At 38.2% G+C, this 72,089-nt stretch overlaps 2 protein-coding genes and 1 long non-coding RNA gene across 4 annotated transcripts in view; 2 read left to right on the forward strand and 1 right to left on the reverse strand.

Moving 5' to 3' along the window:
* Nucleotides 1-10,607: 10,607 nt before the first annotated feature.
* LOC103695502 lies at nt 10,608-11,968 on the reverse strand. Its single transcript, XR_005513226.1, has 2 exons — nt 11,592-11,968; nt 10,608-11,519 (listed from the first exon to the last, which is right to left on the reverse strand). It is a non-coding gene; the product is annotated as an uncharacterized LOC103695502 (long non-coding RNA).
* A 9,478-nt stretch (nt 11,969-21,446) lies between these two features.
* LOC103695503 lies at nt 21,447-29,832 on the forward strand. Of its 2 annotated transcripts, none has more exons than XM_008776854.4 (4): nt 21,447-21,718; nt 28,064-28,228; nt 28,324-28,375; nt 29,411-29,832. In XM_008776854.4, the coding sequence occupies exons 1-3, from the start codon at nt 21,478-21,480 to the stop codon at nt 28,368-28,370; spliced, it is 453 nt and encodes a 150-aa protein (XP_008775076.1). In that variant the 5' UTR covers nt 21,447-21,477; the 3' UTR covers nt 28,371-28,375; nt 29,411-29,832. The 2 variants fall into 2 exon arrangements, with proteins under 2 accessions (XP_008775076.1, XP_038985698.1); XM_039129770.1 differs by lacking the exon at nt 29,411-29,832 and adding an exon at nt 27,351-27,509 and having other exon boundaries at nt 21,469-21,718; nt 28,324-28,539.
* Nucleotides 29,833-68,609: 38,777 nt separating this feature from the next.
* The window catches only part of LOC120111842, a 10,546-nt gene continuing 7,066 nt past the window's right edge, over nt 68,610-72,089 (forward strand). Inside the window, exon 1 of the mRNA XM_039129771.1 lies at nt 68,610-69,143. Coding sequence (XP_038985699.1) covers nt 68,625-69,110 — 486 coding nt within the window. The 5' untranslated portion in view covers nt 68,610-68,624 and the 3' untranslated portion in view covers nt 69,111-69,143. The remainder of the gene's footprint in view (nt 69,144-72,089) is intronic.

Consider the following 72,089-nt stretch of genomic DNA (forward strand, 5'->3'; position numbering starts at 1 on the left):
AGTCTTTAATATAAAAGAAATCTTTAAGACCTCTTTGGTTTTAACTAATGGAACCCTAAACCATATAAAAGCATCTTAATTTCTTGCTTTTTTTAATTCTAAAAATAACTCTTAGCACCTTTAGTTAGATTTCTCTCTTAGAAGCCTCAGTAGAATATCCAAGACTTCTATAAAGAAGGGATTATAATATTGCTAGACTTCAAGTATAAAAAAATGAACAAAGACATTTCAAATTAACAAGCAATAGAAAAATCAAGTTAGCAAGAAAGAAGTTTAATTGAAATATTTAAAATCTAAAAGCTTTTATTGAAGAAGGAAGAAAGAAACATCTGAACCAAGAGATAAAGATGAGATTTAATGCATTAAACATTTAACTATAAACTAATTTTTTTCATAAATTTTAAAATTAAGGTTTTAATTAAATTGTTTCAGATCTAATATTTTTACAATTTGCATTTATTTGAGATCTCCTATATACATACTTTAGTTTCTTAATATTGCTTAAAGGAATTCATTACATTTGATGCACGGTAAACATTTATTGCACCATAACTGTTTTCTTGAATATATCTATTATATGAAAATTTTTCAAGCACTACTTTCTTACCCTTCAATGTAAACATCATTGCCCTCCCCCTCCCTCCCCATCCCTTGTTATTATCACTAGATTTTTCTACGTGAACAGCATTGCGATGAGGAAGTGAAGGTGGTATTGTGGTAAGCAGCATCTCCAGAAGACCAAGGGTGACAGTGAAGAAGATGTCTACCTCGGAGATCCTAGTAGGAACCTGATCGACATCTTTAGAAATTTTTTTGAAGTAACCGTAGATGGTAGCCATCATTCCTCTGAAAGCAGCAACAATAATTGATGCGGAGAGGTGAAAGAATCGCTTCAGCTCTGATTGATGAACTTCATAATCAGTAACCTCGCGGGTTTGGCTTGTGTTACTTCCTTTGTAACAACAGAGAATAACAAGCTGCATGCCAAGCATAATGGTGACGAGCTTGCCATATTTTGGATTCAGGAGAAACAGAAGGCTGGCTGAAGTTAGCATTGTAAGAACGCCAGTGATATAAATTAGGATCTTGGCGGCGACGTAAAAACGTTCGTTGATGCGTCCACGCGATGGCCTGTAAGAAGTGAGCAGCATCAATGCGAGATCAGCTAAGAATGTGAAGAATATAAGGCTACGACAGGCAATGGCGTAGAAGCTAATGGCATATACGGCTCTCTTTACGGAGATAATAGTATGTCGTCGATATTCCACTAATCATTACCATATCCATTTTGACCAGTTTGAAAATCGTTTCAACCAAACTACGATGCCAGAAGGTGAAAGACCATGTGGCATCATAGTTTGGTTGAAATGATTCTCGGACTATTCAAAATAGATCATGGTAATGATTAGTAGAACAGCGGCGACATACTATTATCTTCATAAAGAGATAACCGAACATGTCATTAGCCTCTACGCCATGGCCTGTCGTAGCCTTATATCCTTCACATTCTTAGCTGATCTCGAACTGATGCTGCTCACTTCTTACTGAGTATCGCATGGACGTAACAACGAACGTCTTTACGTCGCCGCCAAGATCCTAATTTATATCGCTGGCGTTCTTACAATGCTAACTTCAGCCAGCCTTCTGCTTCTCCTGAATCCAAAATATGGCAAGCTCGTCACCATTATGCTTGGCATGCAGCTTGTTATTCTCTGTTGTTACAAAAGAAGTAACACAGGCCAAACCCGCGAGGTTACTGATTATGAAGTTCATCAATCAGAGCTGAAGCGCTCTCCGCATCAGTTATTGTTGCTGCTTTCAGAGGAATGATGGCTACCATCTACGGTTACTTCAAAAAAATTTCTAAAGATGTCGATCAGGTTCCTACTAGGATCTCCGAGGTAGACATCTTCTTCACTGTCACCCTTGGTCTTCTGGAGATGCTGCTTACCACAGTACCACCTTCACTTCCCCATCGCAATGCTGTTCACATAGAAAAATCTAGTGATAATAACAAGGGATGGGGAGGGAGGGGGAGGGCAATGATGTTTACATTGAAGGGTAAGAAAGTAGTGCTTGAAAAATTTTCATATAATAGATATATTCAAGAAAACAGTTATGGTGCAATAAATGTTTACCGTGCATCAAATGTAATGAATTCGTTTAAGCAATATTAAGAAACTAAAGTATATATATAGGAGATCTCAAATAAATGCAACTTGTAAAAATATTAGATCTGAAACAATTTAATTAAAACCTAAATTTTAAAATTTATGAAAAAAATTAGTTTATAGTTAAATGTTTAATGCATTAAATCTCATCTTTATCTCTTGGTTCAGATGTTTCTTTCTTCCTTCTTCAATAAAAGCTTTTAGATTTTAAATATTTCAATTAAACTTCTTTCTTGCTAACTTGATTTTTCTATTGCTTGTTAATTTGAAATGTCTTTGTTCATTTTTTTATACTTGAAGTCTAGCAATATTATAATCCCTTCTTTATAGAACTCTTGGATATTCTACTGAGGCTTCTAAGAGAGAAATCTAACTAAAATTGCTAAGAGTTATTTTTAGAATTAAAAAAAGCAAGAAATTAAGATGCTTTTATATGGTTTAGGGTTCCATTAGTTAAAACCAAAGAGGTCTTAAAATTTTTTTTTATATTAAAGACTTAAAATGGCAATATTCCTATAATAGATATTTAATGCATGCCAACCAGCATAAGTCAATATATCTATTTCCCAAGTATTGCCTGTTGCGCTAGTTCGACTCTCCAACAAGCTGAAATCCAGCAGAGCAAATGTCATCCAAGCAATGGTAGAATAAGTAGGCACGCTCACAGCCATTGCCAGGCTTTGTGTTCTTGGACGTCTGGATGCTGCTAGCATCCAACACAGGCTGGACATCAAAGCTGAGGACATGAAGAAATGCATCTCTAGAGGTGGAAGTCCTCTTTGCTACTGAAGTGCCCCGAGTAAACCGTCACCATCAATGCTGCAAAACTGAAAGTGGTAATGGTGATCCAGAAGGTGCCAGGCTCGCTTTCTTGACCTATGGCACTGTGAGCTTGGCTCGGATAAAGCCAGAAAAATGAATTTCTTGAAAAATTCAGCGGCAACTGATAGCCCTGTCAGTACTAGCCAACCAAACAAATAACAGCTGCGGACTTTGATGAGGGTAATGAAGCGCGATCTAGCATTGCGATGGGGAAAGTGAAGGTGGTACTGTAGTAAGCTACATCTCCAGAAGACCAAGGGTGACAGTGAAGAAGATGCCGACCTCGGAGATCCTAATAGAAGCCTGATCAACATCTTTAGAGAAATTTTTGAAATAATCATAGATGGTAGCCATCATTCCTCCGAAAGCAGCGACGGTAACTGATGCGGAGAGGCCAAAGGATGGCTTCAGCTCTGATTGATGAGTTTCATAATCAGTAACCTCGTGGGTTTGGCCTATGTTACTTCTTTTGTAACAACTAAGGATGAGAAGCTGCATGCCAAGCATAATGGTGACGAGCTTGCCATAATTTGGATTCAGGAAAAGCAGAAGGCTGGCTGAAGTTAGCATTGTAAGAACGCCAGTGATATAAATTAGGATCTTGGCGGCGACGTAAAAACGTTCGTTGATGCGTCCACGCGATGGCCTGTAAGAAGTGAGCAGCATCAATGCGAGATCAACTAAGAATGTGAAGGATATAAGGCTACGACAGGCCATGGCGTAGAGGCTAATGACATGTTCGGTTATCTCTTTATGAAGATAATAGTATGTCGCCGCTGTTCTACTAATCATTACCATGATCTATTTTGAATAGTCCGAGAATCATTTCAACCAAACTATGATGCCACATGGTCTTTCACCTTCTGGCATCGTAGTTTAGTTGAAACGATTTTCGAACTGGTCAAAATGGATATGGTAATGATTAGTGGAATATCGGCGACATACTATTATCTCCATAAAGAGAGCCGTATATGCCATTAGCTTCTACGCCATGGCCTGTCGTAGCCTTATATTCTTCACATTCTTAGCTGATCTCGCATTGATGCTGCTCACTTCTTACAGGCCATCGCGTGGACGCATCAACGAACGTTTTTACGTCGCCGCCAAAATCCTAATTTATATCACTGGCGTTCTTACAATGCTAACTTCAGCCAGCCTTCTACTTTTCCTGAATCCAAATTATGGCAAGCTCGTCACCATTATGCTTGGCATGCAGCTTCTCATCCTTAGTTGTTACAAAAGAAGTAACATAGGCCAAACCCACGAGGTTACTGATTATGAAACTCATCAATCAGAGCTGAAGCCATCCTTTGGCCTCTCCGCATCAGTTACCGTCGCTGCTTTCGGAGGAATGATGGCTACAATCTACGATTATTTCAAAAATTTCTCTAAAGATGTTGATCAGGCTTCTATTAGGATCTCCGAGGTCGGCATCTGCTTCACTGTCACCCTTGGTCTTCTGGAGATGCAGCTTACTACAGTACCACCTTCACTTTCCCCATCGCAATGCTAGATCGCGCTTCATTACTCTCATCAAAGTCCGCAGCTGTTATTTGTTTGGTTGGCTAGTACTGACAGGGCTATCAGTTGCCGCAGAATTTTTCAAGAAATTCATTTTTCTAGCTTTATCCGAGCCAAACTCACAGTGCCATAGGTCATGAAAGCGAGCCTGGCACCTTTTGAATCACCATTACCACTTTCAGTTTTGCAGCATTGATGATGACGGTTTACTCGGGGCACTTCAGCAGCAAAGAGAAGGACTTCCACCTCTAGAGATGCATTTCTTCATGTCCTCAGCTTTGATGTCCAGCCTGTGTTGGATGCTAGCGGCATCCAGACGTCCAAGAACACAAAGCCTGGCAATGGCTGTGAGCGTGCCTACTTATTCTACCATTGCTTGGATGACGTTTGCTCTGCTGGATTTCAGCTTGTTGGAGAGTCGAACTAGCGCAACAGGCAATACTTGGGAAATATATATATTGACTTATGCTGGTTGGCATGCATTAAATATCTATTATAGGCATATTGCCATTTTAAGTCTTTAATATAAAAGAAATCTTTAAGACCTCTTTGGTTTTAACTAATGAAACCCCAAACCATATAAAAGCATCTTAATTTCTTGCTTTTTTTAATTCTAAAAATAACTCTTAGCACCTTTAGTTTGATTTCTCTCTTAGAAGCCTCAGTAGAATATCCAAGACTTCTATAAAGAAGGGATTATAATATTGCTAGACTACAAGTATAAAAAAATGAACAAAGACATTTCAAATTAACAAGCAATAGAAAAATCAAGTTAGCAAGAAAGAAGTTTAATTGAAATATTTAAAATCTAAAAGCTTTTATTGAAGAAGGAAGAAGGAAACATCTGAACCAAGAGATAAAGATGAGATTTAATGCATTAAACATTTAACTATAAACTAATTTTTTTCATAAATTTTAAAATTTAGGTTTTAATTAAATTGTTTCAGATCTAATATTTTTACAAGTTGCATTTATTTGAGATCTTCTATATATATACTTTAGTTTCTTAATATTGCTTAAAGGAATTCATTACATTTGATGCACGGTAAACATTTATTGCACCATAACTGTTTTCTTGAATATATCTATTATATGAAAATTTTTCAGGCACTACTTTCTTACCCTTCAATGTAAACATCATTGCCCTCCCCCTCCCTCCCCATCCCTTGTTATTATCACTAGATTTTTCTACGTGAACAGCATTGCGATGGGGAAGTGAAGGTGGTACTGTGGTAAGCAGCATCTCCAGAAGACCAAGGGTGACAGTGAAGAAGATGTCTACCTCGGAGATCCTAGTAGGAACCTGATCGACATCTTTAGAAATTTTTTTGAAGTAACTGTAGATGGTAGCCATTATTACTCTGAAAGCAGCAACAATAACTGATGCGGAGAGGTGAAAGAATCGCTTCAGCTCTGATTGATGAACTTCATAATCAGTAACCTCGCGGGTTTGGCCTGTGTTACTTCCTTTGTAACAACAGAGAATAACAAGCTGCATTCCAAGCATAATGGTGACGAGCTTGCCATATTTTGGATTCAGGAGAAACAGAAGGCTGGCTGAAGTTAGCATTGTAAGAACGCCAGTGATATAAATTAGAATCTTGGCGGCGACGTAAAAACGTTCGTTGATGCGTCCACGCGATGGCCTGTAAGAAGTGAGCAGCATCAATGCGAGATCAGCTAAGAATGTGAAGAATATAAGGCTACGACAGGCCATGGCGTAGAAGCTAATGGCATATACGGCTCTCTTTACGGAGATAATAGTATGTCGCCGATGTTCCACTAATCATTACCATATCCATTTTGACCAGTTCGAAAATCGTTTCAACCAAACTACGATGCCAGAAAGTGAAAGACCATGTGGCATCATAGTTTGGTTGAAATGATTCTCGGACTATTCAAAATAGATCATGGTAATGATTAGTAGAACAGCGGCGACATACTATTATCTTCATAAAGAGATAACCGAACATGTCATTAGCCTCTACGCCATGGCCTGTCGTAGCCTTATATCCTTCACATTCTTAGCTGATCTCGCACTGATGCTGCTCACTTCTTATTGAGTATCGCATTGACGTAACAACGAACGTCTTTACGTCGCCGCCAAGATCCTAATTTATATAACTGGCATTCTTACAATGCTAACTTCAGCCAGCCTTCTGCTTCTCCTGAATCCAAAATATGGCAAGCTCGTCACCATTATGCTTGGCATGCAGCTTGTTATTCTCTGTTGTTACAAAGGAAGTAACACAGGCCAAACCCGCGAGGTTACTGATTATGAAGTTCATCAGTCAGAGCTGAAGCGATTTTTTCACCTCTCCGCATCAGTTATTGTTGCTGCTTTCAAAGGAATGATGGCTACCATCTACGGTTACTTCAAAAAAATTTCTAATGATGTCGATCAGGTTCCTACTAGGATCTCCGAGGTAGACATCTTCTTCACTGTCACCCTTGGTCTTCTAGAGATGCTGCTTACCACAGTACCACCTTCACTTCCCCATCGCAATGCTGTTCACGTAGAAAAATCTAGTGATAATAACAAGGGATGGGGAGGGAGGGGGAGGGCAATAATGTTTACATTGAAGGGTAAGAAAGTAGTGCTCGAAAAATTTTCATATAATAGATATATTCAAGAAAACAGTTATGGTGCAATAAATGTTTACCGTGAATCAAATGTAAGGAATTCCTTTAAGCAATATTAAGAAACTAAAGTATATATATATAGGAGATCTCAAATAAATGCAACTTGTAAAAATATTAGATCTGAAACAATTTAATTAAAACCTAAATTTTAAAATTTATGAAAAAAATTAGTTTATAGTTAAATGTTTAATGCATTAAATCTCATCTTTATCTCTTGGTTCAGATGTTTCTTTCTTCCTTCTTCAATAAAAGCTTTTAGATTTTAAATATTTCAATTAAACTTCTTTCTTGCTAACTTGATTTTTCTATTGCTTGTTAATTTGAAATGTCTTTGTTCATTTTTTTATACTTGAAGTCTAGCAATATTATAATCCCTTCTTTATAGAAGTCTTGGATATTCTACTGAGGCTTCTAAGAGAGAAATCTAACTAAAGGTGCTATGAGTTATTTTTAGAATTAAAAAAAGCAAGAAATTAAGATGCTTTTATATGGTTTAGGGTTCCATTAGTTAAAACCAAAGAGGTCTTAAAGATTTTTTTTATATTAAAGACTTAAAATGGCAATATGCCTATAATAGATATTTAATGCATGCCAACCAGCATAAGTCAATATATCTATTTCACAAGTATTGCCTGTTGCGCTAGTTTGACTCTCCAACAAGCTGAAATCCAGCAGAGCAAATGTCATCCAAGCAATGGTAGAATAAGTAGGCACGCTCACAGCCATTGCCAGGCTTTGTGTTCTTGGACGAACACAGGCTGGACATCAAAGCTGAGGAAATGAAGAAATGCATCTCTAGAGGTGGAAGTCCTTCTCTTTGCTGCTGAAGTGCCCCGAGTAAACCGTCATCATCAATGCTGCAAAACTGAAAGTGGTAATGGTGATCCAGAAGGTGCCAGGCTCGCTTTCATGACCTATGGCACTATGAGCTTGGCTCGGATAAAGCCAGAAAAATGAATTTCTTGAAAAATTCAGCGGCAACTGATAGCCCTGTCAGTACTAGCCAACCAAACAAATAACAGCTGCGGACTTTGATAAGGGTAATGAAGCGCGATCTAGCATTGCGATGGGGAAAGTGAAGGTGGTACTGTAGTAAGCTGCATCTCCAGAAGACCAAGGGTGACAGTGAAGAAGATGCCGACCTCGGAGATCCTAATAGAAGCCTGATCAACATCTTTAGAAAAATTTTTGAAATAATCGAAGATGGTAGCCATCATTCCTCCGAAAGCAGCGACGGTAACTGATGCGGAGAGGCCAAAGGATAGCTTCAGCTCTGATTGATGAGTTTCATAATCAGTAACCTCGTGGGTTTGGCCTATGTTACTTCTTTTGTAACAACTAAGGATGAGAAGCTGCATGCCAAGCATAATGGTGACGAGCTTGCCATAATTTGGATTCAGGAAAAGCAGAAGGCTGGCTGAAGTTAGCATTATAAGAACGCCAGTGATATAAATTAGGATATTGGCGGCGACGTAAAGACGTTCGTTGTTACGTCCATGCGATACTCAGTAAGAAGTGAGCAGCATCAGTGCGAGATCAACTAAGAATGTGAAGGATATAAGGCTACGACAGGCCATGGCGTAGAGGCTAATGACATATACGGCTCTTTTTACGGAGATAATAGTATGTCGTCGATGTTCCACTAATCATTACCATATCCATTTTGACCAGTTCGAAAATCGTTTCAACCAAACTACAATGCCAGAAGGTGAAAGACCATGTGGCATCATAGTTTGGTTGAAATGATTCTCGGACTATTCAAAATAGATCATGGTAATAATTAGTAGAACAGCGGCGACATACTATTATCTTCATAAAGAGATAACCGAACATGTCATTAGCCTCTACGCCATGGCCTGTCGTAGCCTTATATCCTTCACATTCTTAGCTGATCTCGCACTGATGCTGCTCACTTCTTACTGAGTATTGCATGGACGTAACAACGAACATCTTTACGTCGCCGCCAAGATCCTAATTTATATCACCGGCGTTCTTACAATGCTAACTTCAGCCAGCCTTCTGCTTCTCCTGAATCCAAAATATGGCAAGCTCGTCACCATTATGCTTGGCATGCAGCTTGTTATTCTCTGTTGTTACAAAGGAAGTAACACAGGCCAAACCCGCGAGGTTACTGATTATGAAGTTCATCAATCAGAGCTGAAGCGATTTTTTCACCTCTCCGCATCAGTTATTGTTGCTGCTTTCAAAGGAATGATGGCTACCATCTACGGTTACTTCAAAAAAATTTCTAATGATGCCGATCAGGTTCCTACTAGGATCTCCGATGTAGACTTCTTCTTCACTGTCACCCTTGGTCTTCTGGAGATGCTGCTTACCACAGTACCACCTTCACTTCCCCATCGCAATGCTGTTCACGTAGAAAAATCTAGTGATAATAACAAGGGATGGGGAGGGAGGGGGAGGGCAATAATGTTTACATTGAAGGGTAAGAAAGTAGTGCTCGAAAAATTTTCATATAATAGATATATTCAAGAAAACAGTTATGGTGCAATAAATGTTTACCGTGCATCAAATGTAATGAATTCCTTTAAGCAATATTAAGAAACTAAAGTATATATATATAGGAGATCTCAAATAAATGCAACTTGTAAAAATATTAGATCTGAAACAATTTAATTAAAACCTAAATTTTAAAATTTATGAAAAAAATTAGTTTATAGTTAAATGTTTAATGCATTAAATCTCATCTTTATCTCTTGGTTCAGATGTTTCTTTCTTCCTTCTTCAATAAAAGCTTTTAGATTTTAAATATTTCAATTAAACTTCTTTCTCGCTAATTTGATTTTTCTATTGCTTGTTAATTTGAAATGTCTTTGTTCATTTTTTTATACTTGAAGTCTAGCAATATTATAATCCCTTCTTTATAGAAGTCTTGGATATTCTACTGAGGCTTCTAAGAGAGAAATCTAACTAAAGGTGCTAAGAGTTATTTTTAGAATTAAAAAAAGCAAGAAATTAAGATGCTTTTATATGGTTTAGGGTTCCATTAGTTAAAACCAAAGAGGTCTTAAAGATTTCTTTTATATTAAAGACTTAAAATGGCAATATGCCTATAATAGATATTTAATGCATGCCAACCAGCATAAGTCAAAATATATATTTCCCAGCACAAAACTTCCCTAAAGACATGCCATATAAGACATCAAAAATGCTATACTCACAAACAACCATGAAAATATGATGAGAATGCATGACTTTTTTTCACCATGTCAGCAATAGAATTTGGGTTAGTTACAAACACATACATCTCATGAAGACATCAAAAATGTTATACTCACAAACAACCATGAAAATATGATGAGAATGCGTGACTTTTTTTCACCATGTCAGCAATAGAATTTGGGTTGGTTACAAACACATACATCTCATGATGCTGACATGCTTCCAAAACACAATTAGATAATTATGGCACAAAGAAATCATCAGTTCACTAGTAACATGCTTACATGGTTGCCCAATATTATTCTATAAGGATGTAATCAAGAGACATAAACGTACAATCTGTACGCATCATGACCTGAACCTTGGTTCAGAATAAAACACAAAATATAGAAGACTAAGTAAACGAAGGAAACCCCAAAGTTGGGGAGGAGAGGAGGTTTGATGAGAATACCCAAGAGCGAGGATCTGTTCACGTTTGGTTCCATTGTCGAAAAGAGAAGACCAGGAGAAGTGCCAATAAAATTCTTTGAAAGCCATGTTCAGTTAGCAAAAATATAATTTGGTGGAACTACTAAAAATATCAGTAAAAAATATCCATACTCCCAGATAAATTAGTTCAACTAGAAACAACACTAGAATCTGAAGAAGAGAAAGTGACAGAGAATAATATCAAATCGTCCTTGAGGAATTTCCCTCAGAAAAGGAAGGTCAGAAGCTACTCATAACAACTCATTGAAGAGATGAAGCAACAAACAAAATCCAAAAAATAAACTAAGTGATGCGCAGACGACAGATTCCAAAGACCTCATGTGATTTATAGTTTGAGATGCAGGAATTGAAGTCCATGGTGTTTATTATTTATATATCATTCCGTCCATGCGATTGATAGTGATAGCACATGTGATTCATGGGTCTTACTTCAGAAATTCACAAAAATAAACTCAAATCACTAATCTTTCAAAATATCGTAGAATCATCATATAGATAAGAACTATTGGAAGCGATAGGATCTTCAAATTCGAGGCAAATTCTTCCACTAAAACAATGGAAATCAACTTTGCACTCTTGGAAGAACGGAACTCCCTGCCGGAGCTTAGAATATGCCCTCAAATGGTGAATCCGCTCAGGACTACTCCGACTCACTTCCTCAGACTTTAATTTGTTTTCCCTTCATCAGGTCTGAAACAGACACAAGCATCCTCAGCTTGGGTCGATCTTTCAACCTTTTATAACCAAACCTCATGTAAATACCTTTTCGATGAATAAATTGGGCGATTAATCCTCCCAGTTCATCAAAAAAAAAGTAGCCAAACTGGGACATCTCAGAAAAATAAAGTGAGATTCCAAATGAATTGGAGAGATTTCTCACAAGAAAATTCTGGGCTTTTCATCCGATAAATAACCAAGAAAAATTGAAAAGGTATATGATATTTGTGGATAAAAATTAAACTTTGAGTTGGAGATTTGGGATTATGTGTCAAGCCAAGACCCTCGAACTTGAGTAAGAGAGAGAAAAATCAAGAAAAAAGAAATCTACAAGCTGACATGGGAAGAAAATCGTTTGCCGCTCCTAGCTTCAGAACATATCAAAAGAAAACCAAGTGTGCTCGGAAAGTGAATTGAGATCACCCTACCTGAGGCGCTTCCCAATTGCCCATCCTCTGGAGACCCATTGTCGCGTCAGGTCAACCAGTTTCCTCCCTCTAACATCAATATATATAATCAGACACCAACAATATTAATTTTCCAATTTCAAACTCTTAATATCAGAATTATTCTTAGTCCTATTTTTCAATCTTATCTAATTCAAAATTAAATAAATAAAAATTTAGAGTCTTACTCAGAGACTTGAGCATAAAAGCACTTGCCCAGAGCTTTCTTGCCCGAATGATGGTTCCTCTACACCGCCATCTCCTCTTGTACCAGCGGTCGCCCATCGCTGGTTTCTCCACTCCCGATGTGGGACTAAGGTGGTTTTTGGCACCGTACCAACGCAGGCTTCAAAAATTATTAGTAGAATTAATTTCCTACTTACATTGTACCAGGCTAAATTAAAGGCGCCTTAAAATGTTAGTGACCGGGTGGACCATTTTTGTGATGGTAATAATAGAGTACATCTGCTGAAGTTCACAAGCCATGCAAGGAGAAAAGGAATGACCGTCTGTGTCCGTTCCAGTTACGTGTTTTACAGGGAGAAAAGCATTGATTGCAAATTTCTTTATCCACCCTCTCCTACACCTTGTGATGCTTGGTGTGGTGCGAGAATGAGATCCTTGCAGCTTTTTAATTTTCCATCCAGCTTTCTCATCTCTATATCTAGAATTCTATCAAAACCAATTCTTAGATCCTCTTCTACCCTGCATTTGAGCTTCTAAGCAGCCAATAATGGAGGTCCTCGTCTTTCCATTCCATTTTTGCAACCATCCAAGCCTCATTGCTTCGCCCCCTCTCCATCACCAATCACTCTTATAACACCCTGCTAGTATGTGATATTTGTGGATAAAAACTTTGAGATGGAGATTTGCGATTATGTGTCAAAACCCAAGACCCTCGAACTTGAGTAAGATAAAGAAAAATCAAGAAAAAAGAAATCTACAAGCTGACATGGGAAGAAAATCGTTTGCCGCTCCTAGCTTTAGAACATATCAAAAGAAAACCAAGTGTGCTAGGAAAGTGAATTGAGATCACTCTACCTGAGGCACTTCCCAATCATCGATCCTCTGGAGACCCATTGTTGTGTACACCGGTGTCAGGTCAACCAGTTTCCTCCCTCTTTCCTCTCTTTCCTGCAGTCGTCCTGCATCACCCATCATCTTGAGACGGAGGTTTTCTTTGTGAGCACGGTTTAGGTGGAGAAATGCAAGAAAAATGTTGTAAGAAAGAAAGAGAGGGATAGGGAGGTTTTAGAGTCTAATTCAAAAATAAATAAATAAAAATTTAGAGTCTTACTCAGAGACTTGAGCATAAAAGCACTTGCCTAGAGCTTTCTTGCCCGAATGATGGTTCCTCTACACCGCCATCTCCTCTTGTACCAGCGGTCGCCCATCGCTGGTTTCTTCACTCCCGATGTGGGACTAAGGTGGTCTTTGGCACCGTACCAATGCAGGCTTCAAAAATTATTAGTAGAATTAATTTCCTACTTACATTGTACCAGGCTAAATTAAAGGCGCCTTAAAATGTTAGCGACCGGGTGGACCATTTTTGTGATGGTAATAATAGAGTACATCTGCTGAAGTTCACAAGCCATGCAAGAAGAAAAGGAATGACCGTCTGTGTCCATTCCAGTTACGTATTTTACAGGGAGAAAAGCATTGATTGCAAATTTCTTTATCCACCCTCTCCTACACCTTGTGATGCTTGGTGCGGTGCGAGAATGAGATCCTTGCAGCTTTTTAATTTTCCATCCAGCTTTCTCATCTCTATATCTAGAATTCTATCAAAACCAATTTTTAGATCCTCTTCTACCCTGCATTTGAGCTTCTAAGCAGCCAATAATGGAGGTCCTCGTCTTTCCATTCCATTTTTGCAACCATCCAAGCCTCATTGCTTCGCCCCCTCTCCATCACCAATCACTCTTATAACACCCTGCTAGTATGTGATATTTGTGGATAAAAACTTTGAGATGGAGATTTGCGATTATGTGTCAAAACCCAAGACCCTCGAACTTGAGTAAGATAAAGAAAAATCAAGAAAAAAGAAATCTACAAGCCGACATGGGAAGAAAATCGTTTGCCGCTCCTAGCTTTAGAACATATCAAAAGAAAACCAAGTGTGCTAGGAAAGTGAATTGAGATCACTCTACCTGAGGCACTTCCCAATCATCGATCCTCTGGAGACCCATTGTTGTGTACACCGGTGTCAGGTCAACCAGTTTCCTCCCTCCTCTCTTTCCTGCAGTCGTCCTGCATCACCCATCATCTTGAGACGGAGGTTTTCTTTGTGAGCACGGTTTAGGTGGAGAAATGCAAGAAAAATGTTGTAAGAAAGAAAGAGAGGGATAGGGAGGTTTTAGAGTCTAATTCAAAAATAAATAAATAAAAATTTAGAGTCTTACTCAGAGACTTGAGCATAAAAGCACTTGCCCAGAGCTTTCTTGCCCGAATGATGGTTCCTCTACACCGCCATCTCCTCTTGTACCAGCGGTCGCCCATCGCTGGTTTCTCCACTCCCGATGTGGGACTAAGGTGGTCTTTGGCACCGTACCAACGCAGGCTTCAAAAATTATTAGTAGAATTAATTTCCTACTTACATTGTACCAGGCTAAATTAAAGGCGCCTTAAAATGTTAGTGACCGGGTGGACCATTTTTGTGATGGTAATAATAGAGTACATCTGCTGAAGTTCACAAGCCATGCAAGGAGAAAAGGAATGACAGTCTGTGTCCATTCCAGTTACGTGTTTTACAGGGAGAAAAGCATTGATTGCAAATTTCTTTATCCACCCTCTCCTACACCTTGTGATGCTTGGTGCGGTGCGAGAATGAGATCCTTGCAGCTTTTTAATTTTCCATCCAGCTTTCTCATCTCTATATCTAGAATTCTATCAAAACCAATTTTTAGATCCCCTTCTACCCTGCATTTGAGCTTCTAAGCAGCCAATAATGGAGGTCCTCGTCTTTCCATTCCATTTTTGCAACCATCCAAGCCTCATTGCTTCGCCCCCTCTCCATCACCAATCACTCTTATAACACCCTGCTAGTATGTGATATTTGTGGATAAAAACTTTGAGATGGAGATTTGCGATTATGTGTCAAAACCCAAGACCCTCGAACTTGAGTAAGATAAAGAAAAATCAAGAAAAAAGAAATCTACAAGCTGACATGGGAAGAAAATCGTTTGCCGCTCCTAGCTTTAGAACATATCAAAAGAAAACCAAGTGTGCTAGGAAAGTGAATTGAGATCACTCTACCTGAGGCACTTCCCAATCATCGATCCTCTGGAGACCCATTGTTGTGTACATCGGTGTCAGGTCAACCAGTTTCCTCCCTCTTTCCTCTCTTTCCTGCAGTCGTCCTGCATCACCCATCATCTTGAGACGGAGGTTTTCTTTGTGAGCACGGTTTAGGTGGAGAAATGCAAGAAAAATGTTGTAAGAAAGAAAGAGAGGGATAGGGAGGTTTTAGAGTCTAATTCAAAAATAAATAAATAAAAATTTAGAGTCTTACTCAGAGACTTGAGCATAAAAGCACTTGCCCAGAGCTTTCTTGCCCGAATGATGGTTCCTCTACACCGCCATCTCCTCTTGTACCAGCGGTCGCCCATCGCTGGTTTCTCCACTCCCGATGTGGGACTAAGGTGGTCTTTGGCACCGTACCAACGCAGGCTTCAAAAATTATTAGTAGAATTAATTTCCTACTTACATTGTACCAGGCTAAATTAAAGGCGCCTTAAAATGTTAGTGACCGGGTGGACCATTTTTGTGATGGTAATAATAGAGTACATCTGCTGAAGTTCACAAGCCATGCAAGGAGAAAAGGAATGACAGTCTGTGTCCGTTCCAGTTACGTGTTTTACAGGGAGAAAAGCATTGATTGCAAATTTCTTTATCCACCCTCTCCTACACCTTGTGATGCTTGGTGCGGTGCGAGAATGAGATCCTTGCAGCTTTTTAATTTTCCATCCAGCTTTCTCATCTCTATATCTAGAATTCTATCAAAACCAATTTTTAGATCCTCTTCTACCCTGCATTTGAGCTTCTAAGCAGCCAATAATGGAGGTCCTCATCTTTCCATTCCATTTTTGCAACCATCCAAGCCTCATTGCTTCGCCCCCTCTCCATCACCAATCACTCTTATAACACCCTGCTAGTATGTGATATTTGTGGATAAAAACTTTGAGATGGAGATTTGCGATTATGTGTCAAAACCCAAGACCCTCGAACTTGAGTAAGATAAAGAAAAATCAAGAAAAAAGAAATCTACAAGCTGACATGGGAAGAAAATCGTTTGCCGCTCCTAGCTTTAGAACATATCAAAAGAAAACCAAGTGTGCTAGGAAAGTGAATTGAGATCACTCTACCTGAGGCACTTCCCAATCATCGATCCTCTGGAGACCCATTGTTGTGTACACCGGGTCAGGTCAACCAGTTTCCTCCCTCTTTCCTCTCTTTCCTGCAGTCGTCCTGCATCACCCATCATCTTGAGACGGAGGTTTTCTTTGTGAGCACGGTTTAGGTGGAGAAATGCAAGAAAAATGTTGTATGAAAGAAAGAGAGGGATAGGGAGGTTTTAGAGTCTAATTCAAAAATAAATAAATAAAAATTTAGAGTCTTACTCAGAGACTTGAGCATAAAAGCACTTGCCCTGAGCTTTCTTGCCCGAATGATGGTTCCTCTACACCGCCATCTCCTCTTGTACCAGCGGTCGCCCATCGCTGGTTTCTCCACTCCCGATGTGGGACTAAGGTGGTCTTTGGCACCGTACCAACGCAGGCTTCAAAAATTATTAGTAGAATTAATTTCCTACTTACATTGTACCAGGCTAAATTAAAGGCGCCTTAAAATGTTAGTGACCGGGTGGACCATTTTTGTGATGGTAATAATAGAGTACATCTGCTGAAGTTCACAAACCATGCAAGGAGAAAAGGAATGACCGTTTGTGTCCGTTCCAGTTACGTGTTTTACAGGGAGAAAAGCATTGATTGCAAATTTCTTTATCCACCCTCTCCTACACCTTGTGATGCTTGGTGCGGTGCGAGAATGAGATCCTTGCAGCTTTTTAATTTTCCATCCAGCTTTCTCATCTCTATATCTAGAATTCTATCAAAACCAATTTTTAGATCCTCTTCTACCCTGCATTTGAGCTTCTAAGCAGCCAATAATGGAGGTCCTCGTCTTTCCATTCCATTTTTGCAACCATCCAAGCCTCATTGCTTCGACCCCTCTCCATCACCAATCACTCTTATAACACCCTGCTAGTATGTGATATTTGTGGATAAAAACTTTGAGATGGAGATTTGCGATTATGTGTCAAAACCCAAGACCCTCGAACTTGAGTAAGATAAAGAAAAATCAAGAAAAAAGAAATCTACAAGCTGACATGGGAAGAAAATCGTTTGCCGCTCCTAGCTTTAGAACATATCAAAAGAAAACCAAGTGTGCTAGGAAAGTGAATTGAGATCACTCTACCTGAGGCACTTTCCAATCATCGATCCTCTGGAGACCCATTGTTGTGTACACCGGTGTCAGGTCAACCAGTTTCCTCCCTCTTTCCTCTCTTTCCTGCAGTCGTCCTGCATCACCCATCATCTTGAGACGGAGGTTTTCTTTGTGAGCACGGTTTAGGTGGAGAAATGCAAGAAAAATGTTGTAAGAAAGAAAGAGAGGGATAGGGAGGTTTTAGAGTCTAATTCAAAAATAAATAAATAAAAATTTAGAGTCTTACTCAGAGACTTGAGCATAAAAGCACTTGCCCAGAGCTTTCTTGCCCGACTGATGGTTCCTCTACACCGCCATCTCCTCTTGTACCAGCGGTCGCCCATCGCTGGTTTCTCCACTCCCGATGTGGGACTAAGGTGGTCTTTGGCACCGTACCAACGCAGGCTTCAAAAATTATTAGTAGAATTAATTTCCTACTTACATTGTACCAGGCTAAATTAAAGGCGCCTTAAAATGTTAGTGACCGGGTGGACCATTTTTGTGATGGTAATAATAGAGTACATCTGCTGAAGTTCACAAGCCATGCAAGGAGAAAAGGAATGACCGTCTGTGTCCGTTCCAGTTACGTGTTTTACAGGGAGAAAAGCATTGATTGCAAATTTCTTTATCCACCCTCTCCTACACCTTGTGATGCTTGGTGCGGTGCGAGAATGAGATCCTTGCAGCTTTTTAATTTTCCATCCAGCTTTCTCATCTCTATATCTAGAATTCTATCAAAACCAATTTTTAGATCCTCTTCTACCCTGCATTTGAGCTTCTAAGTAGCCAATAATGGAGGTCCTCGTCTTTCCATTCCATTTTTGCAACCATCCAAGCCTCATTGCTTCGCCCCCTCTCCATCACCAATCACTCTTATAACACCCTGCTAGTATGTGATATTTGTGGATAAAAACTTTGAGATGGAGATTTGCGATTATGTGTCAAAACCCAAGACCCTCGAACTTGAGTAAGATAAAGAAAAATCAAGAAAAAAGAAATCTACAAGCTGACATGGGAAGAAAATCGTTTGCCGCTCCTAGCTTTAGAACATATCAAAAGAAAACCAAGTGTGCTAGGAAAGTGAATTGAGATCACTCTACCTGAGGCACTTCCCAATCATCGATCCTCTGGAGACCCATTGTTGTGTACACCGGTGTCAGGTCAACCAGTTTCCTCCCTCTTTCCTCTGTTTCCTGTGGTCGTCCTGCATCACCCTTCATCTTGAGACGGAGGTTTTCTTTGCGAGCACGGTTTTGGTGGAGAAATGCAAGAAAAATGTTGTAAGAAAGAAAGAGAGGGATAGGGAGGTTTTAGAGTCTAATTCAAAAATAAATAAATAAAAATTTAGAGTCTTACTCAGAGACTTGAGCATAAAAGCACTTGCCCAGAGCTTTCTTGCCCGAATGATGGTTCCTCTACACCACCATCTCCTCTTGTACCAGCGGTCTCCCATCGCTGGTTTCTCCACTCCCGATGTGGGACTAAGGTGGTCTTTGGCACCGTACCAACGCAGGCTTCAAAAATTATTAGTAGAATTAATTTCCTACTTACATTGTACCAGGCTAAATTAAAGGCGCCTTAAAATGTTAGTGACCGGGTGGACCATTTTTGTGATGGTAATAATAGAGTACATCTGCTGAAGTTCACAAGCCATGCAAGGAGAAAAGGAATGACCGTCTGTGTCCGTTCCAGTTACGTGTTTTACAGGGAGAAAAGCATTGATTGCAAATTTCTTTATCCACCCTCTCCTACACCTTGTGATGCTTGGTGCGGTGCGAGAATGAGATCCTTGCAGCTTTTTAATTTTCCATCCAGCTTTCTCATCTCTATATCTAGAATTCTATCAAAACCAATTTTTAGATCCTCTTCTACCCTGCATTTGAGCTTCTAAGCAGCCAATAATGGAGGTCCTCGTCTTTCCATTCCATTTTTGCAACCATCCAAGCCTCATTGCTTCGCCCCCTCTCCATCACCAATCACTCTTATAACACCCTGCTAGTATGTGATATTTGTGGATAAAAACTTTGAGATGGAGATTTGCGATTATGTGTCAAAACCCAAGACCCTCGAACTTGAGTAAGATAAAGAAAAATCAAGAAAAAAGAAATCTACAAGCCGACATGGGAAGAAAATCGTTTGCCGCTCCTAGCTTTAGAACATATCAAAAGAAAACCAAGTGTGCTAGGAAAGTGAATTGAGATCACTCTACCTGAGGCACTTCCCAATCATCGATCCTCTGGAGACCCATTGTTGTGTACGCCGGTGTCAGGTCAACCAGTTTCCTCCCTCTTTCCTCTCTTTCCTGCAGTCGTCCTGCATCACCCATCATCTTGAGATGGAGGTTTTCTTTGTGAGCACGGTTTAGGTGGACAAATGCAAGAAAAATGTTGTAAGAAAGAAAGAGAGGGATAGGGAGGTTTTAGAGTCTAATTCAAAAATAAATAAATAAAAATTTAGAGTCTTACTCAGAGACTTGAGCATAAAAGCACTTGCCCAGAGCTTTCTTGCCCGAATGATGGTTCCTCTACACCGCCATCTCCTCTTGTACCAGCGGTCGCCCATCGCTGGTTTCTCCACTCCCGATGTGGGACTAAGGTGGTCTTTGGCACCGTACCAACGCAGGCTTCAAAAATTATTAGTAGAATTAATTTCCTACTTACATTGTACCAGGCTAAATTAAAGGCGCCTTAAAATGTTAGTGACCGGGTGGACCATTTTTGTGATGGTAATAATAGAGTACATCTGCTGAAGTTCACAAGCCATGCAAGGAGAAAAGGAATGAGCGTCTGTGTCCGTTCCAGTTACGTGTTTTACAGGGAGAAAAGCATTGATTGCAAATTTCTTTATCCACCCTCTCCTACACCTTGTGATGCTTGGTGCGGTGCGAGAATGAGATCCTTGCAGCTTTTTAATTTTCCATCCAGCTTTCTCATCTCTATATCTAGAATTCTATCAAAACCAATTTTTAGATCCTCTTCTACCCTGCATTTGAGCTTCTAAGCAGCCAATAATGGAGGTCCTCGTCTTTCCATTCCATTTTTGCAACCATCCAAGCCTCATTGCTTCGCCCCCTCTCCATCACCAATCACTCTTATAACACCCTGCTAGTATGTGATATTTGTGGATAAAAACTTTGAGATGGAGATTTGCGATTATGTGTCAAAACCCAAGACCCTCGAACTTGAGTAAGATAAAGAAAAATCAAGAAAAAAGAAATCTACAAGCTGACATGGGAAGAAAATCGTTTGCCGCTCCTAGCTTTAGAACATATCAAAAGAAAACCAAGTGTGCTAGGAAAGTGAATTAAAAAGCCTCAATCCTCTTTTTCCTGCTAAACCTTCAACCTTCCACATCCAATATTCACAAAACATTGATAGAATTACTTTGGCTTCTCGCCAAAATCTTTTTCTGAATCACAACCTTGCAATATGGTCTCCCAAGTAGCCTCATAACACTCGAGAGATTGATGAAAAGCTTAAAAATGATTTTATTAATGATTCAACATCAGACATCTCTATTCTTGATCCCTTTTGAGATCTACTGGCTTTTGTTCTAGGTTTTCTTTCAATGATGCCAACTAATATTTGGTATTGATGATGAGGTTTACATCGTCAGTGTCCTTTGACTACCGTTGGCTATAAATCTAAACCTAACATACAGTCCAAACCTTAACATACAACCCAAACCTAATGTAAAACTAGGTACTTATACCTAATTATGGATTCGAAAGTAATTGATGACTTAGTCGAATTTTTATGTATTAGATAGTAATTCTTCTTAACCCCAGCAAAAATTAGGCCAAAGATAGCTAGCTGTTCCCACGTACCCTCTAAGAACCGTCTGTCAAACCCCAATTTAAGCGGTGGCCTTCTAAAGAAACCATGGATTGAACGGCCAGGATCACAACTAGTATCATCATCTACGCCATCGGATTCGCCACAGCTCAACTTACCCAGGTGTTCCACCGCTGCAGTTCCGCTGTCTCTTGATGGGAAGTGCACTCCATGGACGACGGAGACCTACCGTCCGCCGACGGCTTGTCGGAGCGTCTCGCGACGGGAGGAGATGCGGCGGCGGTAGCAGCCGGCGCGGAGGAGTCCGGGCACCCTAGGGAAGGATGCGAGGCCCTAGCTAGGGCGATCTCCTCGACGCTGGGGAGTGTGATGAGGGAGTTCGATGCCAGAGCGGAGGGCGCGGCTCGGAGCCAGGACGAGCTCATTCTCTCCCTCGATCGTTTCGCCGGAGGCAATTCTTCTCTTTTTTCTCTTTTGAGCCTTCCTCGAAATGAGATATAGCTTTGTTTTCTTCTTCAATCTCTATTTTTCCGAATCTAGGTTTTAACGGAATTTGGACGTTATGAGATGTTGATGCACTATTCTTTCTGGTTCTGGAATCAAAATTGCTTTTTTAGTCGAATTTTAAGGATTTTGGAGGTTTTGTTGTCAGATTTTGATGGGAGAATTCTAGATTTTGATTGACATTGTGTTTCATTTCGAGAATGGAAAAACGTTCTGCTGATGTGCTACATATGGATCTGTAGTTGCTGTTTATTTGTTTTTTTTTTCGTAAAAGAATCAGTTTTCCTCTTTATTAATTTGTATGGAGTTTTTGAGGATCTGTTCTGAGATTGAATGGGAAAAGACCATGGATTTCGTTGGTGTTACGAGTTGAGTTCTCAGGAATTTGGTGTACAGAATGCTTCTCATTTGTTTGGAGCGTGCACTCTTTTTCCTGTTGCAAATAATTTTTCTCCAATTTAAGGGTTGAGATAGTTGAATTAGTTCTCGTTCTATCATTGATTTGGATATGTTCTACGCTTTGTCAAAGATTTAGCTTTTTGGTATTTTTTTTCTATTGCGTGGACACTGATACAAGAATTGGATTTGGACACGTGTTCGAGTATCTAACTTTGCAAGAAAAAAAGAAGACAAATATTTAGGTAAAAAAAATACCTAAATCAAATATACTTAAACATTTGACATCATGGAACATTAAAATATTCTATTTATGAAGGTCTTTTAATATGTATGTTTCTTATCTAAACCTTCTAATTAGCTTGAGAACTTTGTAAAAATGACATTTCACAAAATTATTTAGTATGTGAACTATTGAACAATCTTCAAAAGGAAGAAAAGACCATTTTAAACATTAATCTTGTATGTCGAACTCGTTGTTGGAGTGTAGTCCTCTACTAATTTCTAGAAACTGCAATTAATAAAAAATTGATACGTATACAAGTAACTGATGCTTATCCAATTTGGATGTGTATCCAACATGGACTATAAGATTTCTAATATCCAGATAACATAATTAGCAAGAGAACGAAAGAGATAACGGGATACTTAGAAAAAAATAATTCTAACTAAATCATATTGCGAATGCCTATCCCCTAGTCACTTAGAACTAGAAGGTGTCCTTTGCAAATGCCTGTTTGACAAGAGTTCACACATATATATAAAGTTGTATAAAAGGAAGCATTAAAAAGTGTTTTTTAAAATTAAAGTCAGTATGCATATTTCTCATTTAAACTTTGTAATTAGCTTAAGGGTATTAGAAAATGACATTTTACAAAATTATTCCTGACCAATCTTTGAAAAAAACAAAAGCTCTTTTTAAACATTTCTAATTGAGGGTTGAACTCATTGTTGGAGTCCAGAGTCCAACTCTCTACTAAGTTTTAAGAACTACATTAAAAACCTTACATTTGTATTCAAATGTTTGACAAGTTTCCAATTTATTTTCATATCCAATATGATTCTAGGAACTAGATGCAAGTGTTTAAGTAACCTATCTAGCATAAGGTTAAAAAAAGGAGATAATGGATGGTGAGAAAAAAATAATTTAATTATTTCATATATCTGCATATTGTATGAAAGGAGATATTGAAGGATATTATTTGTTAAAATGTTCCAATATGTGTATTTCTTATCTAAGCTTTGTAATTAGACTAAGAATTTTAGAAAAATGAATTTTGCAAAGTTATTTAAAAAAATACACTCTTGACTGATCTTTAAAAGGAGCAAAAACGTGCATTATTATTTTGTTTAAAATGATAGAAAACTATTTCTCTTTAAGGTTCCAATGACCTTTGGGATTGTATAGTTGGAGTGGAAGACCTAGAGCCTGGACTTATTCCAGCCAAACACTTTTTACAAACTAGGATAGACTAGAATAGGTTGTTCCTGGCCAAGCCTCCTATGCCCATTTTACTTGGCATAAATATTCCATATGAACCCTAGTATGGGCTTATGCCATGTTTTATGCTTTTCTTTGCCTATTTTGGTCAGTGCCCTCGAAAATTTCCTCCATTGTCTTTGACCCTAACCCCTCCTCTTCCTCTCTTTCCCAAGCATCTTACACCCTTTTTGCCCACAACGATCTCAATGCTAGTGCCACCTTCTGATGTTGTCAGGCTCCTCCCTTTGGTATGCAGTACCAGAAATCGGTAGCAATTGTCATCGTTTAAAGTGGTGGGGTTCTTCCGCTGATCTTCATTATGCTACATCTCTTGATTAGCTTCCTTTATTGTACTCCGTTGTTGGCTATAGCTGCATCTTTCATGGTGTCTGCTTGATTCCCCACTGTGGCTTCAACCTCTATCTTCCCAAAATCCTAGCGAGGTACCCTACCTCTCTTTATTTTTTTTTGTGTGATTTGTTTGAGCTATGCTTTTAGAGAAAGGGAGTATGATGTCAATGCTAGAATGCTCGATGGAATGGGAGAAAGTGGTGTGTCGGTAATGGAATCATTCCACTATCTTCTCCCATATACTGAGCACCAGAAATTGAGCATGAAAGATGAGATGAGATAAATCCACACAATCTTCATATAAGTTTTATAAAATTTATTATTTTTTTACTTCCTTTGGAGGCATGGATTGAATTTCAAATTGTAATTTTATAAAGTTAACACACGGCTACAATCTTTCTACTGGTTACCTACAATCATTTAGATTCATTCCAAATTCACCATAACAATGACTTCATGATTATTTGTGCCTAATTCTATGTTAGGTTTATAGTATCATATTCAAATTGATCTATGTCATTGAAATTTTTTTTGATGTATTCATAAAACTAGTTAGAAATATTTTGACTAATTTTATCTGGTTTTCAATTAATGTTGGTATACATATTTTCTTGCATCAAAGATCTGATTCATTACCATTTAGGCATAAAGTTTTTATCTATTGTTTTCCCTAAGTTTCAAGAAGATTTTTTTATCCCAGAAAGTTATTGTTCTCACTCTATGTTCTTTTCGTTTGCAAATCTTTAAGCATGGCAACAAATTTTAATTGCCCTTAGGAAATGATCATCCTAGAGCAATATAGAGATTTGCTATCTAGTAGAAGTGCACCAATGATCCCTAAAAGTTGATTGGCTAATTGGATGGATCTACTAGAAGAACAGTCGATAAGAATATTGAAGGATCAGTTCCTTTTGGATAATTATGGAGGCAGACAATTTACAGAAGAGAGTTGGAAGGTGAAAGTCCCAGTCTTTATCCAGGAAACATGGAATATTTCTGATAAGAAAAAGTTAAAGAATCAGTTAAAAACTTTGAAGTTGAGGTTTCCACTACAGTGGCTCACAAGCAGAAGTGGAAGGGTTGAGATTTTGTTAAAAAACGTACCAACTATGAGATCACCAAAGCTTGGTTTATGGTATTTGCAGTAACTATATGTAGTCACTCATGTTAATTCGTAACTTTAATTAAACTATCCAACATCTCGAAGTTTTAAGCTTTTTTTTAATATATGGAAAATTCTAAGTATGCTTTTTTGTATGTACAAGGCATTTTCGGTTCAAGATTTTATGTGGAAAGAGCACAACAGTTGGGAAGCATGGAAATACCAACATGATGAATGATGATGGCTCTAAGTATGACAATTCTAATGCCAGATCAGATAACTTGAAATTAATCCATATGTTTGGTCTTAAATGAAAAGGCAACATCATCAAATCATGCCTTTGAGGGGTCCACCACTCCTTTATGATATGGTTTCCATTTGAGGGTTTCCATTTGAGTGAAGCTAATGCAAGTGTGTCGAACTTTTATCTTATAAATATCCCATCTAATAATAAAATAACATCCTTTAGCAAGAGGTGGGGTATTAGTTCATCTTCTTTAGCTTCATGCACTAGGAGAGCAACGGCAAAAGTGGAGGTACTAACAAATATTGCATGATTTGGGAGGAAGGGGTGGGGATTGCTCAAATAATTATTGGATAATAAGATAGCTGTTAGGGCAAATGTGTATGTAAGTAGGGATCGCACAACCTAGTTAAGAGAGTTCCAGGATTGACCATAGAACGGACATTGGCTGCATTCGGGGCACTAAATAATGAAATCAACTTGGATGTTTTCATGAACCTAAATGTAAATGAGCACTCTCATGAAATAATACAAGAAATAACCTATGATTCCTGTGAGTTATTAAAGTATTCTTTCTGAAATAGTCAAACATTCTTTGTTGAGGTTTTAGTATATTGCCTAACCTTCCAACTACATGTTCTATATCTTGTTTAGTTCTCTATATAGTAACTGTCCTATTATTCAAAAGTACTTAGTTGCGAAACAAGTTTGTCTAACTTTTTTCTTTAGGTGGTCACTATGTTTAAGACACTAGATTAGTTGGCCTTGGTTTAGGCACATGAAGCCTGTGTTGCTGGCATTCAATTCCTTGGATGCAGCCAATGCTCCTTCAATAGCAATACAAAAGTATTTTTAACCATGCAATCCCGGATCGACAGTAGTCATATTCTTATTTAGTAGTTGCCAAGCAATTTTCAACCATTTCCTTTCAGACCATGCAATATCCTTTAGTACGTCTGAGTCTATCTCATTCTATGTAGAACAAAGATAGAGTAGATGGAATGTAGATTTAGTGAGAATAGACATGAAAATGTAATAACAATTAAGAGTGATGGACGAGAGATACCAAATAGTGATTGGTTTTGTTATTTAGGATCAATTATGCAAAATAGATGGGAGATAGTTGAAGATGTATATAATAGGATTGAAGGTGGTTGGATGAAGTGGAGATGTATCTGGAATATTATGTGATAAGTGCATACCTTGGAGACTTGAGAAAAAATTTAATAGAACTACGATAAAGACCGCAGGATAGCTTCGGGTGTTAGGCAATAAAAGAAGTACATGAAAACAAGTTGATTGTGGTAGAAATGCGATTGTTAAGATGAATATATGGTGAAAGATGGATATATGGTGAAAGTTGGAAGGAAGGATTAAGAAATGAATATATTGGAGGAGACATAGAAGTTGTACAAATTCGTAACAAAGTGATGGTAAAGCGATTGAGATGGTATGGCCGAAAATTCGAGGAGGCTTTAGCAAGGAGAGGTACTTTAGTATGTTGAAGGTTGTTAAAAAAAGGGTGGGGTGGGGGGGGGGTAAACTTGAGATAACATAGATAGAGATTGTGAAGAAGGATATAAAGATACTTCCAATAACATCAAACATGGCCCTAAATAGGAATACTTGATGAATTAGGATCCCTGAAGCTGGCTCTAAACAGTAGGGAAAAGGCTAGATGGTTATGGATATGCTTATGCTTTCAAAAACAAATTTAGTAGTTCTTGCTTGTATTATTTATGCGCATTCCTTCGTCAGAGCACATTTAAAGACCTCAGAGACTGCCTTCTCTCTAGTTTTGAATTATGAATAAATAGTGAAAAGTGAAATAGATATTGCAGGCTTCTGCACCAAAAAAAATTGACATCAATTATGTGCTATTCTAAGAATGTCAGATATAATTTCATCTTTGACTCTTCGTTGTGTTTTTGTTTCCTGTCACTTCTCTTCTTTTGTTAATATGTTTATGCTCATGTAAATCTTCTGTCTTCCCTCTAATCTAGGAGTTGCTTAGATGCTTCATTCCCATGTCTATGTGGTATGCCCAACCGGGTGGAAAAGGTTGAGGAAGAGTCAAGGAGAGGGAGAAACTTGTGGGATCTGGGCAGGCAATGGATCCTACCCACCCAAGAATTTATGGGTGCTGGATTTCAACCAAAAAGGTCTTTTCCTGCATCCCAAAAGTTTTGGTTTGCAGGACTTGTTCCCTCCCCTGATTTATATGCTTTGCCCTCTCCCTAACCTATCTTCTACTTCCTTCCCAATCATTGGCAGGACATCACATGCATGTGGAAGATGTGTCCAAACAGCCCAATATATCCTAAGTTATTTTTCTGTAAAAGTTATATCATTTATTTTACTATTATTTTGATACTTTTTTACACTTAAGTTCTCCTTTAGAACATATACACAAGTATTTTGCATATCCTATAGCACCAATATTCATGGAGAGTCCTGCCCAAGGCTTGTGCCTTAAACCCTCACTCAGGCATAGATCATACCTCATCTGTTGAAATCTACATAACACAATTTGACTTTAGTCCTTTTCCTTTAAATTAGCTACATATTGTCTGAATAAAATAATGCAATCTAAGCTATTTTGAGCAGCTGTACTCAAACAATATTCTTTTTCTTTCGCGTTGGTATCTAACATGCATTGGCCCGTGCACATTTGTTGGCTTTTTTATAGTCATCCTATATTATGTTGTTATTGCAGAACTAGATAAGCTATTAGAAGATGCACCCTTGCCATTTATTATGCAACATGCAACCAAGATCTCCTCCATCCGTAAGAGAGTTTCAGCATTGAACTTGCTCTTGAAGTCAATACAGAGGCGCATCGATAACATAGATCGCATGCTTTCTACAGGCATACCAAATGGTAGTAATGACCTTGTTAACAACTTCTGTATCATTTTCACTCTTTCTATTTCTATAATAGCATCAGTTAATGAGATCATTAAATTTTCTCTGCAGATAATGTGCCACCTGATATAGTGGAGACATCATCACCGACTTTGTAATTCTGGTATTTTCATTTTTTCTGTAAGCAATCTCAAGTTAATCATAAGCTTTAGTTAGTCATTGGATGATAAAATTTTAAATGTGCACTTACAGAATTGCATATGATAAACCAGTAGTAGAGGCTAGACTGTGCAGAATTATGTTTTTAACTTATATATATATATATATATATATATATATATATATATATATATATATATATATATATATATATGCCACACCCACTGTCTTTTCTGAGTATATGCTCATGTTTTGATAAATTAAGCAGTGAAGGTGAACTGAATTTCTAGGGTCCTTAGCCATTTCCTTTCTAATGTGCATCTGATTAAGAAGATGTTCTTAACGCTTGGATTCAACTTAAGAAATTGATACAGTTTCTAGCAGCACATATTCTTCATGGTGTTGATGCTACATTTTAGGTAATGCTTATCTAGGATCTTTCTTATGCTTAAATATTGATGAGGTATTCAGAATATAACCAATTTTAGGCTGGTTTTTAAAACCCATTCTGAAAATTATTCTCACAAAATAAATCAATGGGCTATTAAATTGTGTGGTTATATGAGAAGAAAACTATGCTATTCACCAGCAGGAACAGTAAACCTTAAGGAGCTCAAGTCTATTTTCACTACTCAGTGGTTGCTGTACATGAAAGTGATGTGGACAAGTCTCTGAAACCATCGGCTATTTTATGATCAGATTGGGTTCATAACTTTATTAGTTTCATTTCATATAGGTAAGCTCCTGCCTACCACCAGTCCTCTTATTTGAGTGCTGATGCGAAGAACTTTTTGCATTCTGAAACCTTGGAACATGATATGACATTGTTGTAGCTTGCCGTGATATTTAATTAAACGCATGTGGGAAGAAGCAAATGACTATTACAAGCCGATTTTGTTTAACCAAAATTGCAATCGCTTTAGATATGTTGGTATCAATTTCATTTCAAGAATTATGGTTGCATTAGATAAGTATTTTTGGGGTTTAGCAGAAAGGATGTACTTCTGAGTTGCTTATATAATTTATTACTGATTTCCAGGTTTAGGGCCCATGGTATCTGAGCTCCATTTTTGAAACTTCAGACTGATCCAATTGATTTCCGCATATATGTAATTCTATATGGCAAAGAAAGTATATTTCTAGATGATGGAAAAATTGTCGAGGCACAGTGCACTTCTATGAAGAAAGCCATAAAAGTTCTGCTTTTATCCCCTTAATAATAAATTGCAGTCCATTATACCCCATGATTTGGAAGAGGAATTTGTCTCTCATGTTTAGATTGATGGTGACCTTGCTCATGCAGCAGTAGCAGAAATTTCATAAAGGAATGTTACTGTAACTGTGTCCAAGTTTTACCTGGAAAACTTTAAAAGACGAGATTTTAGTTTGGAGAATTCAGACAAGATCATTCTTGTTCACTTTATTTTATATTTTTGAAAGATGACTGTATAAGATCTTTGACATGCATAGTTTTTTCCCCAGGGTTTAATTATTGTTGGAATTTAGGGTATTCTTGTAAACTGCAGCTAGTTCTTGTATCTGGGAATTCCACTTTGAAAGACCCTAATAAGATTAACTGCAACTAATATGTACCAAAGTAATCTGCCGTATGGTCCCTTCCAGAGCACTAGTTATTTGTGGATGCATTTTGGGAGATGAAATGGAGCCAAGGGGAATTGGATGAATCTTGGCTACAAGTGCTTGTGTGTTTTTAAGTGCTTTTGTTTGTTCCTATGATAACTAAGGTTCATTAAAAGCTGCAGCCCATGGTTTTTCTCATGGTATGTACTTGGTTCTACAGCTTAGAGTACCAAAGGCTAATATGAGATTGTATAGGCTTGGTGCTATGCAAAATATATACTTTGTAGTGGGCAACTTTTCTTAACATATATTCAGAATTTAGTAAAGAATGTTCTAGACGAAGGTTTGGTGACGCTCTGGTAATGTGTTTCCATGAAGAGCTGAAAAAAGGCTGCTGATTGTATATGAAGTTACATTAGGACCAAGGAGGAACTAATGCTTGACTCTATTGCTATCTTAGTAGTGGAACTTAATCTATCCTCTCTGTGGAGACATGTAATCTTGTAGGTGGTTGATGAGATATCCTGTGGGCTTCATATTAGTAAATAAAGGAAGTGAGCCTGACAAGAAGATGTTCTCATGTCCTGACCTGGTTTTCATGGGAGTTCAAATAGGCCTATTGCAGGAATTTTAGCTACAAGTCATCTTGACATCTCTTGAATATTTAAGAGATATTGAAGTGTGGGCTTGGGTGATGCGTGCAGAGAAATGCATGGGTAGAGTTGGTCATATGAAAACCAAAGAAAAACCACTATACTTTAGAAATGACTTGAGTTGTTCTTAGGATGAAAAACAGGCATAAGAATCTCTCGGGAAAAGAGTAAAAGGTCAAACAAATTTTGAAAGCTGAAAAAATAAAATCACAGATGGAGGTGCACCTCTAAGTGTTCACATTTTATACAGATAGGAGCTGAGGTGGAATGGTAGTAACGATTTCAGAGACTATTTTTAACAACTAGTGAAAACTAAAAATTACTAATTGCCTCGATGAGACCCAATTTTTACCCTATCCAAGTCTTTTATAGAGGATATATTTACTTGGATGAAAGTCATTTTGGAGTAGTGACTTTGGTCCACTTTCAGATGTTTATCTGCGAAAGTGAAAGATGAAATCACTTTAGCCCCTAAAGTATTTTTCACCCAAAATAATTGAGGGGAGGGGGGGGGGGGAGGGGGCAGGTTCCTTTTCTTTGATCTGGACTACGATCACATTTTAATACTAAAAAATATTTAATATTATTTTATCAATCAACTCATGCTCCATAAGAAAGTATATATCAAGATTACATTCACATCTTCAATAATAACTAATAATAATATTACATATATATGAGTAAATAATTGACAATAAATTGATATTATTTTATTCAATCAATACATGCTGTGAAGGATGTAGATTAACTTATACTTTTTATTAATTCCTTCTTAAAGTGATCGGTCACTTTTTCTCTCTTGAAACCAAAATGCCTAAAGGGATGAAAGTGCATTTTAGCAGCTCTGTCCTCCAGCAACCTAATCAGAAAACATGCCACTTTTGCAAAGTGAACTTTATAAAAATGCCACTTTCTCAAAGTGTTCATTCTCCACTTTCATTCTACTTATGCAAACAAAGACGCCTCGACAAAAAAGACAAGGCTTTAAGTAGTTTCTGAAGGAGTGCTAGCATGACAAATTAATCTCCTGCAAGGAAGTTCCATTGCTGATGCTCAACTCCATGGCATCATCTTTAAGAAGTATTGTAGTTTATATTTAAGATTGTGAAGCCATATAATACATCTTAGCTCTGAAGAATCTGTTGTCATCGAAGCATTTTATTCCCGTAAGATTTATAAGAAAATAAGTAAAAGATAACTCTTGAGAATTTATTTCTTCTTAAGAATATCTACTCTCATATTGAGGGAAAAAAATCCTTTATTTGCAGCAATTTGCAAGCTAGAGCTTCAGCAAATATTTGGCTTTCCATTTATCAATTTACTGCAAGAGTAAAGCACTTAAAATGTATATGCCATGTTTTGAGAGTCATATAGGAGGAATTTTAAGTTCCTCATGTTATGAAAATATAGACTAGCTCGTAATAAGTGCAATGCATGTTGGATTGTAACAAGGCAGGTGGAATGATGAAGTAAGAAGTAATATATCTTGCATAAGGAATAATATTCCTTGAAAGCTGAAGTGTGTTTATAATGTGACTCATGTGAGCAGTTCAGCAAATCCAGGCTATATTAGCAGAGTTTTCTTAGATGGCCTTGTAAACGAATATGTTTGTCTCAAAGGAAAATCCTACTAAATTGTTTTATGGATCTGAACCACAGCTAGAATTTTGCTTACAAAATATAAGATGGCCAAAACATGATCTCTACACCAATGTTTCTCATAAGTTCTAGAATGTTGAATAAAGAAATTTATTGTTGTTCTCTTCCATTTATGCATCCATTTTGTTGTTACAATGCAATGAATGAATGCTACCCATTGACTAAGGTGTAAACAAAGCATCACTTTGGATTGATTGTTGACCACCATTGATGGAGGCGCTCCTTCCAATTTACACCACCTTCATCTTAGCCAATTGTGTCGACTGAGGTGGATTGGTAAGCACAAGTTTCAAGATCTCGTTTGCTACCAAATGTTAACTAACCATAGACCATCACAAATACTGTTAGACCAGCCCCATTTATCTCTTAGTATAAGGAGACATGAACTTCCTGCTACCTTGCACCAAGATTTCTCTCATGAGAAGCCTAGTTATGGCAAGATTTCTTTGTTTCTGTATGCTTGTCTTACTAGTTCTCAGCAGCTTGTTACTCTCTAGTGATGCTAGAAGACTAGAGGAAGCAAGGCAAGGTCATGAAGGATAGCGGAGGGAAGTGGTGTCAAAATAAGTAAGATGATGATGTTTAGCAAGGCAAGATTGAGGCTGCAGGATATGGCTTTTCCACCTCTGCCTCGAATCCCATTTGCATCCCCATTTCCCATGCCTGACATCCCTCTCCCTCCATTGCCTAGCATTCCACTTCTTCCTCCCTTTCCTCCTTTCCCTGGGATCTCTCTTCCACCTCGTTCTCCATGAAGTAGACAGATGTGTCATTGGCTGTGAATTTGTGGTGGTAGAGATCCTTGTGTTGTCATATGAGTTGGTTGTAGTGAGCTTCTTTGCTTCTCTTGTCAGTAGTCTTTTTTAAGGCAACCTTTATGGACTCATAATATCTTACGGTGCTTACATAATAGGGGATTTACCTATATATAACCTCTCTCTCTCTCTCTGTGTGTGTGTGTGTGTGTGTGTGTGTGTGTGGACCATTTATGTAGAATAGTTTTATTTTTTGGTGGAATATAGCATAAATTATTGAGACTGCCATCATAAACTACATGTTTTTCGTGCTTGGAACGTAAAATTGGTTTATGAATAAGCTGGTAATATACCCACAATTTCATCTCTGATAGTTAAATAGTTATAGTGAAACCCTTAAATATATTCATGCTATTAGATCAATAGATATGTATGTATGCATGCATGTATGTATGATGAAGGTTTATATTTACTATTTACTGTCTTTTCTAATGATGAATGTTTCCTGACTCATCTTTGGATGCTAGAGATACTTATAGAAGCTGTTAAACATTGACAGAAGCATCAGATGATAAACGTTTCATATTATTATTTTTATTTTATCTTTTTAAAACTAGGAGGGGGAAATCCCCACCTTCTGCCTATTCCCACCCCATCTGATGGAGATTGAAGTGATGCCACTTGGAATTGAATCTTGTTATCCAATAGGTGAGTTAATACCATCCAACCAAGTTCTTGGTGGTGCTTGTGATAGACCATCAAATCTCAACAGTTGGCATCGATTTCTATTTTGCTTGTTATCAAGCTGGGTTTTGGAGCTAATCTTTCGGTAGCAGGCTTCTTATGTGATTCTGATGGCACCAACAAATACAGAACATAGTGATTGCTCAGCCTTGAACTCATCAGAAAAAGGGTGTTATGACTTGAAATTTCACATCCACTCTATCCTAAAGCAATCCCTTGCACCTTAATTTACAATACAGATAGACCAAAAAAGCTGCATCCTTGTTTCTAGGCTACGTTGAAAAAACTGGCTGTTCTCTCCACAAAGTTCCTGGCCTCCTTGAAGCATATCTAGTCACCAGCTCGTGCCTCGCAGATGTAGAGCTTCCCATGTGATACTGCTGCTGTTATAAGCTTCTTCCCCATCAGCAGTTCTTGTTAATACTGAGATGTAGTAGTTCATTACACCCATCTCTGGATGTGGAGGTTTCAAGTATGTCAGCCTTAGAGACAGCATCAGCGTCAGAACGACCATTAGGTTAATTTGAACACAAATGGTGATTGCCAGTGTTTAGCATAAAGAAATGAAAATTTCTTTCCTTGGATTCTGTTTTTGCCGAAGTATGCCTGTTTGCCGAGCAAGTAATCAACCTGCATAGAAATGAATTGTTACGTAGTCTGTTTGTATATCAAATTAATTCAATCTCGACAATTGTAATTGTCTACCAGCCATTAAATAGAAATGGTCGACAGGGTTTGTTCCTTTAAGTAGGGTGGGATTGCCTCCCATTCTCCTAAAAAGAGAAGAAGAAAGGAAGTACTCCATCACCACATCTAGTTGCTTCATTTTTATCTGGAAGACTGCATTCTTAATATCTTTATATATATTTTGCATTCTTTTTAATGTTACAATAGTGGCTTCAGCATAAGCATAAATTTCTTTTTCATGAAATATGTGAGACAAATGGACACCACCAAATCTCGTAGAGAATAAATGCGAACCATGTTGGCATTCTGATGGAAAATGGAAATTGCGCGACGCCGATCCTTCGAACTTGTGATACTTGCTGCATATGACCTCACAATTGAATTCAAGTCTGTGAAAAGGATTACCAGCTTTCCTATAGACAGTATCAGGAGGAGATCTTAAATCCCAATAGCTGCGGTAGCATCAAGGCCTGTAAGGGCTAACCAGGATAGGATCACAGCATGCCTCTCTTCTTCGATGCTCGGAGACTCGCCGTCGTGGGGTTCTGGAGGTGGTGGTGGTGGTGGAGAGCACGACGGTGGAGGAATCATGCAGTTGATGCTGACACCATGAATAATCACAAATGATTGCTGAGATGCTTCATCCTATGCCAGTTCCTACTTGTGTTTTATAAACATGAACTTCTAACACGACTGAGCAAGCCATACATTAATGACAAGAATGCAACCACAGGATGCAACCCATCTGATATAGCTCTCAGACTTGGATATATTACTGATATGACATGAAATAGATAAACAACTGATATGAAATGAAATATTTTATCATAATAGAGCTGATTGCAAATAGTTGAGATGAGGCTCAACAGTTGGCAGCGTTTAGCAAGTAATATACAGGAATGGAAGAATCGCAATTAGTAGGTGTTTCTATGGCAGCATATGATGTCCATTGCTTGCAATAAACTTTGCCAAAAGATTTGGAAAAACGTAATCATATTAAAGTGAACTCAGATAACCTATAACAGTTATCAAACGTTAATGTATGAGTATAAACTTTGTCAAAAGAATTGATCCATTAAGCTTAACTTAAAATTTTCAACTGACAGATGTTCTCATAGATGGATAAGAAGGTGAACTAAACACAAATATAAACAAACTACCTCTTCAAATTTCCCAACCTATGGGAACCAAGAGACCACAAGAAAGCCAACCACCAAACCTACCCCTTAGCCTAGTCATGCCAACCACCAGCTAACTCCATCAGCTCCCGCAGCTATAAATATCAAAGCATTGGTCCATTCTCCTCATCACAAACTCGAGCCTCCTTTCACTCCTCTGATCTTTCAACAGCTTACCAAGGCCTTGGAGTTCATACCATGGCTTCAAACACTTCCCTCTCCTCCTTGTCCATCCTCATTGCACTCTTGTTCTTAGCAACTGCCAAGCGGCTCGCCATTTGTTGGAAACTCCAGAGGAGTCTCCGACCATCCCAACCCTCCCTAAGCCTGAGCTCCCACCGCTGCCCGTCGTTCCGACTCTACCCAAGCCTGAGCTGCCACCAGTGCCGGAGATGCCCACCATGCCGAAGGTCGAGCTGCCGCCTGTGCCGGAAATCCCGAAGGTCGAACTGCCTCCTAAGCCATCCATCCCAAGCATCCCAAAGGTAGAGCTGCCTCCCATGCCAAAGGTTGAATTGCCTCCTAAGCCCACCATCCCTGAATTCCCTTCCATTCCGGAGCACTGTGTTCTCTCCACCACATCCATGATGGATACTTAAAAGTCATGGCAGTGGCTATAGATCATTAGCTCTTGTTTTCACTGGGTCTGTTGGTGGCTGGGACTTTGGAGTTCTCTCACGTTCATATGTATTCTCTATTTTCCTTTATCTCCTTGTATAGGAGCACGTATGCTTTGTACTTATTTTATGCATTTGCCTTCTGGAACATGTGTCCAGAGTACGTTATCTACTAATAAAATTTCTTTCGGTTTGCTCTTTAAATTGAAGTCTTTTGATTTTTTTTGTCTAATTATGAAAGGTAGTACTGTAGACACCCAAGTAAGACACTCTTTAGTTTATCAGGAACGTCTATGTGTGTGTGTGTGTGTATATATATATATATATATATATATATATATATATATATATATAGATCAAATCTATGAAACCAAGAGCCTTAGGTGACATAAGTTTGTGGCACGAACATAATCCATGCCCTCGTATTATTCTTTTCCAGATGTACCCATAAAATATCGTATACACTGTCCTAGCCAAGGGTCAATTCATGAACCCAATTAACAACGAGCAAGTAATTGTGAGTAGAGCTATGAACAACCTTGGCAAGCATAATCCTACTAACGATTCCCTTTTCTAATATTAATATGATCAATTAACTGTTGTAGGACCATTGGATGTAATGTTTAGCCCTATCACTAGACGAAGGACCAGGACTTTGGGCTATAATGTTTCCAAGTATAGGATGAAACCATTCGTTAAAATTTATAGTTAACTTTAAAAAAATTAATATTGTTTGATAACACGCTAGTCCTCTATAGTAGGCTGAGTATAAATAATTATATCATCTGCATAGACCATATGGCAAATTTTCAAGATTAAGACCGGAGATAAGCTTCCCTAGCATATCATTTTATCTGGATATCCAAAATTTCAGAAAATACATGGGCAAACCAATTCATCAAATAGCGAAGATTTAGGAAAGAAAAAAGAGGGGCACTCTTCATTCTTCATTCGAAACTCATGAATGTTGTATCGGAGGTTTCTGCCTTGTTATAACGGTTATTCTCCTATTTGTGACCTATTTTGATATAATTTAAACAGGCAACGCTACGATGCATTATTCAAGATAAAGAAACAGTTTGAGTTTATGCATCGATCCTTATCCAATTTGTCCACCCTAAAAGAAAATTCATGCATTCCTCCTAACTAAAGTGGGTTGTAACCTTTTTTCCATGTCAATCTTGAGTAGCATACAGTCATGATACTAAATACAGTCTATGTGACAGCATGTACAAATGTAGTCCCCAGCTGCACCGCCATGTTTCTTATATGTAGCGACTCTGTGCAGTTGGCCACATAGATTAATGGAAAGATGGTCCTCTTTTAATTAGCATGTTGCAGTGAGTAGTGTATAAGTAGAGACTTTCTTGTTTGTATGTATTACCCAGTTATATATACAGCAATCTATTCCAAAATCAGTTAGCACATGATAGATTAAACAACACAAGAAGCAATCTATTCCAAAATCAGTTATTTATTTATTATTACATTTTTTTCCTGTCGCGTTTTATTAGGTGGATATAATATGTTTCTCGATGAAGCCATGCATCCATGCATGCATGCATGGGGAGCGGGGTTTTTTTCCACTTTGAAAGCATAGTGCGTACAGAACCCAAGATTCTCTCTATCTGAACTGGGAACCGGAATTGCTTGTTGGGATCTCTATTGGATCTTGTCTCGATCTGGGTGGCCAGGGTGGTCCGAAATTTAAGGTCAGCCAGGTACTGTAACATGTCATTACCCAAATGGTTGTCCATTTTTATCCACTGCAGCTAAGAGCAGAGGCTGGATGTTTTTTATATACAAAGAGGGATCGTTTTGTGATTCAAATGACGGAACAAGACCATCTTGTCAAAATCTCATTGAAAAATTCTAGCCAATTATGTTTATCCCATCTCTAACTGCGCATAGGGCCTCAATTCTCCTACCATATTGCTCCATCGCTTTGATAGGAAGATTTGCTTTCCACCTATTGATACATGATATCAAGCACTCCAACTTGGGCTCAGGTGTCATGCATGGCACTGAATCGTGGCTTTTCTTCTCTCTGCAAGGTGCAGCTAAGTTCATCAACTTTTATCTCTCTCTCTCTCTCTCTCTGTGTGTGTGTGTGTGTGTGTGTGTGTGTGTGTTGTAAAGAGTTTTGATTCTAGGGCAAAGACCGTGTTTGGTTAAGCTTATTATATTGTAATATGTACTTCTTTTATGGAGAATTTAAAGCATCTGCCGTTATAATATGAATTCTAGGGTTCTGTTTTTCTCCCCCCTAATAGACAATGCCCAATCACATCCGTTCTTCCTCATCACAGAGGTTCACCATTTTCTTTTCAACTTCCTGAGTACGTTACTCTCTCGCATGCAAGTCTCGATCAAATTAATTATTATGATATTTGAAAAGGTTTTTTTTTCTTATACAGTTTAATTAACTCTACAATGTAAGAGTGTGAACATGACAGCATAGAGTACAAAATACTTTGTGAATAATAATTAGAAAGGAAGGCCAATGCATTCTCATGGCTGGAGAGATGGTGAAGCCAAAGTTGGTGGGATATCATCAAAGAAGATGAAATCTCAATGCATTCTCATGTCTGGGATATGTACATATATATTGTGGTAAAACAACAGAATGAGAGTGATTCAAGGATAGTACAACTAATCACAGCCCTTGTAGATATACATAAGTAACTAACCATATGCATGAATACCGGATGAGAGTTTTAAAGTTTGAATGTTATCCGATATTCCTGTTAATCATTACGTACTATTCTCCCACATCCTCAACGGGCAAGGAACCTTATTCCCTTGTATTTTTTGGTAAAACTTTGTTCCCTTCCAGAGATCTACAATTGTTCTCTTTTTAAATATTCCCTCTTATCTAAGAGTTATGTTTTTAAACAAGCGCCAAAGAAAAGGAATTTCAATACCTCAGCTTCCCCCCTCCTTTTCTTTTTTCTCAGCATCCAAGCTCGAATTCATCTCGATAAAAAAAAAGCTTCGAGCTTGAGAGCCTTCGAGCCAAGTATTTTACTATTCAAACTCCGCTGAAAAATTGTTCTAGCTATTCAAGCGCGATAACAATCGAGTCTAGTTAAGCTTGGGTCTAAGTCAAGCTCGAGCTGCCCGGCTCATATGTATCCTCAGTGTCACCTCCGACTGAGTAGAATAAGATAGACTATTCATTACGTAACTCGAGATCCGAATTTAAATAATTTGGGGTACATAGATCCAGGAGAGGGGATGGATATGAGCCAAAAACGCATTGATGCTCCACGGAAATGCTGGAGGGGATGGATATGAGCCAAAACGCATTGATGCTCCACGGAAATGCAGGAGCACCAATATGCCTTTTCACTTTTCTTCTCCAGCATTTCCGTTTTTGGCTCATAGCAGTGTCGGATTGTTCAAGTCCATACCAATCAGCATCGTTGAGGTAGACAACGGATTTGAGAACCATTTGAATCCGCTCCCATGAAGCCTATAAGTAGCCCTGATATCACCTTCGTCATCAGTGGAAGCAGGAGAGACCAGCAAGCACTCGAGACCATGAGGAGTAAGCAGGGCAAGAATTATATAAGAGATGGTATCGAGCGGAAGTTCGATACGATGCACACAGTAGCTGATGCACTCAACCCCTGCGCCGGTTTGGATGGAGTCGTCCATGGAGTTGCTCGAGGGGTCAGCAACTGGCTCTTGGACAAGCACCCTCAAGAGGAAGACAACGCGTGCAATCCCAACAATCCTGCACCTCGGCCAAAACAAACTCCCAAATACAAACCTGGGGGCAACAGAACTGGGAACATCAAAACTGGTGACAACAAAACTGGGAAAAACAACCGTGGAAATACTCAAAACAATGGAGGCATCGCTGTTGGCAACAACACTACCGCTCGTGCCGGTGCTCGTCGTGGTGGTGGTGATGATGATGATGATGATGATGATGATGATGAGGAGTAATCATGAAAACTATTCATCCGTGCAGGAGGCGGTGGTCTGTATCAGTGTATCCCAATAAGGCTATGTAGGTAAAAGCTCTGCTGCTTGCTGCTGTATTATGTAATAAAATTATGGAAATAAATGCTGAGTTTAGCTGTCCAGTAGTCAGCACTCAGCAGTCCGAGATGGCTATGTAAAACCTACGTTGCCTGCTAGTACGTAATAAAATTATGATAATAAGACCTGTGTTTGTTGTGTACATAAATACCATAGTTTCCTTGCTACGTAATAAAAATTCAATCATGGCCTTGCTATGTTTGAAGCTATGTAGCTTGCAGTGGCTTTGGATTATCACATGAAATAGTCTTGCCACTGTTGTTCCCTTGTGATTCTGGAATCGCGTTTGAACCTTCGATTTTTTCTCATCTGACAAGGAATTTTGAGTAGCCAGGCGTATCTGCATGCTTGCTTGATCGTATATGTCAATTTCTTGCAGACATCTCAAACTGATACCGCATCTCGAAGAGCTCTCAAGGGAGTCTTCTACTTGGAAAATGGTCTGCATTGAAGAGCCTTGGAGTTGGCATTAGTAACACCTAGCAAACACATTAAAGGAAGACCTGCAACACAACCACTTCAAATTATGACCTTTGCAAGCTCATGCGATATTGATTTTAAAGTTACCACAGCAATATCCGGTAGCAGACTTAAGGAGTGTCAATTTTACATTACAGGCTGTTAGATTGGTAAGCAACTGCTTTTATATGTGTATCACCAGCTGGGCCTGAACAACAACTCCACAAAAACACTTTGTGCAGCGAAGGATTGAATTTTGCACTTCTCAAACCAATTAAGATTGGTCAAGTGAGGTCATTCTCATCGAGAGTTTCTTCTTCCTTGGCCTCTTCCCCCTTCAGCTCCTTCAATTCCGCTGTTGGCAATTTCCTCGCAAGCCTGATTATCTGCAAGCATTGAAACATAATTCCTTAAGCTAAAAATCAGAATTGAAAACACAGAAAATTATAAATCAACTCTAATGCAGATTTCATCGACTGTCGGGCAAAATAAAATCACACATATTTCAACACAGACATACACTGAACTCCACTACAAGCTCAGCGGGAGATGGAATAAAATTTAGGCAAACAAACAACCATTAACCAAAGTAACTTAAGGTATTAAACAAAGATCATGTAATCACCCAAGTTCAGACTTGCATACCGGGTTCTCCCCTTCCTCCCTCTCTCCTTTCTTGCTTGGGTGACAGAAATATCTTGTCCCGACCCGGATCCGGATCCGGATCCATGACACGGCCACGCTATTGCCGACTACCGCTCACAATAGCACGAAGCCTCGTATATGAATAACAGGGTAGTAAAGTTTTACAAACATGTTTATATATGTCATTACTAGTATAACTTACTGGTTAGTTCAGAGTACAGAGCCTCTTTTAACATTTTATGTACACAAAAGTATATATACCCAAAAAATAAAATCATGATCAAAGATGTCTTCTGCTGCTATCACTAGCGGTGATCTGAAAGAAAAATATAAATAACTAATATGAGCTATACGGCTCAATAAGTAATCATGCATAATCTCACCGGATCACTTATCATACCGAACATTTTTAAGCAGGATTTGAGAAGCTAACATAAGCGTCAATAATAGCTTTTCATAAAAAAATATTCATACTGAGCCGGTAAATCGGTGTACATACCAACATATCTTTTCATGAATATGCATCGTAAAACTGTATACCGGCATGCCATGGTTTAAATCTACACTCTCAGATTTTTAGCTACGGTCGTACTTAACTCCCACGATAGGGATTGTATGCCTAGTTATTCTTTCCCATTGGCGGGGGGCCATATGCTCAAATTTATGCCTACTAGCAGAAGCCATCCATAGCATCTGAGAGCCCGTAAGTAGTACTTTTCACAAATAGTACATATAGATAGAATGAAAACTCTTAATAACTAATCACATGCTTATGCCACAAATGTCAGTTGTAAACATCATAACTTAGGTAATTCACAATTCAAAAATATTGTGTGTGTGTATATATGTGTGCGTGTGTGTATACACATATACATGTGTGTGTATATATATATGTATATATATGTATATATGTATAAATATGTGTATATTTATACATGTATATGTATATATATGTATATGTATATATATAGATATATACGTATATATATGTAATACATATATATATATATATATATGTATATATATGTAATATATACATATACATATACATATATATATAGATATATATATATAATGTAATATATATACACATATACATACATACATACATACATACATATATATATATGTAATACACGCGCGCGCGCGCGCGCGCACGCACACATATATATATATATATATAATACACACACACACACACACACACACACACATATATATATATATATATATATATATGATGGGGGGCAAAATGGATCGTCCTGGTCAGGATCGTCCTATCTCGGCCGAGCAGACTGCAACGCCGACCAGAGAACCGCAGTCCAGCTCAGAACCACCACGACCTCGGACTTCACCAAAGGCTTAGTCGACCTCGGCCTAGTCTCTGCACAACCACGGCCTACAACAATTTCTTCTGATGCTTATAATGACGTCCTGGGCCTAAGTTTGAGACACTCTGCTGTGTCAACCGTGAGCCCAAAAGCTCTGTTGCCCAGAGATGGTCACCCAAGAGGGGGGTGAATTGGGTGTTTTAAAACTTTTTGCCTAATTAAGAGTAAAACACGCAAATATATGAACTAAAGTAAAGATAGAGGGATGAGAAGAGTCAATCGCAAACACAAGGTTTTATAGTGGTTCGGAGCTTCCACTGCTCCTACATCCACTCCCCAAAGCACCTTTGGGAATTTCCACTATAATCCAAGATTACAGTCCGGTAGTTTTGCGAGTGCACTACCCAACTCGTTGTTTTACACCGGGCTAACAACGAACCCTAAAACCCCAATTTAAACCTAGGCTTGGGACGCCTTTCCCTTGTTCCAAGTCTCTTGACTGGAACAAGCACAATATTGAAAGAGTTTTACAAACAATTAGAAAGCTCTAAATAAGCAAATATGACAATGATAAACAATAGAACCCGGAAGAATCCTTTTGCCGTTGGAAGCGTGGGAAATGGTGATTCTTCCGATGTGGATTGCGTAGGTTTGAGTGTGAGCTTTGAATCCGGGCGGAAGAGAGTAGTTGAGCTTGAAATCACTTGGGAAACTTGAAAGCACTTGATTTCTTCACTTGAATGCACTAACTCCCTTGAACCTCTTTTCTTTCTTCTCTCTTGAATGATTTTGCTTTTTTTTTGGTTGGTAAAAAGTTATTGAGAAGCACTTAAGAGCTCCCTTTTATAGCTCAAAAAGCAATATAGCCGTTAGAGATAAAGTAAAAGAGATTTGAAATTCAAACCAAACCTGTAAAAGCTGTCAGTCGCGTCCCAGGTGCTTCGGGGACGTCTCTGCTTCAACGAGAGACATCTCGGCTATAAGATTTTACTTTTTACGTTGTCTGGGGACGACTCGGCTCTTTACGGGGACGACTCTGGAATTGTACCGTTTGAATCCTTGCCTTTCTGATTTGCTGAGAGGGTCGTCTCTGATGACCCAAAGATTGAGTTAAAGATTGATTTTGATGATCACAAAACCTTGAAGTATAATTACTAATGCTTGTGTTGCAAGAAGAAAGATAATTTATTTTGCAAGGAACATAGCAAGTTGGAAAATACAAGAAGGCCTCAAAAGCTCTCAAGAAAAGTTAGAAGAAAGCTACAATTTATTGGCCCAAGTTTCAAGTTCAAAGGATTTAAGTTGGAGGAGCAAATTCAAAGAAAGATTCAAAAGAATAATCCTCGAGTCGACTCCGGAAAGTTTAGAGTCGACTCTGGCACTCTAGAGTTTTCAAGAAACAGTGCTCGAGTCGACTCCGATACTCTACGAGTCGACTCCGACTGAGAACAAACAAAAAAACAGAAAGTTGATTTTCAGCGCTACAGTGATCTCGAGTCGACTCCAACTTCAGTGCTACAGTGCGGAGCCGACTCCCAGCCTACAGTGCCGACAGACTACTATTCACAAGTGACTCCTGTTTTCAGCCGAGTCGACTCCTACTTCAGCCGAGTCGACTCCAGCACGCTGGGAGGCATAACGGCTAGTTTTTTCTTGGTTCCAACGGCTCTATTTTTGTCTCTAACGGCTAGATTTTTGGTTGGCACTCCCTCTAAAGCTATAAAATCAAGAGGAGAGTTAGGAGAGAAGGTATGGAAGTGGGAGAGAACATTTAGGGAAGAGATTTCAAAGAGTTTACAAGGAAAATCTTCCATAAGCACAAAAGGGCCATTCAAAGTAAAATAGAGAGAAGAAGAGCATCCAAGTAAATCCCAAAGCTTCCTCTCCATCCGTGTGCTGCCTCGGTGATCCTCTACTTCGTGCAAAATCAGAAGAGGGTCAAGTAAAGAAGAAGCCGAGTTCCTCCATCTACAAATTTGTTTGAGGGCTTCATCTCTTTACTTTACTTATTTATATTTGCTATATTTGCTTATTTGAGAAGCTTGTATTTGATTTAAACTCTTGCTCTATTATCTTGTAACTTGATTCAATCAAGGGATTGAATCAAGGGTTAAGGTTTGTTGGTGAGCCAAAGAAAAAACCAACTTTGTAAGGTTGTGGTTGGTGAGCCTTTGGGAAAACCAACTGGGTTGATTGTGAACCCGGAAAATAATCGTTGTAAGGTTGTGGTTGGTGAGCCTTTGGGAAACCAACTGGGTTGGATTGTGAGCCCGTGAAAACAATCGGTTGGTTTCTAGTCGGTGAGCCTGTGAAAACCGACCGAGTTCGTTGTGATCTCGCAAAACAACAAGTTGGGTTGTGAGCTTGTAAAACAACCGACTGTAATCTGAGGGATTATAGTAAAATTCCCAAGAGGTCTTGGGAAGTGGATGTAGGTGCTGGGGTGCACCGAACCACTATACATCTTTGTGTTTGTGATGCCCTATCTCTTGTATTTCATGCCTTCATTCATGCTTGATTGTATAATATCTCTAGCTTTGTTTTCTATAGAGTTATAAGTGATTGTTTAGAATTTGCTTAGCTTCCACTCCATTCTTACCATACACATAGATTAAAATTGATCATACAACTAAAAGTTAATTTTAGATCAATTGCACCTAAAGCCATAGTATAATTGCTCTAGCTTAATTTTCCACTGCTTTACTTGTAATTGCCTAGAGCTTAAGTAAATAACATCTTATTATTCTGCTGCATTCTATTCAAAGTAAAAATTAGGGAACATAATTTTTAGAAACCCAATTCACCCCCCCTCTTGGGTTGTCACCTTGGGCAACAAGTGGTATCAGAGCAGGTGCTCTAAAGTTAATTGTTGATCTCACGATCCAGAGCCAAAGATCATGACAACTCAAATAGATAGTTTTCTAGAAGAGGGACAATTAATTGATAGACCTCCACTATTTAATGGCATAGACTATACATATTGGAAAGCACGCATGCGTATTTTTATTCAATCACAAAACTATTATTTATGGAATATCATAATAAATGACCTTCACACACTCTCTCAAACTGTTAATGAAAAGACTTAGCACAATTGAATGATAATGCTATGAACATACTATATGTGCTATCATGAAACTATATTTAATAAGATTTCTGCATGCTTATCTGCTAAAGAAATCTGGGATACTTTAAAAAATATTTATGATAAATCTCAGAGTTAGCTCACATGTGCTTCAATTACATACTAACAGTGAAACTGCAGGAATCTCCCTTATCAGCCGAGTCGACTCCCAGTTTGTCCGAGTCGACTCCTAGAGGAAATAGTCTGAAAGGCAGAGACTCAGATTTTCAGACCCCTGTCAGCGAGTCGACTCCAGAAAGGTTCGAGTCGACTCCGATGGTTGCCGAGTCGACTCCCGACGTTTCCGAGTCGACTCCTAAGGGTAACAGAAGAAAGACAGAACGATGTATTTCAGACCCTGCAACCGAGTCGACTCTAGAAGGTTACGAGTCGACTCCGAAGTTTGGCGAGTCGATTCCTAGTTTACGTCCGAGTCGACTCTCAGAAGAAAGCAAGACTAAAAGGCAAAGAACCAACTTCGGGGACTCTGAGAGCCGAGTCGACTCCAAGCGCTCTAGAGTCGACTCCCCAAGTCAGCCGAGTCGACTCCAAAACGATCCGAGTCGACTCCGAGGCAGTTCAGCTCCAAAAAACTACAAAAGGTAACTAAACTTGTGCTTTATGGCACAAGAAGATAAGGTAAAATCTGAATCTACTTTTACATCAAATGATTCTCAAGAAGAATTCCCTTATGATGAATTATTAAATGCTTTTCATGATTTGTATGGTGAATGTAGAAAATTAGCTATAAAGAATAAAAATCTTAAGAAACTAAATCTGAAAATTTTAAAAGAAAGAAATTCTAGTGATGAGATACAAGATAAACTAAATTCTGAAAATAAAAGCTTAAGGTTAAATTTAGAACAATTGATTCAAAAAAATCAGAGTTAATTAAAGAAAATCAAAACTTAAGTAAAGAAATTAACCAATTAAAATCTTTTATTAACAAATTCACTGTAAGTTCAGAAAGATTAAAAATGATGTTTGAAAGCCAATATGTTGCTTATGATAAATCAAAACTTGGCTTGACTCCTTTACTTAACAATAAATCTCTAGAGAAAAAGGTTATCAATTCACCAAGCAAACCATTAAATAAGATAACTTATTTCAAACATGAAAAGAATGGGCATAACAACTTTACCTATCGTTCTAACATAATTAAATCAAGTGGTAAAGTTATTACAATTAAACAAATTTGGGTTCCAAAAGGAACCATATGTCCTAACTCTCAAGGACCCAAGCAAGCTTGGGTACCCAAAATGAAAATATGAGGATGTAGATGTAGGTGTGCCAAGATACCTAAGGAACAAATAGAACTTTCATACAAATGGGTGTTCTAGACACACGTCAAAAAAAATGAAATTTGAAATATACTTATGAAAAGTAATTAAAAAATAATAATAATGAAATCAGTAACCCTTGCATCTCATCATTATTTTTGCTTTAGTATTTGATTAAAATATGAATTGCAAGTATTGATCAATTTTGTGATATAGAAATACTTTTGGGAATATAATCAAATCACTTCATTTATAGTATACTTTACTCACTATTGGATAAGTTGCTAAATGATTAATCATTTATTAAGAATAAATCTATGAATTCTCTATATGCTTGATTGAGAGTTTTTATCCATGGCATTATTGTTTATCGATCATAGATATGAAAATGTGTACTTGGTATACCTTTGAATATATGCACTATGAATACCAAGATTAAAGAAACCATCTTTGGCATATAAAATCAACTCATGCTAGTATGTATTTAATCTCAAAAGACCTTGCCATTGGCTTACTTAGAGTATCTTCTGAAAGGTCAAAGTTTACTATGCATGTTAACTAAGGAAACAAACAAAAATCAATTTCTAAATCTAAAGATGTTGTTTCCATTACTAAATTTTCAAAAGCTTACATTAGTTTTGTTCTTGGCACTTCAAATTGAATATTTTCTACATTGGCACAAACTCAAAAAAGGGTTCAGATGAAAAAGGTTTGCAAACTATAAAAATAAAGAAGTATCATGGCATAGTTTTGAAAACCAATTTTGCTGTGCACAGAAAATAATATTGGAATACAATTGTTTCTGCACCAAGAACACCATAAGTGAAATAGGATTGATAGAATCCTTGATGAAATGGAAAAGGCAATGTTGTATGATAGTCATCTACTTAAATGATTTTTTTTTAAAAAGCTATCATCACTGCTTGTCATACATATGATTTCTATTATATCTATTTTTGATGAAAACTCCTTTTGATCTTCTGAAAAATAGAAAATAAACTATTGCCATATCTTTCATATTTTTCAGTCGTACATGTTATGCTTGATATGTTCTTATGAAAATAATGCCAAATCTGATAGAGATATGTCTATCCTTGGATATCATTCATCAAGCAATGCATATAGAATATTCAATGAAAAGATTTTAGTTGCAGAAATATCAAGTCATTTTATTCTTTATGAGACTAATGATTTATTATCAAGATACTAAAATCAAATTATATATATATATATGGTTAATCTTTTACATATAACAATCTGAAAAACATGTTAATAATTAGAACCAAATTGAGTTTTTCAGAAATGCACTTAATGAAGAAAAATTGATGACTACTAAAAGACTAAATCAAGAAAAGATGAAATAAATCTTGATGAAATTCTTGCATGATTAGAAGTAAAGATCACCATTATCATTTGCCTGCTTTATGAGCTTTATATTCTATCAAATGAGTGTGTAGAATGGACTCCTATGTGCTTACTTTATTAAAGAAGATATATGTTAAATAACCACCATATTTGAAAACATTCATTACAAATATGATAAAGCAATATATGATTTAAAACAAGCATCAAAAGCATGATATAAAAGCTTAAGCATTTTTTTTGATAGAATGTAATAGTGATAAATCTATGCATCAAAAGAAGAATTGTGATATCTTACTTGCTCAAAGTATACATTGATGATATCATTTTTTGGTTCTACTAATGGAGATTTATATGAAGATTTTACTAAGCTCATGCAAGGTGAGTTTGAAATATGTATGATGAATGAATTAACATTTTCTCTCCAAACTCCAAATTAAGCCAAACAAGAAAGGGAATCTTCATTGACCAAAGTTAGTCCACAAGACAACTCTTATAGAATATTGGCATGAAGAAGGTATGTCTATGACCCCATCTTGTAGAATTTGAAAAGGATGAGCAAAGTAGATCTATTGTTTTAAAGATGTATTGAAGCATGATAGAATAATTATTTTATCATACAGCTAGTAGACCAGATTGTATGCTCATTATGTGACCTCGTGAAAGACTTCATTCTAACTTTAATGAATCGTATTTTATTCTGAAACAACTGTTTAAGATAAGTTGATTAAAACCGAGCTAGCGTATCTTATTGATAATTATCTTAAGCAAATAAATTCTAAACTAAATTGATTTTGAAAATAAGAAATTGATTTAACCTTGATAAATCTTCCTATTGCCTCACATGCTTGTCCTTGAACCATCTTGGTTAATGAAACTATTTCTTTAGTTCAGAGATATGTGCTTGCTTATATTTAGGCAATCTCTTGAGTAAAGTGACTCAATATTCAACTATTGTCATATCTTATATTGAGTCATCTAGTTAAAAGAAATATGCTATATGAATGTTTTGTATCTTGAAGAAACTAATGACTTTCTTTCAAGAAAGAAAAAGAATTTTGCTAATAATGCAGGATTTTTGAGCAAGAAAATGAGAGATTTCAACTTGAAGGATATCTCCATGTAAGATACGATAAACATTCGCATGCAAACAAGAGAGAGGACCTTCTTCAGCCAAAAGTTCATACATAAGAAATCTAGTAGGTATTTGACTTGAAGAATGCAGAATGATTCGGTAATTTTAGATACCTCTCTCATAAATTAGCTGAGCAAAGTCATTAACTTAAATCTTACTATGGCATGATTAAAGTCTTTAATTATTAATTTCTTGATATCATGTCTATATATGTATTGATTGACTTATGCTTTTAGAAATTGTTTCATAGTTTGCCCAAACTAAAATATATCTTTGCCTATATCATAACCATGAAATACACAAGTATATGCATAAAATTTTGATTTAAAATAACTTGTGAGAAGTTATGAATCCTTGAGCACAATGAAAATGTTGTTTGCATGATATACATCTATATGATACATAAGATTATTTCTTTATTCTGCTCTTTCATGTAAATTACTTGAGAATAACAAAAAGAGAGAGAGATAAAGAAAAGAAAATGGATATTATTCAAGAGATGAAAAATCTAAGCAAAGGCAAGTACTCCAATCTTAAAGAAAAGCAAAACAAGCATAATATATTCGGGCACATTTGGAAGGGATAAAATCCATAATTAATTATACTTAAACAGGGAGAGTTTGAAGTGAAAATTTTAACCTTTCTATAGTTGCTCATCATAGGGATGGTGCCAATGGGGAGGCTAGTGGTAGTACCCGGCACTATTTGACCCAACTATTCGGTGTAGGGCATATTAGGGACGGCACAAGAGGGAGGCTAGTGGTAGTACCTCGTGCCCCTTCCAACTCCACCGGATAGGGAGCAAATAGAGTATAGAGCATAAGAAAGTAAAAACAAAAAAAAACAATATCAAAATGTTCGTTAATTGGTTAAGAAAAGAAATTCAAAAAAAAAGGAGGAAATGAATGACAAAGTAAATGAAAGTATATAAGAAGAATCAAGTCAAGTATTAATCACTTGGAAACACACCTTAAGGATGAAATTAGTGGAAGATTATATTTAAATAGGGGGAGTTAATTCGAAAAGAATTGATTTTGATCCTTGACATGCTTGTTCTTAATATTTTAATGCATAACTTAACACATAATATATTTTGCATGTGGCATGATGTTTTGAATTATGGGTTCTCAATATTTTGTAATGCTCCATGCTTGAATAAGTTGATTGAAATATGTCTTAACTTGGAATATGTCTTAACTTTGCTCACAAGTCTTTGCTTCACCCTTGCTTCAAACTAACTTGTGTTCCAATGCTTGAATGTTTAAAATACTACATAAAGTTTTTTTTTTTGGTAATATTAAAAGAAATTTCAGTTTTATCATTCACGATTATCTTTGAAAGTTAAATAGATTTACAAAAAGAAGAAGAGAAGGATATTTCTATTTAGGCAAAATGAATTGATCTTGATCTATCTTTCTACTTGCCTAACTTTGATACATAATGTCCTAATACTTGTTAAAATATCCTTTATTTTGTATCGAAACTCAATATTAAATACAACGATTCTGAAAGTGCTCAAATGTTATTGAAATATGTGTTTTCAATCTTAGTGATTTAAGATGAGCTACAATGTAGAAGATACTTATCTCAAATTATAATTATGAAAGCCTTCTTGGAAATTCTTATGAAAATTCAGAATCTGATTTTGTATAAAAGCTTAAACTTAACTTAAAAATGCTTATATCGTTACATCTTTGTAACCTTAGTTATATGCTTCAATGATCACGTCATTCAGGAGAATAACTCAATATGATTTCTAAATGAAAATTTTAATATAAGAAAAACAGAATTAATTTTGACGCTTTGGTTGATTGTCTCGATACGCATCCGAAACATATCTTTTCTTATCCTTAAAGTGTACTAATATTGGTCCAAATGATGTGTCTTTCGATGATCTTGATTGAAAACAAAAATTTCTAAATATATGATTTTATTTTGATATTAAAAAGATTTATTGTGTTTCATGTATATATTGCTGAAAAACTATGATTAAGAAATTGAGTTCTATAAATATATATACCTCAATGATCATCTATATGTTTTTCTCTCCTACATTCTTAAAGATTTCCATCAGAATATATGTAGAGTGAATGATCTTAAAGCTAGAAATATTTCAACTCACTCAAATGATTCTAAAAGAAAGAAAATGTAAATGCCTTTGAAAGAAACTGAGCTTCAAATGAATCATTTTCTGATTAATATTTCTATACATTTTCTCTAAGATTAAGAGAAAGCATAACTTGCTCTTGAAGGATTAGAAAGAGTAATTGCTATAAATTTTGAATAATACTAGATTACTCTACATTCTCGATATCATAGAATTTTAGTTTTATTCACGTTTATCATTAAAATCTGAAATTCAACAAAAGAAAAGAATGATTAAAGAAGAATGCATCTTTTGAGGGGGAGCTTTAGGTATTCAGTATCTTATCCTAAAGTTACTTTAATTTGATGCATACCTTGAATTTTATGGATTGATTTTGATGAACCTCATTGTGTTGCATGACTTCATGAATACATAATAAGCTTGTACCTTGAGATGAGTTGTATAAAGGTTGTTTTATCTCAAAATTTGAGCTTTATGGAAATAGAATATATTGAACATATATTTTCGAGTTTGACAATTTTATTGGACACTATCTTCAAATTTTAAACTCTTAAATGGAATGAATAATTAAGGGGGAGAAAGAAAATTTTAGAGGGAGAGATCATATGGAACTTAATCGCATAAATCCATAACTAAAGGAGAGAGAAAGAACACCGAACAAGAAGTGATCCTAATTGCAATTCAAACAGTTGATCTTAAGAGCCTCTAGCTTAAGAACACCGAATAATGTTGAACTTCATTGAGTAACTCTTAGAAAATCTATTTTGGAATTCATCAATGAGTTCTTATTGGCTTGCTCTTTAGAACTTCAATTTTGTGCCAATTCATTATTATATGTATCAAAATGTCCTTATTTTTAAAGGAATAAAAGAACTTTGAAATCATACTTAATATATTGCTATTATACTCTAAAAAGAAAATTAGTTCAATTGCTCTCATGCTGCTAAAATACTTAATATATTGGGCAAAAGATTTTAAATGAACAAGCTTTCATACTTATTATTAAAGAATGTTAGATTTTCATTCATGCTTTCTTTGAATATCATTCTTGGTACTTCTTGAATTAACTTGAGAAAGATTCCACCTACACTTGATTTGAAAACTATCTTTGGAACCACATTCGATGTGTTCTCACTATAATTGGCTCTGATCTATGCTCATTAATCTTTTTCTAACATTATTGCCTTGAGTTATATGATTCATATTCTTGCAATAATTTGACATGCAAATCAGAGTACAAAAAGAAAAAGAAATATTTGAGTATTCTTATCTTTGTGCTTAATGTTTCATTATCTTGCAACCTTTTTGATGTTGTCAAAAAGGGGGAGAAATATCTAAGTATATGCTTGTTGTGGGATGGGGTTCCCAGTTTAGTCCCACATCGGATAATCAGCGGAAAGGTCTGTGCCTTAAATGGGGGGTGCAAACACCTCTTCTAACCGAGGGCCCTTTTGTAGGACAAAACCGTGAGGGTAGGGGTAGTACCTCCGCGGACCCCCGCGCCGGCAGGGCTCGGGACTGTCATTGGGCCACGGCCCTGGGCGACCTCCCGCAGACCCGAAGCAGCAATCCCAGAGCGGACAATACCTCGGGGAGGACGCGGATGCTTTCCCTGCTCGTCCGGTGTGTGGGCTGGTGTCGGGGTTCCGACCCCACATCAGATGGCGCTAGAGGAAGGGCCCCGGCCACGCACAGACCTTCCCGCTGGGGGGGCTGTGTTGTGGGATGGGGTTCCCAGTTTAGTCCCACATCGGATAATCAGCGGAAAGGTCTGTGCCTTAAATGGGGGTTGCAAACACCTCTTCTAACCGAGGGCCCTTTTGTAGGACAAAACCGTGAGGGTAGGGGTAGTACCTCCGCGGACCCCCGCGCCGGCAGGGCTCGGGACTGTCATTGGGCCACGGCCCTGGGCGACCTCCCGCAGACCCGAAGCGGCAATCCCAGAGCGGACAATACCTCGGGGAGGACGCGGATGCTTTCCCTGCTCGTCCGGTGTGCGGGCTGGTGTCGGGGTTCCGACCCCACATCAATGCTCATAATGCTTTATGTTTTGAATTGAATACAAATTAGCTTAAATTGAAATATGTTGATTGTGTTAAGCTGATTAAATCTAAAGCATTATCATGAAGTATATCTTAAATATATATGTTTTCTACTTCATGCAACTTAGCTATGCATTAGTCCTAGAACACAATATATTTTATATTGCACATACTACAAGTTTTGTCATCATCAAAAAGGGGGAGACTGATGACCCAAAGATTGAGTTAAAGATTGATTTTGATGATCACAAAACCTTGAAGTATAATTACTAATGCTTGTGTTGCAAGAAGAAAGATAATTTATTTTGCAAGGAACATAGCAAGTTGGAAAAATACAAGAAGGCCTCAAAAGCTCTCAAGAAAAGTTAGAAGAAAGCTACAATTTATTGGCCCAAGTTTCAAGTTCAAAGGATTTAAGTTGGAGGAGCAAATTCAAAGAAAGATTCAAAAGAATAGTCCTCGAGTCGACTCCGGGAAGTTTAGAGTCGACTCTGGCACTCTAGAGTTTCAAGAAACAGTGCTCGAGTCGACTCCGATACTCTACGAGTCGACTCCGACTGAGAACAAACAAAAAAACAGAAAGTTGATTTTCAGCGCTACAGTGATCTCGAGTCGACTCCAACTTCAGTGCTACAGTGCGGAGCCGACTCCCAGCTACAGTGCCGACAGACTACTATTCACAAGTGACTCCTGTTTCAGCCGAGTCGACTCCTACTTCAGCCGAGTCGACTCCAGCACGCTGGGAGGCATAATGGCTAGTTTTTTCTTGGTTCCAACGGCTCTATTTTTGTCTCTAACGGCTAGATTTTTGTTGGCACTCCCTCTAAAGCTATAAAATCAAGAGGAGAGCTAGGGGAGAAGGTATGGAAGTGGGAGAGAACATTTAGGGAAGAGATTTCAAAGAGTTTACAAGGAAAATCTCCCATAAGCACAAAAGGGCCATTCAAAGTAAAATAGAGAGAAGAAGAGCATCCAAGTAAATCCCAAAGCTTCCTCTCCATCCGTGTGCTGCCTCGGTGATCCTCTACTTCGTGCAAAATCAGAAGAGGGTCAAGTAAAGAAGAAGCCGAGTTCCTCCATCTACAAATTTGTTTGAGGGCTTCATCTCTTTACTTTACTTATTTATATTTGCTATATTTGCTTATTTGAGAAGCTTGTATTTGATTTAAACTCTTGCTCTATTATCTTGTAACTTGATTCAATCAAGGGATTGAATCAAGGGGTTAAGGTTTGTTGGTGAGCCAAAGGAAAAACCAACTTTGTAAGGTTGTGGTTGGTGAGCCTTTGGGAAAACCAACTGGGTTGATTGTGAACCCGGAAAATAATCGTTGTAAGGTTGTGGTTGGTGAGCCTTTGGGAAAACCAACTGGGTTGGATTGTGAGCCCGTGAAAACAATCGGTTGGTTCTAGTCGGTGAGCCTGTGAAAACCGACCGAGTTCGTTGTGATCTCGCAAAACAACAAGTTGGGTTGTGAGCTTGTAAAACAACCGACTGTAATCTGAGGGATTATAGTAAAATTCCCAAGAGGTCTTGGGGAGTGGATGTAGGTGCTGGGGTGCACCGAACCACTATACATCTTTGTGTTTGTGATGCCCTATCTCTTGTATTTCATGCCTTACATTCATGCTTGATTGTGTAATATCTCTAGCTTTGTTTTCTATAGAGTTATAAGTGATTGTTTAGAATTTGCTTAGCTTCCACTCCATTCTTACCATACACATAGATTAAAATTGATCATACAACTAAAAGTTAATTTTCGATCAATTGCACCCTAAAGCCATAGTATAATTGCTCTAGCTTAATTTTCCACTGCTTTACTTGTAATTGCCTAGAGCTTAAGTAAATAACATCTTATTATTCTGCTGCATTCTATTCAAAGTAAAAATTAGGGAACATAATTTTTAGAAAACCCAATTCACCCCCCCTCTTGGGTTGTCACCTTGGGCAACAGTCTCTGCACTTTACGGGGACGTCTCGGCTTGTTTGCACTTTTTGAATGGGGACGACTCCGCTGCCTCGGGGACGACTCCGCTTCTTTATCTCAGAAAAACATGTCTTCTGGAATTCCCTGAGAGAGTCGACTCCGCTCTTTTAGGGGACGTCTCCGCTGCCTTATCACCGAAAAAGTCATTCTCTGGAAAACCCTGAGAGAGCCGTCTCCGCTATCTTGGGGACGACTCGGGAAGTCTGCTTTTTACTTGCGGGGACGACTCCGCGTACGGTGGGGACGTCTCGCGCATATCTCTTGAAAACTGCCTTCTGCCGCCACTGAGAGAGTCGACTCCGCTACTGAGAGAGTCGACTCCGCTATCGCGGGGACGACTCGGCAGGTGCCAGGGACGTCTCCAGACGTGCCAGTTCTTCCTGTTTGTGCCAGAGACGTCTCTGAGACAACCCGGAGACGTCTCGGCTGTCCCTGAACTTTTTCTTTCATCTCAAAAATTCTTTAATAAGTCCTTAAAAATCATGAGAACTTGCCTAGACATTTCTTAACAATATTCCTAATAAAATACATGAAATCCTCAATTAAATTGTTAAGATAAATGGAATTATACTCTAGTGTTTTGTATTCATCAAAATTCATTAGGGGGTCAACAATCTCCCCCTTTTTGATGATGACAAAACACTGAGTATATGCAAAATTCGAAATTTAAACATATACACAGTATTTGATCAGATGTATAAGCATAATGTTTTGATTAGAGCTAGATACAGTGTGCATAATTCAAAATAGTCAATTTTGAGTTCTATCATTATGCATAAGATTGATCTTCATAGCTCTTAAGCAATTTTAGCATATCAACTGAATTTGAATTAAGTTAAAATTTGAAAGCTTAGTTCTTTTTGACTCCCCCTTTCTTTTCAGAAGAGCAATTATCTAAAGGCCAATATTTTTCAATTTTATCTTCTCTTAATTCAACTTGGGAGTATGAATTTTGCATTCCAATGTATCCAATATCCATATATCCATATTGGTTCTACTCTTGATTCTACTCCCCCTGCTATATCTACTCCCCCTTTTTGTCATCAACAATGAGGGGACAAATTATCCTTCCATGAACTACTCAAAGAGATTCAAGTTGTGCTCCCCCTGTCCAAGAATTTAGTCATTCATATCACTCCCCCTTTGTTTTGGAATTCATTTCAGACTCCTCTTTTTGTTTAACATAGTTATCACAAGATGTGCTCCCCCCTGTGTCATATGTATTGATAAGTTGTGTTGAATTTGAATACTCAAGGTATGTTTAGAGATTTTTATGGCACATCACAAGAAACACATACACAGTCACAGAATCACATACACAGAAGCACATACACAAGGTTTCAAAAGAAATTGTATTCATGTATCATTGTAAACCTTTGAAGTCAGTACATAGTTAAAAGAAGAAATCATTACAAGAAGTGTTCCAAAATAGCCTAGGGTTTACAAAAAGAAGATCCTACAAAATGTCCCTCATCGGCGACGTTGCTCATAGACCCTACAAGCTGCATCTATAAATACATTGATTGAATCCATTAGGGTCTTGAACTGATCTCCCTGTGACTTATGGAAGGCTGCCACGAGTGCTTCAAATTCTATGGTTGCCATTTCAATTCTTCCTCTGAGTTGGGCAACCAAGGTGCCCACATTTTCTCCTGGGCTTGTCAACTCTTTAAGATTCTTTGAAATGGCCTTCAAACTGTCCTTTAGCTCGATTGATCTGACTGTTTGGGTGGCACCCACACCAATTATTTCTTGCGTTGTGGCTTCAATTTGAGCTCTAATGTCCTTTAGCTCTTGTAGAAGCCCTTCATGTGAAGCTCTGATGGGGGCCAACTCAGTAGAGATCATGGATCTCATTTCCTCCCTCATTTGTTGGCAAATGACAGATGCTAAGGTACGCATCTGGTCTTCTGATAGGAAGGAGGGCCCACTGACTGGAGGAGGTGGTGGCATGGATGTGGAAGGTCCAGCTGAGCTGGAGGGTATATCAGGCAATTCCATGTGGCTAGGTGGAGGAGAGTGGTGGTCAGGCTCCTGAAGTGGGATCTCAGGCTCTAGGATTTGGGCTTTTCTCTTTGGTACCTTGACCCACGACCCATCTACTTTATGAAACTCCATTCTTCGCATTGTGCCCTCATTATAATAGTCGGTGTTTCTCAAGGGTTTTGCAGGCTCATTTGTTGGAATGGAAACTTTGAAGTGTTTGAATACTAGGGTAAATATCATGCCATAGGGTATACTAAACCTAGAATACCTATGACATAGAGCAATGTAGTTCAACATAAGTCTAGGGAGGTTTAGGGGAATCCCTAGTAGGATATGATGCATAATAACTAAGTCTCGCTCCGAAACAAAATCGAAGCGACCGGTTTTAGGAAACAAGACCCGGTTGACAATACTCAAAAGGAGTCTCATCTCAGCGTTTAGGTCTTGAGAGTTGACAACATCAAGAGGGCCGCAATCCTCTCGTCCTAAAAGTAAATTTAGGGCTATTTTCCTTTGGGGATGTGAGGTTGGAGCCTCACCGTCCTTAGGGATTTGCAAAATAGTGGACAAGATGTCCTCATTAATTTCTACTAATGTCCCCCGGACATATGCAGTGTACCCTAAGTCTCCTAAGGCCATATTGCTAAAAAGTTCTCTAACTAGACCGGGGTAGGTCGAGGTATTGAGGGTACAAAGGTGCTCCCACCCTTGGGCTCGGAGTCTCTCTCCAATAGAGAACCCCTCACTGTCTAAAAATGCAAAATCTATGTACCTACCGGTCGTCACTGTGCGATTTGCACAGGAAATGGTCATGGTTGGCGGAGCAACCGGAGGAGACGGCGCGGAAGGTTCTTCCCTCCGTTCCTCACCGTCGGCCGCTACCCTAGGTCGCCTTCCACCGGTTCGTCTAGCCCTCTTTGGTGCCATGGATGCTAGGATTTGTGATGGAGAGCAAATGGAGGCTAGGGTTTGAGGTGGAGAGCAAATGGAGGCTAGGGTTTTTTGTTTTGGTCGGGGATGAGAGAAGATAGCTCGGGTCGGCTCGAGCGGTTTCACTTATTTAAAAAAACCTCGTTCGGTCCCCGAGACGTCTCCGCGACTAAGGCGAGACGTCTCGCCTGGGGGGACGTCTCTGCGATTTGCCAGAGATGTCTCCGGCACTGAAAATTTCAAACTGAATTCTATCTTTTCCCAAATTTTTGTTTAATCACTCTAATCAACATGATTTCTTTTGATAAACACAGAGTGAATTTGTTTGTGATCCTCCCCCTTAATAATACATCCTATAATAAATTAATAAAGATTTTTGAATTATTAATGTTGAAATGAGGAATGTTTGACCAAATTTCGAATACCTATGAAATAGGCTCTGAAAATATCTCCATGAAGAGTCCAAGGGAGGGTAACCATCCTCCGGAAAGTCAAACAGTTCGTCATTTAGCTTAGATGAATTCATGCTTTCACTTATGTTTACCTTGAGGTGGATTACTAGTTTGAGTGGCAAAGCAATGCAATACAAGTTTAATTTAATTGCTAGGATCATACAAGCTCAAGGCATTCCTTAAGAAGTTGAATCTATCTTTACAAAGGGGCTTTGTAAAGATATCGGCCAATTGATTTTCAGTACATACATATTCAATCATCACATCATTTTTCAGCACATGATCCCTAATAAAATGATGCCTAATCTCTATATGCTTTGACTTAGAGTGTTGGACAGGATTTTTTATTAGATTAATTGCACTTGTATTATCACATTTAATTGGTATATTATTCATTTTGATACCGAAGTCTTCAAGTTGTTGCTTAATCCAAAGGACTTGGGCACAACAGCTTCCAGCTGCAATGTACTCAGCCTCAGCTGTGGACAAGGCAACTGAATTTTGTTTCTTGCTAAACCAAGAAACCAAATTAGCACCCAAGAATTGACATGTGCCACTTGTGCTTTTTCTGTCGAGTTTGCACCCGGTAAAATCAGCATCGGAATAAGCAATTAAATTTATGTCAGATTGTTTAGAATACCATAAGCCAACATTAGATGTCCCTACTAGATATCTAAAAATTCTTTTAACAGCTTGCAGGTGTGATTCCTTAGGACATGCTTGGTATCTAGCACACATACAAACACTGAATAATATATCTGGTCTACTAGCGGTAAGGTAAAGTAAAGAGCCTATCATACCTCTGTACAATTTGCAGTCTATACTTTTACCTTTTTCATCTTTGTCAAGCTTGCAACTTGAGCCCATGGGGGTGCTGGTTTTCTTTGCATCCTTCATCTTAAATTTTTCCAACATTTCCTTGATGTATTTGGACTGACTGATGAAGATGCCTTCCTCTGATTGTTTTATTTGTAGCCCAAGGAAGAAGTTGAGCTAACCCATCATGCTCATTTCAAATTCTCCCTGCATAAGCTTGGCAAACTCTTGACAAAGACTATCATTAGTAGCACCAAAAATTATATCATCCACATAAATTTGCACAAGCAATAAGTCATTTCCTTTTCTTTTAATGAAGAGGGTTTTGTCTACATTTCCTCTCTTAAATTTATTTTCAATTAGAAAATTACTTAATCTTTCATACCATGCCCTAGGGGCTTGCTTAAGTCCATACAATGCTTTATGCAATTTATACACATAATCTGGATGTAAGTGATTTTCAAAACCTGGAGGTTGTCCTACATAAACTTCCTCCATTATATAACCATTTAAAAAGGCACTTTTTACATCCATTTGATAGAGTTTAAAATTCATGAAGCATGCATATGCCAAAAGTAATCTAATAGCCTCTAATCTAGCAACAGGAGCAAAAGTTTCATCAAAGTCTATTCCTTCCTCCTGATTATATCCTTTGGCCACTAGCCTAGCTTTGTTTTTTATTACTATCCCATCTTCATCTAGTTTATTTCTATATACCCATTTGGTGCCTATGATTGAAACATTAGGGGGTCTTTTTATTAGAGTCCAAACTTCATTTCTTTCAAATTGGTTTAATTCCTCTTGCATAGCATTCATCCAATTATCATCTTTTTCAGCTTCTTCTAGTGATTTAGGCTCTATTTGTGAAACGAAAGCAAGATAATTACTAGTATTTCTTAGAGAGGATCTAGTTCTTATACCTTGTGAAGGATCACCAAGGATTAGATCCTTTGGATGACCATGTGCATACCTCCATTCCTTAGGAAGATCTTGATTTCTTGATGGAGGTTGATCTTCTTCATCTTGCTGATTTGTATCTTCTTTGATCTCATCCTCATGTTGTTTGTCTTGTATGGAGAATTCTTTCATTCGGTCTTCAAGTATACCTGCATCACCATCTTCTTCTTTTCTAGAAGAATCTCCATTAGCTTCATCAAAAACAACATGAATGGATTCTTCAACAACGAGAGTTCTCTTGTTGAAGACCCTGTATGCTCTACTAGATGAGGAATAACCTAGAAAGATCCCCTCATCTGATTTAGCACTAAATTTACTTAGATTGTCCTTTTCATTGTTTAAAATAAAGCATCGACAACCGAAAACATGAAAATAACTTATATTTGGTTTCTTACTTTTTATCAACTCATAAGGTGTTTTCTTTAAGATGGATATAACTAAAGCACGATTTAAAATATGACATGAAGTATTTATTGCTTTAGCCCAAAAATACTTTGGTAGATCCGATTCGCACAACATGGTATGAGCCATATCTGCTAGTATGCGATTCTTCCTTTCTACCACCCCATTTTGTTGGGGTGTCCTAGGTGCCGAGAAATTGTGATTGATACCATTTTCTTCACAGAATTTTTCAAAATACTGATTTTCAAACTCGGTACCATGATCACTCCTAATTGCTTTTAGTTTAAGATTGAGTTCATTCGAAACCCTATTATGAAACTTGATAAAAGCGGGAAAGGACTCATCTTTGTGTGCAAGAAATGAAACCCATGTAAAACGTGAAAAATCATCAACAATTACAAGACCAAATTTCTTACCCCCTAGACTAGCAGTTCTAGTGGGTCCAAACAAATCCATGTGAATTAGTTCTAAGGGTTTTGATGTCGAGACTATGTTCTTAGACTTGAAAGAACTTTTTGTTTGTTTCCCTAATTGACATGCAGCACAAATTTTATTCTTTTCAAAGTCTATTTTTGGTAGTCCTTTGACTAGATCCTTTGTAATTAATTTAGAGATTAAATCCATGCTAGTATGCCCTAACCTACGATGCCATAACCAACTAGTCTCATTGACTTTGCGATGGCTACAAGACATTGGCCATCCTTCATGGTGAGATCATCAAGATCTACCATGTAAACATTTCCATGCCTATGTCCTGTGAGTATGATCTCATTGTCAATTGGACTACTAATTATGCATAGTGATGATTCAAATGACACTTTAAAGCCCTTGTCACAAAATTGACTTATACTTAATAAATTATGTTTTAGTCCATTAACTAACAATACATTATCAATAAATGAGGAGGGTGATATGGAGATTTTACCAACACCAATGATTCGACCTTTAGCATTGTCTCCAAATGTGACTACTCCTCCTTCTTTTGATTCCAAGGTGACGAAGAGACTCTTGTCACCGGTCATATGCCTTGAGCAACCACTATCAAGATACCACATTCTCTTTTTATTCCCGGCTGCAAGGCATACCTGCAAAATGATCATGTGAAGCTCTTAGGTACCCAAGTTTTCTTGGGTCCTTCGTGGTTAGTGTAGTTGGTTCCCTTAGGCACCCATACTTTAGTTATGTTTTTAGCTTTTACAAATATACTCTTGTTAGTTTGGATCTTTCTTTGAATACAAGAGTAGGCTTTATGTCCATTCTTTCCACAATGAAAGCATGTAGGTTTTTCAGTTTTTATATCTTTTGCTTTTACAAAGAAATTCTTTAGATACTTTTGTTGCTTGTTAGTTTTATATCCTAATCCGGCTTTATTAAAAACAGCTCTTTGATTTGAAAGAATAAGATTTAATTTTTCAGAGCTTTGTGTGAATTTTTCAACAATTGGTTTGTACTTATGTACCTCATTCTTAAGGTTCAAATTTTCTTTAACTAGTTCTTCCTTATCTTTTTTAAGAGATTCAACATTTTGTGCAAGTGAGGTATTTTTATCGAATAGGGATTTTACTTTTAGATTTAGTTCCTTAATTAGTGTTTTTGCCTTTTCATTTTCAATGCTAAGTTTTGAATTTTTGATTTCTAGGTTAGTAGTGTTAATATTTTTAACGCTCTCCTTTTCAATTAATAGGTTTTCAATATCTTCCTTCAGTTTTTGATTGGAGATTTTTAATTCTTTATTCTTTGCTCCTAACATACTACAATCACCCATAAGTTCTTGAAAAGCTTCATATAATTCTTCTAAAGTAAAATTTATAGTTGGGTTTTGACATACCTCGTCGTCTTCGAACGCCATGAAGCACAAATTGGCGGTCTCTTCCTTCTCTTCCTCGGAGGATGATGTGTCACTATTATCCCATGTTGCCTTCAATGCCTTCTTCTTCTTCTTTCCAAAATACTTCTTTTGTTGAGGGCATTCGGAACGAATGTGTCCCGGTCTCTTGCAATCATAGCATATGATTGGGTCTCTTTCTTTTTCTTTTTCTTTTTCCCAATCATTTCTCTCTCCAAACTTTTTCTTTGGGAAGGGTTTCTTTTTCCTCATGAATTTTTTAAACTTCCTAACTATCAAACCTAAGTCCTCATCTTCGCTTCCTTCTTCACTCTCACTACTTTCTTCTTCAACTACACTCGAAGTAGCCTTGAGTGCGATTGTCTTCTTCTTTGGCAACTCTTCTTCATGTTGCTTCATTGTGAGCTCATGCGTCATCAATGAGCCCAATAGTTGTTCTAGTCCCAAAGTGTTGAGTCTTTGGCTTCTACGATCGCCGTGACCTTTGCTTCCCATGCTTTCGGCAAAGACCTGAGAATTTTACTTACAAGTTCCGGATTAGTATAAGATTTACCCAAACTCTTTAGACCATTAATTATATCGGTAAAGCGTGTAAACATGCATGTGATGGTTTCATTGGGTTCCATCTTAAACAACTCATACTTGTGAACTAGAATGTTCACTTTAGACTCTTTGACTTGATTTGTACCCTCGTGGGTAACTTCAAGCCTATCCCATATTTCCTTAGCGGAACTACATGTGGAGACTCTATTGAACTCATTTACATCTAGAGAACAAAATAATGAGTTCATGGCTCTAGAGTTGAGTTGAGCCATCCTATCATCATTCTCATCCCACTCCTCCTCAGGTTTGGGAACTTGAATGCCATTAACCATGTGTGATGGTTCTTGTGGTCCCTTAAGTATAACCCTCCACAAGGCATAGTCTTGTGCTTGAATGAAAATCTTCATTCTAGTCATCCAATAGGTATAATTTGTCCCATTGAAGAGTGGAGGTCTATTGGTTGCCTGCCCCTCAGCAGGAACATTGTTAAAGGGTGTTCCCATCTAGATCTTTAGCTAAGACGGTTAGGTCTTCAAGAATTATACAGAGCACCCGCTCTGATACCACTTGTTGCCCAGAGATGGTCACCCAAGAGGGGGGTGAATTGGGTGTTTTAAAACTTTTTGCCTAATTAAGAGTAAAACACGCAAATGTATGAACTAAAGTAAAGATAGAGGGATGAGAAGAGTCAATCGCAAACACAAGGTTTTATAGTGGTTCGGAGCTTCCACTGCTCCTACATCCACTCTCCAAAGCACCTTTGGGAATTTCCACTATAATCCAAGATTACAGTCCGGTAGTTTTGCGAGTGCACTACCCAACTCGTTGTTTTACACCGGGCTAACAACGAACCCTAAAACCCCCAATTTAACCTAGGCTTGGGACGCCTTTTCCTTGTTCCAAGTCCCTTGACTGGAACAAGCACAATATTGAAAGAGTTTTACAAACAATTAGAAAGCTCTAAATAAGCAAATATGACAATGATAAACAATAGAACCCGGAAGAATCCTTTTGCCGTTGGAAGCGTGGGAAATGGTGATTCTTCCGATGTGGATTGCGTAGGTTTGAGTGTGAGCTTTGAATCCCGGGTGGAAGAGAGTAGTTGAGCTTGAAATCACTTGGAAAACTTGAAAGCACTTGATTTCTTCACTTGAATGCACTAACTCCCTTGAACCTCTTTTTCTTTCTTCTCTCTTGAATGATTTTGCTTTTTTTTGGTTGGTAAAAAGTTATTGAGAAGCACTTAAGAGCTCCCTTTTATAGCTCAAAAAGCAAATATAGCCGTTAGAGATAAAGTAAAAGAGATTTAAAATTCAAACCAAACCTGTAAAAGCTGTCAGTCGCGTCCCAGGCGCTCCGGGGACGTCTCTGCTTCAACGAGAGACGTCTCGGCTACAAGATTTTACTTTTTACGTTGTCTGGGGACGACTCGGCTCTTTACGGGGACGACTCTGGAATTGTACCGTTTGAATCCTTGCCTTTCTGATTTGCTGAGAGGGTCGTCTCTGCACTTTACGGGGACGTCTCGGCTTGTTTGCACTTTTTGAATGGGGACGACTCCGCTGCCTCGGGGACGACTCCGCTTCTTTATCTCAGAAAAACATGTCTTCTGGAATTCTCTGAGAGAGTCGACTCCGCTCTTTTAGGAGACGTCTCCGCTGCCTTATCACCGAAAAAGTCATTCTCTGGAAAACCCTGAGAGAGCCGTCTCCGCTATCTTGGGGACGACTCGGGAAGTCTGCTTTTTACTTGCGGGGACGACTCCGCGTACGGTGGGGACGTCTCGTGCATATCTCTTGAAAACTGCCTTTCTGCCGCCACTGAGAGAGTCGACTCCGCTACTGAGAGAGTCGACTCCGCTATCGCGGGGACGACTCGGCAGGTGCCAGGGACGTCTCCTTTTCTCTTTTCTCAGCATTCAAGCTCTAATTTATCTCGATAAGAAAAAAAGCATTTTGCTACATTTATAATTTAAAAAGCCTTCGAACCGAGTATTTTTGAAAAATTGTTCTAGCTAGTCTAGTTAAGCTTGGGTCTAAATCGAGCTCGAGCTGCTCGGCTCTTGTGTACCCTCAGCGTCACCTCCGACTGAGTAGAATGAGGTAGACTATTCATTACGTAACTCCAGATCCAAATTTAATTTGGGGTCCATAGATCCAGGAGAGGGGATGGATATGAGCCAAAACGCATTGATGCTCCACGGAAATGCTGGAGCACCAATGCCTTTTCTCTTTTCTTCTCCAGCATTTCCGTTTTTGGCTCATAGCAGTGTCGGATTGTTCAAGTCCATACCAATCAGCATCGTTGAGGTAGACAACGGATTTGAGAACCATTTGAATCCGCTCCCATGAAGCCTATAAGTAGCCCTGATCACCTTGTCAGTGGAAGCAGGAGAGACCAGCAAGCACTCTTCATTCTTCATTCGAAACTCATGAATGTTGTATCGGAGGTTTCTGCCTTGTTATAACGGTTATTCTCCTATTTGTGACCTATTTTGATATAATTTAAACAGGCAACGCTACGATGCATTATTCAAGATAAAGAAACAGTTTGAGTTATGCATCGATCCTTATCCAATTTGTCCACCCTAAAAGAAAATTCATGCATTCCTCCTAACTAAAGTGGGTTGTAACCTTTTTTCCATGTCAATCTTGAGTAGCATACAGTCATGATACTAAATACAGTCTATGTGACAGCATGTACAAATGTAGTCCCCAGCTGCACCGCCATGTTTCTTATATGTAGCGACTCTGTGCAGTTGGCCACATAGATTAATGGAAAGATGGTCCTCTTTTAATTAGCATGTTGCAGTGAGTAGTGTATAAGTAGAGACTTTCTTGTTTGTATGTATTACCCAGTTATATATACAGCAATCTATTCCAAAATCAGTTAGCACATGATAGATTAAACAACACAAGAAGCAATCTATTCCAAAATCAGTTATTTATTTATTATTACATTTTTTTCCTGTCGCGTTTTATTAGGTGGATATAATATGTTTCTCGATGAAGCCATGCATCCATGCATGCATGCATGGGGAGCGGGGTTTTTTTCCACTTTGATAGCATAGTGCGTACAGAACCCAAGATTCTCTCTATCTGAACTGGGAACCGGAATTGCTTGTTGGGATCTCTATTGGATCTTGTCTCGATCTGGGTGGCCAGGGTGGTCCGAAATTTAAGGTCAGCCAGGTACTGTAACATGTCATTACCCAAATGGTTGTCCATTTTTATCCACTGCAGCTAAGAGCAGAGGCTGGATGTTTTTTATATACAAAGAGGGATCGTTTTGTGATTCAAATGACGGAACAAGACCATCTTGTCAAAATCTCATTGAAAAATTCTAGCCAATTATGTTTATCCCATCTCTAACTGCGCATAGGGCCTCAATTCTCCTACCATATTGCTCCATCGCTTTGATAGGAAGATTTGCTTTCCACCTATTGATACATGATATCAAGCACTCCAACTTGGGCTCAGGTGTCATGCATGGCACTGAATCGTGGCTTTTCTTCTCTCTGCAAGGTGCAGCTAAGTTCATCAACTTTTATCTCTCTCTCTCTCTCTCTGTGTGTGTGTGTGTGTGTGTGTGTTGTAAAGAGTTTTGATTCTAGGGCAAAGACCGTGTTTGGTTAAGCTTATTATATTGTAATATGTACTTCTTTTATGGAGAATTTAAAGCATCTGCCGTTATAATATGAATTCTAGGGTTCTGTTTTTCTCCCCCCTAACAGACAATGCCCAATCACATCCGTTCTTCCTCATCACAGAGGTTCACCATTTTCTTTTCAACTTCCTGAGTACGTTACTCTCTCGCATGCAAGTCTCGATCAAATTAATTATTATGATATTTGAAAAGGTTTTTTTTTCTTATACAGTTTAATTAACTCTACAATGTAAGAGTGTGAACATGACAGCATAGAGTACAAAATACTTTGTGAATAATAATTAGAAAGGAAGGCCAATGCATTCTCATGGCTGGAGAGATGGTGAAGCCAAAGTTGGTGGGATATCATCAAAGAAGATGAAATCTCAATGCATTCTCATGTCTGGGATATGTACATATATATTGTGGTAAAACAACAGAATGAGAGTGATTCAAGGATAGTACAACTAATCACAGCCCTTGTAGATATACATAAGTAACTAACCATATGCATGAATACCGGATGAGAGTTTTAAAGTTTGAATGTTATCCGATATTCCTGTTAATCATTACGTACTATTCTCCCACATCCTCAACGGGCAAGGAACCTTATTCCCTTGTATTTTTTGGTAAAACTTTGTTCCCTTCCAGAGATCTACAATTGTTCTCTTTTTAAATATTCCCTCTTATCTAAGAGTTATGTTTTTAAACAAGCGCCAAAGAAAAGGAATTTCAATACCTCAGCTTCCCCCCTCCTTTTCTTTTTTCTCAGCATCCAAGCTCGAATTCATCTCGATAAAAAAAAAGCTTCGAGCTTGAGAGCCTTCGAGCCAAGTATTTTACTATTCAAACTCCGCTGAAAAATTGTTCTAGCTATTCAAGCGCGATAACAATCGAGTCTAGTTAAGCTTGGGTCTAAGTCAAGCTCGAGCTGCCCGGCTCATATGTATCCTCAGTGTCACCTCCGACTGAGTAGAATAAGATAGACTATTCATTACGTAACTCGAGATCCGAATTTAAATAATTTGGGGTACATAGATCCAGGAGAGGGGATGGATATGAGCCAAAACGCATTGATGCTCCACGGAAATGCTGGAGGGGATGGATATGAGCCAAAACGCATTGATGCTCCACGGAAATGCAGGAGCACCAATATGCCTTTTCACTTTTCTTCTCCAGCATTTCCGTTTTTGGCTCATAGCAGTGTCGGATTGTTCAAGTCCATACCAATCAGCATCGTTGAGGTAGACAACGGATTTGAGAACCATTTGAATCCGCTCCCATGAAGCCTATAAGTAGCCCTGATATCACCTTCGTCATCAGTGGAAGCAGGAGAGACCAGCAAGCACTCGAGACCATGAGGAGTAAGCAGGGCAAGAATTATATAAGAGATGGTATCGAGCGGAAGTTCGATACGATGCACACAGTAGCTGATGCACTCAACCCCTGCGCCGGTTTGGATGGAGTCGTCCATGGAGTTGCTCGAGGGGTCAGCAACTGGCTCTTGGACAAGCACCCTCAAGAGGAAGACAACGCGTGCAATCCCAACAATCCTGCACCTCGGCCAAAACAAACTCCCAAATACAAACCTGGGGGCAACAGAACTGGGAACATCAAAACTGGTGACAACAAAACTGGGAAAAACAACCGTGGAAATACTCAAAACAATGGAGGCATCGCTGTTGGCAACAACACTACCGCTCGTGCCGGTGCTCGTCGTGGTGGTGGTGATGATGATGATGATGATGATGATGATGATGAGGAGTAATCATGAAACTATTCATCCGTGCAGGAGGCGGTGGTCTGTATCAGTGTATCCCAATAAGGCTATGTAGGTAAAAGCTCTGCTGCTTGCTGCTGTATTATGTAATAAAATTATGGAAATAAATGCTGAGTTTAGCTGTCCAGTAGTCAGCACTCAGCAGTCCGAGATGGCTATGTAAAACCTACGTTGCCTGCTAGTACGTAATAAAATTATGATAATAAGACCTGTGTTTGTTGTGTACATAAATACCATAGTTTCCTTGCTACGTAATAAAAATTCAATCATGGCCTTGCTATGTTTGAAGCTATGTAGCTTGCAGTGGCTTTGGATTATCACATGAAATAGTCTTGCCACTGTGTTCCCTTGTGATTCTGGAATCGCGTTTGAACCTTCGATTTTTTCTCATCTGACAAGGAATTTTGAGTAGCCAGGCGTATCTGCATGCTTGCTTGATCGTATATGTCAATTTCTTGCAGACATCTCAAACTGATACCGCATCTCGAAGAGCTCTCAAGGGAGTCTTCTACTTGGAAAATGGTCTGCATTGAAGAGCCTTGGAGTTGGCATTAGTAACACCTAGCAAACACATTAAAGGAAGACCTGCAACACAACCACTTCAAATTATGACCTTTGCAAGCTCATGCGATATTGATTTTAAAGTTACCACAGCAATATCCGGTAGCAGACTTAAGGAGTGTCAATTTTACATTACAGGCTGTTAGATTGGTAAGCAACTGCTTTTATATGTGTATCACCAGCTGGGCCTGAACAACAACTCCACAAAAACACTTTGTGCAGCGAAGGATTGAATTTTGCACTTCTCAAACCAATTAAGATTGGTCAAGTGAGGTCATTCTCATCGAGAGTTTCTTCTTCCTTGGCCTCTTCCCCCTTCAGCTCCTTCAATTCCGCTGTTGGCAATTTCCTCGCAAGCCTGATTATCTGCAAGCATTGAAACATAATTCCTTAAGCTAAAAATCAGAATTGAAAACACAGAAAATTATAAATCAACTCTAATGCAGATTTCATCGACTGTCGGGCAAAATAAAATCACACATATTTCAACACAGACATACACTGAACTCCACTACAAGCTCAGCGGGAGATGGAATAAAATTTAGGCAAACAAACAACCATTAACCAAAGTAACTTAAGGTATTAAACAAAGATCATGTAATCACCCAAGTTCAGACTTGCATACCGGGTTCTCCCTTCCTCCCTCTCTCCTTTCTTGCTTGGGTGACAGAAATATCTTGTCCCGACCCGGATCCGGATCCGGATCCATGACACGGCCACGCTATTGCCGACTACCGCTCACAATAGCACGAAGCCTCGTATATGAATAACAGGGTAGTAAAGTTTTACAAACATGTTTATATATGTCATTACTAGTATAACTTACTGGTTAGTTCAGAGTACAGAGCCTCTTTTAACATTTTATGTACACAAAAGTATATATACCCAAAAAATAAAATCATGATCAAAGATGTCTTCTGCTGCTATCACTAGCGGTGATCTGAAAGAAAAATATAAATAACTAATATGAGCTATACGGCTCAATAAGTAATCATGCATAATCTCACCGGATCACTTATCATACCGAACATTTTTAAGCAGGATTTGAGAAGCTAACATAAGCGTCAAATAATAGCTTTTCATAAAAAAATATTCATACTGAGCCGGTAAATCGGTGTACATACCAACATATCTTTTCATGAATATGCATCGTAAAACTGTATACCGGCATGCCATGGTTTAAATCTACACTCTCAGATTTTTAGCTACGGTCGTACTTAACTCCCACGATAGGGATTGTATGCCTAGTTATTCTTTCCCATTGGCGGGGGGCCATATGCTCAAATTTATGCCTACTAGCAGAAGCCATCCATAGCATCTGAGAGCCCGTAAGTAGTACTTTTCACAAATAGTACATATAGATAGAATGAAAACTCTTAATAACTAATCACATGCTTATGCCACAAATGTCAGTTGTAAACATCATAACTTAGGTAATTCACAATTCAAAAATATGTGTGTGTGTGTATATATGTGTGCGTGTGTGTATACACATATACATGTGTGTGTATATATATATGTATATATATGTATATATGTATAAATATGTGTATATTTATACATGTATATGTATATATATGTATATGTATATATATAGATATATACGTATATATATGTAATACATATATATATATATATATATGTATATATATGTAATATATACATATACATATACATATATATATAGATATATATATATATATGTAATATATATACACATATACATACATACATACATACATACATATATATATATGTAATACACGCGCGCGCGCGCGCGCGCACGCACACATATATATATATATATATAATACACACACACACACACACACACACACACATATATATATATATATATATATATATATATGATGGGGGGCAAAATGGATCGTCCTGGTCAGGATCGTCCTATCTCGGCCGAGCAGACCGCAACGCCGACCAGAGAACCGCATTCCAGCTCAGAACCACCACGACCTCGGACTTCACCAAAGGCTTAGTCGACCTCGGCCTAGTCTCTGCACAACCACGGCCTACAACAACTTCTTCTGATGCTTATAATGACGTCCTGGGCCTAAGTTCGAGACACTCTGCTGTGTCAACCGTGAGCCCAAAAGCTCCTTCGACCTTAGGAAAATTCGCCGACCTACCAGACCAAGCTCGAGGCGCCTTATCCATCAACACGCCCCGACCCTCGAGCTCCGAGCGCTCTACCGAAGAAGCTAAGCCGATCTCAGCACCCGAAAAGCCGACTTCACCAAATATATGATGCGACCTCTCGCTGAACTCGGCCCTGCCTATAGCCGCATCCACGAGCATGCCCACGCCCGCCTACATGGACATACATTGCAATGCCTCTGCGCCATACTTCGCTTTCCGGCCAATGACAGTCAAAAACAACGCCATGTT

This window comes from Phoenix dactylifera, chromosome 9 (genome assembly GCF_009389715.1).
Source record: "Phoenix dactylifera cultivar Barhee BC4 chromosome 9, palm_55x_up_171113_PBpolish2nd_filt_p, whole genome shotgun sequence".
Taxonomy (NCBI): Eukaryota; Viridiplantae; Streptophyta; class Magnoliopsida; order Arecales; family Arecaceae; genus Phoenix; species Phoenix dactylifera.

Excerpts from the sequence above, each read along its gene's own strand:
- LOC103695503 (XM_008776854.4), top strand. The coding sequence starts at position 21,478 with ATGGACGACGGAGACCTACCGTCCGCCGACGGCTTGTCGGAGCGTCTC. Across the intron at positions 21,719-28,063 it reads CCTCGATCGTTTCGCCGGAG|AACTAGATAAGCTATTAGAA; the intron begins GCAATTCTTCTC and ends TTGTTATTGCAG. Across the intron at positions 28,229-28,323 it reads TTCTACAGGCATACCAAATG|ATAATGTGCCACCTGATATA; the intron begins GTAGTAATGACC and ends TTTTCTCTGCAG.